The sequence below is a fragment of the Leuciscus leuciscus genome (assembly GCF_965113295.1).
Source record: "Leuciscus leuciscus genome assembly, chromosome: 25".
Classification (NCBI taxonomy): domain Eukaryota; kingdom Metazoa; phylum Chordata; class Actinopteri; order Cypriniformes; family Leuciscidae; genus Leuciscus; species Leuciscus leuciscus.
The window spans coordinates 9,448,183-9,512,228 of NC_138724.1; the positions used below are offsets into that span (position 1 = coordinate 9,448,183).

The 64,046-nt window shown below is 44.8% G+C and overlaps 7 protein-coding genes across 7 annotated transcripts; 6 read left to right on the forward strand and 1 right to left on the reverse strand.

The window, feature by feature from the left end:
* The first annotated feature begins 9,885 nt into the window (after positions 1-9,885).
* Positions 9,886-14,532, forward strand: LOC309491046 (piggyBac transposable element-derived protein 4-like). The gene is made up of 3 exons (XM_082160459.1): positions 9,886-10,097; positions 12,592-12,669; positions 12,872-14,532. The coding sequence occupies exons 1-3, from the start codon at positions 9,934-9,936 to the stop codon at positions 14,445-14,447; spliced, it is 1,818 nt and encodes a 605-aa protein (XP_082016585.1). The 5' UTR covers positions 9,886-9,933; the 3' UTR covers positions 14,448-14,532.
* A 7,410-nt stretch (positions 14,533-21,942) lies between these two features.
* Positions 21,943-24,676, reverse strand: LOC309491080 (uncharacterized protein). Its single transcript, XM_082160513.1, has 2 exons — positions 23,423-24,676; positions 21,943-23,129 (listed from the first exon to the last, which is right to left on the reverse strand). The coding sequence occupies exons 1-2, from the start codon at positions 24,250-24,252 to the stop codon at positions 22,907-22,909; spliced, it is 1,053 nt and encodes a 350-aa protein (XP_082016639.1). The 5' UTR covers positions 24,253-24,676; the 3' UTR covers positions 21,943-22,906.
* Positions 24,677-42,136: 17,460 nt separating this feature from the next.
* LOC309491097 (histone H1-like) lies at positions 42,137-42,876 on the forward strand. Its single transcript, XM_082160539.1, has one exon. It carries the CDS (start codon positions 42,197-42,199, stop codon positions 42,824-42,826), a length of 630 nt encoding a protein of 209 aa, XP_082016665.1. The 5' UTR covers positions 42,137-42,196; the 3' UTR covers positions 42,827-42,876.
* A 624-nt stretch (positions 42,877-43,500) lies between these two features.
* LOC309490847 (histone H2A-like) lies at positions 43,501-43,982 on the forward strand. Its single transcript, XM_082160124.1, has one exon. The coding sequence runs from the start codon at positions 43,550-43,552 to the stop codon at positions 43,934-43,936; it is 387 nt and encodes a 128-aa protein (XP_082016250.1). The 5' UTR covers positions 43,501-43,549; the 3' UTR covers positions 43,937-43,982.
* A 1,755-nt stretch (positions 43,983-45,737) lies between these two features.
* Positions 45,738-46,261, forward strand: LOC309490379 (histone H3.2-like). Its single transcript, XM_082159513.1, has one exon. The coding sequence runs from the start codon at positions 45,803-45,805 to the stop codon at positions 46,211-46,213; it is 411 nt and encodes a 136-aa protein (XP_082015639.1). The 5' UTR covers positions 45,738-45,802; the 3' UTR covers positions 46,214-46,261.
* A 921-nt stretch (positions 46,262-47,182) lies between these two features.
* Positions 47,183-47,641, forward strand: LOC309490737 (histone H4). Its single transcript, XM_082159977.1, has one exon. The coding sequence runs from the start codon at positions 47,199-47,201 to the stop codon at positions 47,508-47,510; it is 312 nt and encodes a 103-aa protein (XP_082016103.1). The 5' UTR covers positions 47,183-47,198; the 3' UTR covers positions 47,511-47,641.
* An 8,219-nt stretch (positions 47,642-55,860) lies between these two features.
* On the forward strand, positions 55,861-58,924 carry LOC309490423 (piggyBac transposable element-derived protein 4-like). The gene is made up of 3 exons (XM_082159582.1): positions 55,861-56,164; positions 56,948-57,025; positions 57,234-58,924. Exons 1-3 carry the CDS (start codon positions 56,001-56,003, stop codon positions 58,807-58,809), a joined length of 1,818 nt encoding a protein of 605 aa, XP_082015708.1. The 5' UTR covers positions 55,861-56,000; the 3' UTR covers positions 58,810-58,924.
* The last annotated feature ends 5,122 nt before the right edge of the window (positions 58,925-64,046 follow it).

Consider the following 64,046-nt stretch of genomic DNA (forward strand, 5'->3'; position numbering starts at 1 on the left):
GCATGTCCAATGTCTTCAGGATTCGAAGAACACCTCTGATTCTATGGGGTTTTAAATATTAAATGTGTGATGGGAGATTTTAGACCTCGTGAGCTATTTTGAGATTCAGAAAGGGAAACCTCTCTATGTATTCTCTCAAGGAGTTTTCTTTAAAAACTGTCGTTGCTTTTGCCAGCATAATCCATTGAACACCTTCCGCCTCATGGGAAGGCAAAGAGGAGAAAATTCCCTGCCAGTTTAAACCTGTTGAAATGCTGTCAGTCACCCAGTCTACAAGAGTGTGAAAAGACAGAAAAGGGGTGGATTTAGAAATATAATTATTAGCCTATATCAGGGCTATTCAATTGGCGGCCCGCCAATCATCTCCTTGCGGCCCGACGGCACCAACCTCCCTCCTCCTCTTTTCCTGGCGATGCGGCAAACTCAGTTTGATACTCGCTCCAATTGACCTGAGAAACGTTTTACGTGCGAATATTTCAGCAGTTATTCTATGTGTCCCGAATTTATGTCGACTGAACCAGCGATACCAATTCGTGAATGAATCATTCTTTTGGTTTTATTCTAAACGCGCTTGCATAACGGTCTAAAATTCGGATTCATTCGGATCGCTCCGTCACTGAATCATCTGAAGCGGTTTCTCGTTCAGTACAGTAACAACAAATAGCGCTGTTTTCAGTTGTTTCACTAGTTGTTTCAACACGGCCCAGCACGGAGTTGCGTTTACTCCCGGTCCCGGACACTATATTAAACAGCGTTGCGACAACCAGTGTAAGCGTTTCAGTTCGACAGAAACCTCTCTGTTACAAACCACAAATCACTCATTGATTTAATTAGTATTAAATCGGATGAAACAGTCTCAACATTCCCAACAAGACTGATGAGGAAAGCAGGAGAAACATTGTGGCATGAACGAAAATTAGAAGACTTTAAATCCCCTAATCACCCTTACAAACATTTACCATGAATGTACTGTAGTAATTTACCATGGGTTGGGCAGAAATGTGCAATATTTATATTGAATACTATGTAGTAATAAATAAATAAATACTGTAATATATATACTATAATATTATATTATATAATAGTAAATATAGTGATTTATATTGCATTAGATTTATTAGGTGGGTAGAGGAATATATAATTAATGTTTGTTATGAAATTATGTCAGTTTCTTTGTAAAGGTGCATATAGTTTTTAACTTGTGTTTAGGCATTTTTTATACAGTGGGAACGAGTAGCCTGTGGTTATCAAGTCTCGCTGTCAGAATATTTTCATTTAAGCATAACTATTATAAATAAAATAATAATTATTTCTCACCAACAGCTATAAGTTTGTATAAATAATTTATTTGTTCCAAGGAAAATAGTTGTACACAGCTGTAAATGATCAAGTTTTTATTTATTATGGTTTTATATATTTGCATACTGTTGGGTATCACATTTCCAAGTAAATACCACACTTTGTTAGGGTTACTTTAACTTATTTATTGAAACTGTTATGTTTCAATAAATAAGCTAAACCCCCAAACCAACCCACCGGCCCACCTCAACTTTTCGATTTGATAATGCGGCCCTCGAATGAAACTAATTGAATAGCCCTGGCCTATATAATTATAGGAAGTCACAATACTCTTAATTCAGTGCATTTTTCAGGATGTTTTTGCAGATTTCATTCAATGTTACAGGGAATGGGTTAATTTCTCAGATAAACAGTAACAGAGTTGCACAAACTGGAAAATTGAGGAAGTACTTCATCCCCTTTTATTAAGATTTAGTAGACCTGATTCAGAAAAAATAGAGAAAAATAAAAGTGATTTAAAAATGTTGATTTTATATATTTAAAAACAATTTATTTTACGTTTATTTCAAAATATGCATACTGTATACACAAATATTCCAGTTTGGATTCAATCAGTTGACCTTACATCTGTTACTTTTTGCAAAATAAAAATAATCGTTTCTGTAAATTTAGATCACAGAAAATTCATTTTTATGAGGTTGATGTCCAAGGGTCTTGTTTAGTTCGTATATCATTGGGTAATGCTTGACATTTAATAAAATGTTGCCAGGAGTTCCGTTGCTGCTTTTAAAATATGGAAAGATGGTGAAACCTTGTGGGGGAAAAACCAAGCCACACCTTTACCAAAATGTGAACGGGAGAGTAAGGATAATGATCCTGAAATGTGTGGGGGAGACCTGTTTTAATGGCAATTAACTGCTTAGGAGCATTATCGCCACATGTACTGAATGACAAATTAGCATGGTTGATGAGTCTGACATTTAACCTGGGATTAATGCTCAAAGTATTCCATCCACACATAATATATTCTAGACCTTAGACCCATGTCATATGAATTTAATTAGTGCTCTGTATAGCTGTATGTCCTGCCTTTTCCTAAAATATCCTCTTTATTAATTCTAAGTGATTAAATAATGTATCATGATATATTTTATATTTGCTATATATAAAAAGCACAACATACACTTTCAAATACATTACACACAATGCATAATCCATTTTCATGTAAACCTATAATATAAGTGCCAGTGTTGATTTCAATCGTGTGCGTCCTAATCTTAATCTAGACAGCAATATGTCTCCCTAGCAATGTATCCTCCAGTCAGTGTAATACTATAACACCATTTCCCTAAAAGGGGCAATGGAGCAGATGCGTCTGTGCTGTCCGCCTTTCTAGCCAATGAAACACCTTCTACCCATATATAGCCAATCAGAGGAAGACAATCCAGTTTTTTGAAATGAACATGAGCTTCAAATAAATATCCAGTGCATAATCAGATCCTCTGTGAGTATAGGCAAGGCAAGGCAAGGCAAGGCAAGTTTATTTATATAGCACATTTCATACACAATGGCAATTCAAAGTGCTTTACATAGAAGAAATTAAAATAATAAAAAGAAACAAGAATAATTAAAACAGTTTAGAAAAATAAAATGAAATACAATACAGTACAGTCGGACGAACAGCGGCACAGTGCTCATTCAGTAAATGCATAGCTAAACAGAAGTGTTTTGAGTCTGGATTTGAATGTGACCACTGTAGGAGCACATCTGATCTCTTCTGGAAGCTGGTTCCAGCTGCGGCTGGCATAATAGCTAAAAGCAGACTCACCATGCTTAGAGTGAACCCTTGGTATTTCTAGCTGATATGATCCTAATGATCTGAGTGATCTGTTGGGTTTATATTCAGTGAGCATATCTGCAATGTATTGAGGTCCTAGGCCATTGAATGACTTATATACCAGTAATAATACTTTGAAATCAATCCTAAATCTAACTGGGAGCCAGTGTAAAGACCTGAGGACTGGTGTGATATGTTCATATTTTCTGGTTCTGCTCAGAATCCTGGCGGCAGCGTTCTGTATGAGCTGCAACTGTCTTATGTTCTTTTTGGGAAGGCCAGTGAGGAGTCCATTACAATAATCCACCCTGCTGGTGATGAAAGCATGCACAAGTTTCTCTAAGTCTTGTCTGGAAACAAAGCATCTAATTCTTGCAATATTTTTCAGATGATAGTATGCTGATTTAGTTATTTCTTTGACATGACTACTGAAACTAAGGTCTGACTCTAGTGTCACACCAAGATTCCTGACTTGATGTTTAGTTGTTTGACCCCTAGAGTGAAGGTATGCGTTCACCTTGAGAACTTCATCTTTGTTTCCAAACGCAATAACTTCAGTTTTGTCTTTGTTTAATTGAAGAAAGTTTTGACACATCCAACTGTTGACCTCATCAATGCATTGGCACAGGGAGTCAATGGGGCTGTAATCGTTAGGCGATAGGGCTAAGTAGAGCTGTGTGTCGTCTGCATAGCTGTGGTAAGCAATTTGGTTGTTTCTCATTATTTGGCTCATTGGGAGCATATACAGGTTGAACAGGAGTGGCGCAAGAATTGAGCCTTGAGGGACTCCGCATGTCATGGATGTCCACTCAGACTTATGGTCTCCTATACTCACATAATAACCTCTCCCATCTAAGTATGACCTGAACCATTTTAGGACTATCCCAGAAAGCCCCACCCAGTTTTCCAGCCTGTCAAGAAGTATGTTATGATCGACAGTGTCAAATGCAGCACTGAGGTCGAGTAGTACCAGCACTGATAATTTGCCTGAATCAGTATTTAAGCGAATATCGTTTATTATCTTTATGAGCGCTGTCTCTGTGCTGTGATGCGGTCGGAAACCAGATTGAAAATTATCAAAGTATCCATTCGAGCTTAAGAATTTGTTCAGCTGATTGAAGACAACTTTTTCAATGATCTTGCCTATGAAAGGAAGATTCGAGATCGGTCTATAGTTGCTTAATATGGTCTTATCCAGATTGTTCTTTTTCAGGAGGGGCTTGACAACTGCAGTTTTCAGGGAGTTTGGAAAACTCCCAGAGAGAAGTGAGGCATTTACCACTTCTAGAAGATCTGCTTCCAAACTGTTTAACACACTTTTGAAAAAAGATGTGGGAAGTGTGTCAAGAGCGTATGTTGATGTTTTAAGGTGCTGTACGGTTTCTACCAAAATTTTGCCATCAATTTTTTTGAAATCAGACAAAGTTACTACTTTTTCAGGTGGTCTGATCTGTCTGACCCCAGCACAACTCAAGGATGTGCTGATCACCTTTCTGATATTATTGATTTTGTCAGAGAAGAAAGAAGCAAACTCACTGCACTTGCTGTTTGAGAGCATTTCACTGGGAATCTGGCTTGGGGGGTTTGTCAGTCTCTCTACAGTAGCAAAAAGAGTGCGTGTGTTGTTTAAATTGCAGTTTATAATATTTGAGAAGAAAGTCTGTCTAGCTTTGCCTAGTTCCATATTGAAAGCATGAAGGCTGTCTTTGTAGATGTTATAATGGACTACAAGTTTTGTCTTCCGCCACATGCGCTCTGCTTTTCTGCATTGTCTTTTCATATTTTGCACTGCTGATGAGTTTCTCCAGGGTGCTTTTTGTCTGCCACTCTTCTTCCTGACTTTCACAGGAGCAATATCATCAATTGCACTTTTAACTTTTGAGTTAAAAGAATCAAGGAGAAAATCAACAGAGTCAGCAGATATGCTTGGTGTTAAGGATATAGCCTTCATAAATAGTACACTAGTGTTCTCATTTAAGCATCTCTTCTTGACAGACTCAGATCTAGCTTCAGTGGCAGGAGAGATCAATATATCAAAGAAAATACAGAAATGATCAGACAGTGCTACATCCTTAATAACAATCGATGAGATGTTTAGACCCTTACTGATAAGTAAATCTAGAGTGTGTCCATGATTGTGTGTGGGGCCATGTACATGCTGAGTCAGATCAAAAGTTTTTAAAACAGTTTTGATTTCTTTTGCCATATTGTTTTCTGCATTATCTATGTGAATGTTCAAATCTCCAGCAATGGCAAAACAGTCAAACTCTGAGGTAATTGTTGATAACAGTTCTGTAAATTCCTCAGCAAAGGCTGGAGAGTATTTTGGAGGCCTGTAAATAATGATGAGTAAAATGCGTGGAGCACCTTTTAATATAATACCCAGATATTCGAAAGACGTGTAGTTCCCAAATGATATTTGCTTACATTGATAGATATCTTTAAAAAGAGCAGCTAGACCCCCACCTCTCTTAACAGCTCTGCAGACACTCATAAAAGTAAAGTTAGGAGGGGATGTTTCATTGAGGATTGTTGCACTGCAGCTGTCTTCTAGCCAGGTTTCATTTAGAAGCATAAAATCCAGGTTGTTTGTGGTTATTAAGTCATTGACTAGAAGTGATTTATTTTTAAGTGAGCGGATGTTTAAAATTGCTAACTTAACAGTCTTACTTTTTTTCCCTACACCAATCTTAGTTAGACGTGCAATAGGCACCAGATTAGTTGAGTTTGCTGTACGGCTATTGAAGGCCTTAGACTTTCTATCTTGTAATAGAACAGCAATAGAGAAAGATACAGGCACACTGGGTTCCCGCTTGTTCTGTAAACATTTGAGAAAGTTACTGTTATCAAAACGGGGACCCGACACACATCACTGAGAGCTGGTATCAGTTGTTTTTGGTTCACCTCGAGCAGATGGAGGAGGGTGTGGGCCCTGGCGTTGTGGCAGAGGCCGAAGAGCTCTCACAGAGGCAGGGGGAGGGCGAGCTGGGCCTGCAGGCTTTGGTGGTAGCGGTGCCCGACGTTTTTTGGTTGATATCTGGGGGCTTGCAGCAAAAGAGTGTGATAGTCTGGTTCCAGCATGCACAAGTTCTTCCATTTTCTGTGAGAAGCACAGGAGTGGAGTTGGTGGCGAGAGGGAGAACGTGTCTGGAGAAAGGGGCTGTTGCTCAGGTGTTATAGGAGGCTGTGATATGCTGTCCTGGCTTCCCTGGCTGTTTTCCAGGAAGTCGTCCTTGGGTGCTGAATCTTGGAGCAGTTCTAATATGTCTGTCTGTGGTGAGCTCTGTGGGCATGGCTCAGCTGAGATTGTGTCCGTGAGCAGAGGTTGTTGTGGCTCAGTGGTGTTATCATTGTCCTTGTGTGATATGTCAACATCATGAAGTGAAGTCCTGTGGTCATTCATACTGTGTCCAGGTGTGTGTGTGTCGTTCAGATTGACACACACTGCAGAAGGATGATTGAGGGAGAAGTAGATGTTGTCCTTTAACACTCTTGAACCAAGTTTGTTTGGGTGATGGCCATCCCGATGAAATAGTTGTCTCTGACTCCAGAAGAGATTGAAGTTGTCAATGAAGTTTACTCCTTTTATATTGCAGGTTTTTTGCAGCCATGTATTAATCCCAAGCAACCGTGAAAACCTGTTTGTTCCTCTTGCTGGGAGTGGTCCACTGATGAATGTCTGAACTTTCAGTTTTTTAAGTGTTTCAAAAAGTTCATTGAAATCCTTCTTAAGGAGTTCTGACTGCTCTTTATGAATGTCATTCTTCCCCACATGAATGATGAGTCGATTTGCAGTCTTATGTTTCATTAGAATGTTCTGAAGTTCCCTGTTTATATCAGAAATTGTTGCTTGTGGAAGGCAGCATGTAGTTGTATCCCTGCTGCTAATGTTTCTGATTATGGAGTCCCCCACTATCAGAGTCCTGTGCTCGGTTCTGCTCTATAGTTCTGCCTCAAAAACTCAACTTGCTAAGATTGAGACAATTCAGAATCAAGCATTAAGGATATGTTGTGGAGCAATAAGATCATCACCAGTGTCATCACTTAATGTTGAGACGGGAGTAATGCCACTAGGAATGAGGAGGATTAAGTTAAGAATGAGATACTGGGCAAACATAAAAGGTCAATCGGAAAATCATCCAGTTAAGAATGTTTTAAGTGACTGTTGGGAATATAACCATAAAAAACGAACAAGTTTTGGGTGGTTTATTAATGAGGAGGCAAGAGAAATGATTAAAGATATGTTAATATTGCCACCTGTGTGGTTCTGCCAGCAATTCCTCCTTGTTTTTTTCCAATGCCTTCTATTGATATCCAGTTACACAAAGACAAACATAATAAGGAAAATATCCTGGATACCGTAATGGTACAAGATTACATAGATCATATATATTATAGTGCCATACAGATATATACTGATGGCTCAAAAGATCCAGATTCTGGTATAACATCTGCAGCAGTATTTATACCTCAATTTAAAGTCAACATTTTGAAAAGAACATCAGATCACATTTCAGTATTTACATCAGAATTAATAGCAATTCACAGTGGGTCGAAGAAGTTCAGCCAATCAGATCAGTTATATGCACAGACTCTCTATCTGCAATTGAAAGTGGTATTTCTACAGCTAGACAGGACTTAATTTATGAAATATTACAAAGTCTTTTTAGAACCAGACAATTGGGAATCATTATTCATTTTCTTTGGATACCAGCTCATATGGGGGTGGCAGGAAATGAAGAGATGGATAGTTTAGCTAAACAGGCCATTCAATTTCAAGAAGTTGATATTAAATTTCCATTGAGTAAGACTGAGATAAAAAGTATAATAGCAAAGGAAGTTAGGAAGAAATGGCAGAAGAACTGGGACAGTGGAAATAAGGGTCAACATTTATACAACATTCAAGGAACAGTTGGTTTAGAAAGAAGAAACATTGGAAATAGGAGGAAGGATGTTATAATTTCAAGAATGCGCATTGGCCATTGTCTAAATCAAAGTATGGTCAGGATTGGGAAACACCAGACTGGGTATTGTGACAAATGTAGTTCGGAAAATATGGAAACAGTAGAACATGTATTATTAAAATGTGAGGCTTATGCAAGAGAAAGATTTAAATTATTTCAAGCATTAAGAGAAATGGAAATGGAAGTTTTTTTTCTATCCAAGCATTATTAGGCAATGGCCTAAAGCAATTTAAAATATATGAAGAAGTATTTAATTTCTTAAAAGACACTCATTTAAGTAACATGATTTAGGTCACTACTACCATAACGTTATCCACACTCCAATCCAGTAGGTGGCGGGAATTAACCATTAAAGTTTGGTTTGCCAACCGCCATTAAACTTAAAAAGAAGAAGAAGAAGAAGAAGATCCGCTTTATTTCTATGTACAGCTTTTTTTCTTTTTTTTTTCTTTTTCTTTTTTGCCATTTTATCAAAAATGGCACAAAAAAAAAAGCTGTACATAGAAATAAAGTACAATTGGAAGTAATGTATGGAAGGGTTGATTGTAAATATATTATTCAGCAAGAACTAATGAAAATATGTCAAACAGAATGGGAAAAGGGAAATAAAGGCAGACATTATTTTCCTATTCAGTCAACAGTGAATCATTCCATAAATACAGGTTTAGGAATGAGGTGTGCATTGAATTATGGGCTGGCAATGGTTGGAAAACATCCAGATGGCAGATGCATATGTGGAGAAGTAGAAACTGTGTGCCATGCTCTAATGGACTGTGTATGTCATCGTACAGAAATAAATCTCATGTAGCCTACTCAGAACTGTCGGAAGCTGGAACTTCAAGTTATTTATTAAAATCATTACTCTGTACTGTTGTAAACTCAGAATCGAAGACCAGGAGACTTTTGGGATCACGTTCAAGAAGTTATTTCTTTATTGAGGACTTCGCGTTGACGTGGCTGCAGTTCTTCAAAAGTCTAACTAAAACATTATACATTGTAGCTATATACATTCCAAGGGGGAGGGATTACATAGAGGCGGGAACTCTGAATAAAGCATGCAAATGAAGTGGGAACACACCCTACTCTGAGAGCACTACCAGTCCCATTGAATCAGCATAACTATTCACATGCTGATTACTGGCCAGGAACTCCAATTCCAAGAGCCATCCCGGAGCCATTAAAAGTCAATCAACCTAACGATTCAACGTCTGGGCTCCGAAAGGTGAGAATCAAGTGATCTGACTCATTTAAAACACAATAGAGAAAACAGGTCTGGCAGGAAAGGAGACTCTTGCTGGAGACTCAATAAATCAGTCTATAAACTTTATCAGTATATACTATTGCAGTGGAAAAACTAAATTAAACATTTAATAAATATGTAATACAACAGTACTATGGGACTATGAGACAACAAAATGTATCAACTTTTGGCACAGGACTGGACTGGACTGTATATAAGGATATAATCTGTTAAATCTATTAATTCTTCAAATGAATTGAGGAGGGCAGCAATACGCCATTGTAGCGTCAAGTCTGCCGCAAATATCAAAAGATTAACATTTCCGAATCAGTGAAATGTGCCCTTAAAGAAGGCGCTCATCAAGACGGCCAACGAAATAGGGAAGAAACACCTAAATTCCAGAAATAAAGAGAGTTATGCCAAATTACAAAGTTGAAGGGGTTTTTCCTGTTCTCGTTTAGCGCCGGTCTGAACACGCCCACCGGCAGAGCGCGTCATTCACATGGTAATGACCTGACTGTGGGAAACGCCCCCGATCAACAGTATAAAGCTTGCGCAAACTTTTGTTTGGCTTTATTGACTTTTTCTTCAAGATGGCACGTCACGCACACGAGGAAGCTCTTCGGATGGTCATAGACACTGAGGAAGAACTGACTTGTTCCTCAGAGTCAGAAGATGATGATGATGATGATGATGAAGACGTTGATGATGAAGGCCTGCATCAGTTTGATCCAGCGCAGGACACATTTTCTGAAGAGTAAGCCGTTTATTCTTATTTTAGTTATTAGAGTCGCATATAGCTGTTTCAAACCAATATGGCCAGACGATATCTACCAGTTTGTGATATGAGTGAAATGTGTTGTCCTGTGGACTTTTAGAACATCTAAATGTAGCCTATATTATATTCTAATGTGGAGAGAGAGAGATTGAGAGCGAGAGAGACATTTAGCAACGGAGCTGTTCTCCAACATCTGCTGAGGTGTAATTGTTTTGAATGTGTATTTATTAATTACAGAATGTATATTTGTATTATTATTAATAATAATAATAATATACATTATGCAGGATTTACGATGCTGATCACCATTAAAACTAGTCAGACGATATCTACCAGTTTCTAATATTCTGAGTGAAATGTGTTACAGTCCTGTGGACTTTTAGAACATCTAAATGTATATTATATTCTAATGTGGAGAGAGAGAGATTGAAAGCGAGAGAGACATTTAGCAACGGAGCTTAACTGTGTTCTCCAACATCTGCTGAGGTGTAAATGTTTTGAATGTGAATAACAGAAGCGTGTCGATGCCCCATCAACAGCCATTTAAAGCGCGCGACCGTATATCCATTAATTATCAATGGACCCTTTTCACAGACTGTGACAGGGCTGGACTGGTAATCTGGCATACCGGGCAAATGCCCGGTGGGCCGACGTGCTTTTTGGGCCGATACATCTCATACTTTTTTTTTCTTTTTTTTTTTCGGCCCATAAAACTCATAGATCGGCGGCCCATTCGTTTTGTTTTGTTTAATTGACGGCGCTGGGTTAATGCCGGTGTAATGCATTGGTCAAAAAAAAAGTAAGCGTTAGTTTTTTTCCCACTGACAGACCGGCCCATGAAACGCGTAGATCAGCGGCCCATTGGTTGTTTTCTTGATTGACACTGGGCTGGCCCAATCACATCTTTAAACACCTCCCCCTTTGGGCTTTGAGTGAGCGTGCAATGTCAGTGTGTATCTGTCAAAACAGTCTGAGACATGGAGAAGAAACGCATGGAATGTGCAGAGAAATAGCGTGAAAAATAGATACAGGCCCTTCAAGCAGACGCTGTAAAATGTGACAAAATATAAGTTTTCTGCAGCAGCAGGACCTTCATCAGCTCCCGTGGCTGATGAGGAGGATAGTGAGGAGGATCAGGAGAGAGATGAGAAAGGGTAGAGTCTGCGGTAAGCAGAACTACGTTCAAAACACTTTGGCTATGAGTGTAGGAACCCATTACCCAGTGACGCATTATTTCCACATCTGCATAGTTGACGATTACAGAAATTTACTAGAAGTTTAAAGAGACGCGTTTTATCCATGTTTTCCGCCAAAATAGAAGCTTGATGCAGTTTCCGTCAAAATAAAAGATCAATCTCTTTCAAGTTTAGAAATTAGTACAAAACTAATTATGAAAGTTTTCTTTATTTTTCAGTGTATTTGTTTTACAATATATGGCTATAAGGCTACTGTCATGAGATTAATATTATAATTATTATTATGTAGTAGTGTAATATAGACAGACACTGTTACTAAAAGAAGTTAGATTTTTTCTTTGTTTAATTTGCACACTGAATATGGGTTGGAGCTTTTAATTTCGAACCCTCAAACTGCACCAGATTGATGAATATAACATTAAAATGCACAAAAGTTTCTTAGGGGGAGCCTGCCCCCAGACCCCCCTAGAAGGACTGAGGTCCACCCACCACAGTTTTACCAAAAATCTTGTGAGAAACACTAGTATTGCTATGCCAATGCAGCTTATAGCTTGTTTTTTGGATGCATCACTGTGCAGTATAGTTCAATTGTATTAATAAATTATTCTGTTAACTCTCACTCATTACATGGCATTAGTGGTTTTAATGAATAGGAGTTGAACAAAAACATATTCAAGGGCGTGCAAAGATGGGTGGTGTTTATGATCATATGTAGTGGGCCAGTCTGGGCCAAAATGCCAGGGCCGATTTTCTGTCCCAGTCCAGCCCTGGACTGTGATGACTAGTTTTAATGGTGATAAGCATCGTGAATCCTGCAGAGTGTTTATTATTATCATTACTATTTAAATGTATGCACATTTATAACTATAGCCTACATGGACATGGTAATATATCACCGTTGCATCAAATTACAAAAAAATAAAATAAAAAATAGGGTGTTTCTAATACTGCGGCTGTGTGAGTGACAGTGAGATAAACATCTTTCTCTCTTCTCGACTGCCGTTATTAAGCTCTCTATATTTCTTTTACTCTTTTTTTGAAAGTTGTGAACACTTTTGTGAAATGTTTATATTGTTATTTGAACAAATTGAAATATATATGTAATATAGTCTCTCATTCACCACATTAGAATTTTACCCAGCTAGGATGATTTTCTCTTCTGAGAAACCCGGAAATGTGAAAAGGGTCTATCACTTATGCATGCACTGGTTTGCCACCTTGGACAACATAAGCTAATTGTTTACTAATATTTGTGCTTGTACCTTTTCTTTTCTTAGGAATGTGGTTCCTTCACGTGAACCTCACACAGGACACAAACATCATTCAGTTTTCAACGCGGTTGAGAATCTTAATGTGTAAGTGCACGTTTACCCCGTCATTTTACAAGTGACATATTATTTCACAGTACATGTAATCAAAATGAATCTAAGCAAAGTATATGTGCATGGATGAATGTGTAAATAGCATTTTAATGAGTGGGCAATATATCAGTATTGGTAATTGATAATGTTGTGATCCTTTTGTCAACATGCTCACTTTTGTTTTCTCCCCCCACAGATGTGAGAATGACAGTGACCAGATTCCTGTTTTAAAGAGAGCCAAGACGCTGTCATGGAGGGAAGAGACTGATGTCGATGTGGCTCCAAAGTCTCTGAGATTCCTGCCAGCTCGGGAACCTGGGCCGCAGTCGAGTCTTGCTGACTCGCATTCTCCTATGAGTCTTTTCAAACTGTTTTTCTCAGAGAGCGCCGTGTCAAATCTGTGCCACAACACAAACGCTCAGGCTGCCAGGGCACTCGCAAAGGGTCGCAAATACAGTTGGACAGATGTCAGTGTTGACGAGCTGTACCGCTACATTGGACTCGTTTTCTACATGGCCTTGGTGAAGATGAGCTCCATCGCTGACTACTGGCGGCAGGACAGTCTCTTCTCTGTGCCCTTTCCCGCCACAGTCATGTCTAGGGACCGATACCGCATCATTTCATGGAATTTGCACATAAGTCACCCAGAGGCAGACAAGGAAAATGACAAAAAGAGGGGAACAGCTGAACATGACCAGCTCTTCAGGGTCAGACCCCTCATGGACACCATCCGTCTTGCGTGCAAAACCTTTTATCATCCCAGAAGAAATTTGGCTGTGAAGGAAAGACTGGTGGCATGCAGAGCAAATGCAGGAATGAGAAGATTCATGAAAGCCGAGCCAGCAAAGCTGGCCTTCAAGTTTTTTTTCCTGGCAGACTCGTCGAATGGATATACTGTGGACCTCTCTGTGTACACGGGCAAGAACATCTTTCCCACAGGCCGTGGGCTTTCTTATGATGCTGTGATGTCTCTTCTGGACAAGAAAGTTTTGGGCTCTGGGTACCATGTGTACATGGACGATTTCTATACAAGTCCAAAGCTCTTAACAGACTTGTTTGCTATGAAGTTTGGTGCTTGTGGGACTTACAGAGACACTAGGAAGGACTTCCCACGGAGCGCATCTAATCCATTGACCAAAAAGTCCAGCAGGGGATCCATCCGGTGGATTCGGGCTGGGCCTCTTGTGTGTGTGAAGTGGATGGACAAAAAAGAGATGTCTGTTTGTTCCACCATCCATGCTGCCTATACTGGAGACCGTGTGAAACGACAAGTGAAAGCACAAGAGACACGGAGGACAAAGTCTTTTCCATGTCCTGCGCCTGTGAGCGCTTACAACCAGCACATGACAAGTGTTGACCCGTCCGACCAGCTGTTGCAGTACTACACTGCACAGCACAACACCATGAAGTGGTACAGAAAAGTCTTTCTACACTTCTTGGACGTTGCTGCCACCAACGCTTTCATATTGCACAAGGAGCTACACGGCCACATGACGCACAAGGCGTTTATGGAAGAGCTTGTTGCAGGGCTCTGTGGTGTGTCTGAGAAAGCAGATCCAGAACAGACCAGTAATGACCATGTGCCGGTTCCAGGAGCTGAGCTGACCTCCGATGTCAGAAATATTGCCACTGTTGGTCGCCGCATATGTGTGCATTGCAAAGCAGTGCGTGGCAAGAAGCAACAAACACCATGGAAATGCCAGGCATGTGACGTTAATTTGTGTCTTCAGTTGAACAGGAACTGTTTCCAGGAATGGCACAACAATGATTGAGTGTGTTCAAACCTGGGTGCACAGCAATGTGCCTTCAATTACACACCCTCTTTTGTTTGAGTAAACTGTACACTATTTTTTGTAAATAAACTACATATAAAAATGTGTGATTGTGAGGAGACTTTTTATTATTTTATTTTATTTTTTATTTTATTTTATTTTTTATATTAATAGATCCTTTAGGAAGGGATCAATATTTCCTCAGGTGCTGAATGCAGTATTTATGACCACTAGCACTGTCTTTCACACTGCTTTTATGAAAACAGAAATTCAAAGTAGCATTATTATTGAAATACAATCTGGGCTGAATGCAGTGTAGTGAGCCATTTTCCTTATGGTGTAAATAGCTGAAATAAGCACAAATGTTAGGGCATGTCCATGTCTTCAGGATTCGAAGAACACCTCTGATTCTATGGGGTTTTAAATATTAAATGTGTGATGGGAGATTTTAGACCTCGTGAACTATTTTGAGATTCAGAAAGGGAAACCTCTCTATGTATTCTCTCAAGGAGTTTTCTTTAAAAACTGTCGTTGCTTTTGCCAGCATAATCCATTGAACACCTTCCGCCTCATGGGAAGGCAAAGAGGAGAAAATTCCCTGCCAGTTTAAACCTGTTGAAATGCTGTCAGTCACCCAGTCTACAAGAGTGTGAAAAGACAGAAAAGGGGTGGATTTAGAAATATAATTATTAGCCTATATAATTATAGGAAGTCACAATACTCTTAATTCAGTGCATTTTTCAGGGTGTTACAGGGAATGGGTTAATTTCTCAGATAAACAGTAACAGAGTTGCACAAACTGGAAAATTGAGGAAGTACTTCATCCCCTTTTAATTAAGATTTCTTAAGTTGAACCACTTTTTTCAGTACTGCACTGATTGGTCTGCTTTGTAACCAGACCTTCCTTTGGATGATCTTAAATGTGGTAGCTTTGCATCCATAAGGAGTTAATTTAATTGAGCCTGATTGCTGAAAGCTTTTAGTAGACCTGATTCAGAAAAAAATAGAGAAAAATGAAAGTGATTTAAAAATGTTGATTTTATATATTTAAAAACAATTTATTTTACGTTTATTTCAAAATATGCATACCGTATACACAAATTTTCCAGTGTTTGGAAAGTGTAAGGAGACCAACTTGACTGCATGATACAGTGGTTCATGGGAGTAGGCGGGGTTAAAGAGCTCTTTTGGCGACTTTGATTGATGGAATTTTCTGTACAACATCTTGGGTACTGTTTTTTTTCACCACTGTAATTCTGCTGTTAAACACAACTATTGTGTTGACATTAAATCTGTGACCGCAGATCGCAACATTGTTTGTATAAAATATAAAAATAGATACAAATTCCAGGACTATACTGTGGATGCTTCTCAATACTCAAATTGATGGTTCCTTGTTTCCTCGCTCTGGTTTATTCAAGATAGTTGGTTAGTAAGACCTTCAAACTGACTGACTTTTTCGCTTCACAAGGTCTGGCTTTTTTTCATTTGTGACTGAGACTTGGCTTAACGTTGGAGACCTCAGCCCTTTTACTGAGCTTGTACAACCGGATTGTACTTTTTTCAGTTCCCCTCACATTACTGGCTGTGGTGGTGGACTTGCATCAGTCTTTAAAAGAAAATTTGATGGCAGGAGTTTGAAGCCTGATGTCTATTTAGCCTGAGAGCTTCTCCATTGCAGATATGCCAGAATTGACTGGTATGGTTGGATTGGCGATGAGAGGTTAAAAATGTAGATGAAATGACCTTTTTTGGTTTGGTCAGTCTTACTTTGTTTAATCAAATATGAGTTTGTTTCACCATCTAGTACTGACAAGTCTGAGATGGTGGGGTGGATTTTTGGGGTCGAATTTGGAAGTGATAACGAGTTCCGAGCATCTAAGAAAACCCAAAAAGGCTAGGATAAACATAGCGTCGAGTGTGCGGGCGGTATTGAGGGGCTGGTAGCCTGTGCGGAGGGCGTGAATACATTTGGTAAGAATGTCTAGCGTCATGGATTGTCTGGCGTCGGAGCGGGTGGGCTGGGATCTTTGAATCCCTTTGATCAGGAGGGAGGTTTGTGAATTGTTTATCTCCGGGGAGGGAGCACCGTACATCAATTTATGGAAAACTGGATGCCGCTCAAGTATGCTCAAAGATGCCTTTGATGGACCCGACTTGAAGGCCCTTAATGCTATTAAGGTAGGAAATAAATGAGGTGATTGAAAGAAGAGAAAAATTGGGGAACGACATGTTATAAGAGACATGGAATGTTTTAAAACATCTCCAAGCAGTCACGTAGGATTGGAGGGTCCTGGGAGAAACTGTTTGGAGGATAGTGTCCTGGAGCTCCGGTGGCCACAGAGACGCGAACCAACGACCTTGAAAAAATCCCCCGAAACCGATTGAGGGGGCGGCGTCTGTGAACAGTTGGATATCGGTTTGGGGACGAAACGAGTTTGGCCGTTCCACTGGTTTAGAAATGTTAACCATAGCCTGAGTTCGTCGCGACATGCTTGAGTTATGGAAATGAGGTCCTCTAGCGAGTGGACGGAGGACGCGAGTGAGATGCGATATGAAGGGGTGGCCCTGCGGAATGATGTGCATTGCTAAGTTTAAATGGCCGAGCAAGGATAGGAGTTCGCGTTTTGAACAATTCGATTTTTTTAGGAGCGTAGATGAGAAGCGAATTATTCGGTCGATTTTCTCTTTGGGCAGGGATGCTTGGAATTAAATCCTAGGAACTCGATGGATGTTGCAGGGCCCATGTTTTTTTCCTGTGCGATGGGCATTCCGAGCTCAGAAAAAAAAGTTTTGGACTGTGAGGATGTACGCGGCTGGGATGGCATTGGGAGGCGGGATTATAAAAAAATCGTCTTGCAGGTGAATGAGGTGGGGAATGGCGTAGTTGTTCGACAAAATCCAGCAAACGGCTTCTGATAGCATGTAGAATATTTTAGGGCTGGTTTTGCATCCGAAAGTTAAACGTACTGCGAAATAATATTTCCCGAGCCAGCGAACTCTGAATAGGTGCCATGAATCTGGATGGATATGCATTACTTTGAAAGCAGATGTAATGTCAGTTTTGGCAAGCCAAGCGCCCCGACCAGTGATTTTGATCATGTCAATTGCTTGATCTATGTCGTGGTATTTAAGCGAAAATTCATCGAGAGGGATCAAGCTGTTTATGCTTGGGAACGGGGAATTGTGCGGGGCTGACAGGTCGATTATTAGGCGTTTTTTACCCGAGAATTTTCTTGAAGCCACTCCAATGGGGCTAATGCAAAACAGATTAAATGGAGGATTGTCAAACGGGCCGATCATGAAGCCTGACTCGACTTCTTTTTTGATCAGATTGTCTACAACTTCAGGTTCTATGAGGGCGGATTGAAGATTATTACATAATGATGTTTTGGGAGAGCGGGCATTCTAGGCCGGATTTAAAGCCGTTTTTTAGGCCTGACAGCAGATAATGAGTAAATTCCGGGTGAGCTGAAATGAATTTTTTTATTCACAGATTTGTACACTGGACATACAATGCGGGCATGAGCGCCGCCACAGAAGCTACAGATGTGCATGAACCGGCAGCGCTCTGTTACATTTACCCGAGTTAAAATGGTTACAGGGCTGTCTGCTTTCATCAAGAGAGGAGTCCTGGTTTGCGCTAGTGGTTGCTGCACGAGGCACGTAGCTGGTGGATTTAGCAGTGCTTGTTCCCGGGTAGGGAAGAGTGGAAGGGTTAACCTGCGGGCACGATGCAGTTGAGGGTGCCACTGACCTGCAGACCGTGCAAGAAATGTTTGCTGAAGGCCTGTTGCTGCGGCGCGATGGCCGAAGTGAGCCGGATCTTGTGCGGGAGGATGACTGTGGTGTCTGAGGAGGCGACTTTTGGGCCCTGCAGGCTTTTCTCTGCCTGTGAGTCGACTTGGGAGTTGGAGTGGACTTTGGAGAGTGATTGGCTGACTGTGATTTGAGTGATTTGCCTGTGCATGCTGTGGACTTGAAGTGACATGGTGAAATCCATATTGCCTTGCAAATTGTTGCCATTCCTTGCTGTTATAAAAGGACCATTGTCACTCAGTCTTTGGTATCCCATGCCGGGCAAAAATGGACTTGACATGAGTAATGACACTGTTGGAGGTTGCACTTGTGAGCAGAGAAATTTCAAATATGTTCCAACTTTCTCCCAAGGCTCCAAGGAGGAGTTTTGCCTGTTTGCTCTGGTACTTGTTACATGTTTCACATTTTCCTATCATGTTTTTAATTTCCTTGTTGATTCCGGGCCAATATATGGCATTCCTGGCTCTCCTTTTACATTTCTCAATGCCAAGGTGTCCCTCATGTAGCCTACAAAGTATCTCTGGCCTCAGGCTGTGTGGAATGACAATTCTACAGTCTCTCAATAACAGTCCATTTGCCACACTTAGCTCTGATCTAATGTGATAATATTTCTGACAGGACCCCTTGGGCCAGCCACTGTAAATGTTTTCCATCACTGTTTGTAGCTCCTTGTCTTTGACTATTTCATCACTAATCTTTTTTTTGCTTTAACGTAAGATACAGGTAGAGACTCAACGATTATGTTGACATAATTCTCAATCTCTTTTTCAGTGGAGCAAGCAGTACTCAACTCTGGCGCTCGTGATAGCGCATCTGCCAGTACTAAGTGCTTGCCTGGTGTGTATACAAGCTCAAAATCATACCTTTGCAGTTTCGTGATGAGCCGCTGAATCCTCGGTGACATCTCATTGAGACTTTTCTTGATGTTTGCTATGAGAGGACGATGATCTGTCTCAACTGTGAATATAGGAAGCCCATATAGCAATGAAAGATATGTAGTCCATAAGCTAGTCCTAGACATTCCTTTTCAATTTGAGAGTATCTTGTTTCAATCTTAGTCATGGACCTAGAAGCGTAAGCAAATGGCTTCCAGCTATCTCCTTCTGCCTGTAACAAGACAGCTCCAAGTCTGTCCTTCGACGCATGTGTTGAAATCTTCAGTCTCTTGTTGGGATCACAATACGCAAGCACGGGTGCATTTGTCAGTGTTATCTTTAGATTATTCCATTCTTGCTCAATTCTTGATGTCCACTTGAACTCTTTGGAGTCATGGAGAAGTTCTCTCAGTGCTGATGTTTTCACTGATAGGTCGGGTATGAACTTTTCAATAAAATGTATCATTCCCATTATTTTGAACACCCCTTTCTTGTCTGTGGGGCCTAAAATGGCTTTTATTTTCCTTTCATCTGGCTCTATCCCTTGAGAAGAAAGCGTTATTTCTTGCACACCGAATTGGCATTTGGAACAGTTTAACTTTAGTCCATTCTCACGCACCATTTGGAGCACTTTTGTCAGTCTTTCATTGGGCTCTAGTAGCGTGGATCCCCAGATCACCACATCATCTACAATAGCAACGAATAAGATACTAGCTATCATCATCCAACTTGATTTGCCAGAAACCCTGTGCAAATCTACCTTTGAGAAGTACCTGGCTCCTGCCATCTCACTTGCGATTTCCTCCCGTTTTGGTATCTGGTAGTGCTCACGTTTTATGTTTTGATTTAAATCTTCTGGATCCATGCTTATTCTCAATTTCTTGCTTGCATTCTTTTTGTCGACGCACACCATTGAGTTTACCCGCTCTGACGGTTAGCATTTTCTAACATTTTCCTTTATGACATAATTTTTTACATTGTTACATGACACCATGCCGACAAAGAAAGTCTGACTTAGGTCAGTATCTTCAACTAGCCTCACTTACTTGGGCTTGTCCTTTGATAAGCACTGATTTGTAAAATTATTTTTTTTCCATTGCATTTCGAACATCTTTTGCCATAGGCAGGGCACTGCCGGGGCTCATGTCTGCTACCACAACGTTTCCAGGAATATGCTGCTGCATCTTCTCTGTTTTTCTTTTGTGGAGTAAATTTGTGGAGTTATTTTTGACTACAGCTACCTTGGCACTGTCATGTACTGCCGTGGTATTCGCTTCATTAAACGGCTTTGCATGCTGTTAGGCTAAATCACTTGCATGACACAGTCTCCCTGCTTCTTCCAGAGTCAGTTTAGCATCTCTTAAAAGCCTCTCCCTTATCCTTTAATCTTGGATTCCATAGACAATTTGATTGCAGATAATAGAATCTTTCAGATCTCCAAAATCACATGACTGCACTTTAAGCTTCAAATCAGTCACAAAGCAATCGAAAGTTTCACCGTGCTGTTGCATCCGTGACGGAACACATACCTTTCATACACAATGCTCTTCTGTGGAGAGCAATATGCACTGAATTTTTCCAGTATGGTGTCGTACTTCTGTTTGTCTTCATTTTCGGTGGCTTGGGGACCCGCTACCGTAAGTAGCAACGCAATCTTTCTGGCGTCAGGTTTATTGTCCAGTCCTATGGCAGCCATATAAAACTCGAACTGTTGCTTAAAAGACCGCTAGTAACTGTCCATGTTACCCACCAGTTTCAGTCCCTCTGATGGCTTCAAAACATCCATTTTACGAGTTAAATTGAAGCTTGACAAAAACGGTTTACTCCTGGTACCATGAGTTAATCGTGTCTTAAAGGGCACCTATTATGATTCTTTTCACAAGATGTAAAATAAGTCTATGATGTCCCCAGAGTATGTATGTGAAGTTTTAGCTCAAAATACCCAACAGATATTTTTTTACAGCATGTTTAATTTGTCATTTTTTGGGGGCTCAGAAAAACGCGCTGTTTTAGTGTGTGCCCTTTAAATGCAAATTAACTGCTGCTGCACGGCCCAGGGGGCGGAGACTCACGAGCTCGCGCTTCAGTCAGGACAAACAGAAACTCTCAGTAGCGTGTTCATTTCGACTCGGAGTCGGACAATAATGCCCACAGAGCCAGAGAATATATACTGTATGAGATAGAACAGGTATAGTGTTGTTTAATTATGGTTATAACTTATTTGTCATCTGCTTTTATCCACTATTAATACAAGCCTGCTGTAGCAAACCCTGTCCGAATGATGACCAAAATATACTGATGAGTTCAGTGAAGTTTATTGTACATCACACAAAAGATGAAGCAACAGTTTTACTCCAGAGAATCACTGTAAGACCTGAATAAACACAGTATATAAGTGCGTATTAAAGTCTTATCCATAAACTCTCTCTCTCTCTCTCTCTCCCTTTCATTATCAACAACATACACAGCGAAGTACACAAAACGTATCGGTTACCTAACGTAACCTCTGTTCTCTCTAGAAGAGGGAACGAGTATTGCGTAAGTAGCTTACGCTGCGGGAAAGTCATCTTTCTCGAGATCTGAAGCCAAAAAATTATCCTTAATTTTTATAATTTTGTCAACGCAGTGCAGCAGCACGCAGACCTAGGGCAGGCTTACTAGCGTGCCCATTGGCTGCCCTGCGGCAACTGCAGCAGCCTAACGCTGAGCCTTAGACGTGACGACCGATACGTTCTCTTACGAGAGGTTCTCTCGTATTGCGTAAGTAGCTTTCGCTGCGGGAACTCCCTTGTCAACGCCGTGCGCGCCCAGCATCCACTAAATGAGTCCCAGGGGAAGTCTGGGGAACACGATGAGTGGGAACCGGGCGGCCAATAGAATGGCTAGCGCAGTACATAAGCACTCACTAGGGCACTCAGAGCGGCACGGCCGGTCTGAGCTGATAAACCCCTGTATAATGCAGCTCAACCAGGAGAGCTAAATCAACCGCAGTAGCCCGCGCACAGACAGTGGGCCGGCCTACGCGTGACTTAGACTGATAAAACTTTCGCCTGCAAGGCAGGAACTTCCAGGTTGTAAAACCTAACAAATGTCGAGGGGGAGGCCCAGCTCGCCGCCGTACAAATGTCATGAATGGAAATTCCGCTGGACCAAGCCCACGAAGAGGCCATGCCTCTGGTGGAGTGAGCCCTGATGCCCAGAGGGCACTGCAGATTTTTAGATGCATAAGCAGCTGCGATAGCGTCCACTATCCATCTGGACAGGCTCTGTTTCGAGGCGGCGAGACCTTTGGTGCGCCCACCAAACGAAACGAAAAGCTGCTCCGAGCGCCTGATAGCGGCGGAGCGTGTGACGTAATTTCTCAGCGCTCTGACCGGGCAGAGGAGATTACCATCGACCTCGCTGCCGGAAGGCGGCAGGGCTGAGAGAGAAATGAACAGTGCTCTGAAGGGAGTGCCCAATATTTTGGGGACGTAACCATGCCTCGGTTTAAGAATGACTTTCGAGTCATTAGGTCTGAACTCGAGGCACACGACGTTAACGGATAACACGTGAAGGTCTCCCACACGTTTGACTGAAGACAGAGCTATCAGAAAAACGGTTTTGAGCGTGAGGTATTTCATATCCACAGTTTCCATGGGTTCAAGGGATGCGCTTTCAGGGCCTCTAGGACCAGCGAAAGATCCCACCTGGGAACCGAGGGGGGTCGCGGGGGGTTCATCCTCCTGGCTCCCCTAAGGAAGCGGGTGACAAACTCGTTCCTTCCTAATGCGCGGCCCAGCGCCGAACCGGCAAAAGCTGAGATGGCCGCAACATAGCCTTTGAGCGTGGAAGGGGACCTTCCCGTGTCCAGCGGCTCTTGAAGGAAAACCAATACCTGCGATACCCCACATGCTTGTGGATCCAGCCCCTTGGCAGTGCACCACTTTTTAAACACAGACCATTTAGACGTGTAGAGCCACCTCGTAGAGGGTAAATGGTAAATGGACTGCATTTATATAGCGCTTTCACAGACCCAATGGCCACCAAAGCGCTTTACAATATTGCCTCACATTCACCCATTCACTCACTCATTCATACACCGACGGCGGTGTCAGCCATGCAAGGCGATCCAGCTCGTCGGGAGCAGCTGGGGTTAGGTGTCTTGCTCAAGGACACCTCGACACTTGGTCAGGTGGAACCGGGGATTGAACCACCAACCTTCCGGTTTGTAGACAATCTACATGAACCACTGAGCCACTGCCGGCTGGGGGCTCTAGACTGGGTGATCGTGTTCACAACCCCTTCTGGCAGGTCAACGGGTATCCGTTGAGTCTCCATGCGTGCAGAGACCAGCGCTCTGGATGGGGATGCCAGATCGAGCCGCGGGCTTGAGAGAGAAGGTCTCTTCTCGCCGGAATCGGCCAGGGGACTGTGTCTGCCAGCTGTATTAGCTCCGGGAACCAAGTCTGGTTCTCCCAGTACGGGGCTATGAGGAGCACCGTGTGGCGCGCTTCCCTTATTCTCCTGATGACTTGTGGCAACAGAGAGACCGGCGGGAAGGCATATAGTGGGCCGCTGGGCCAGGTCTGGGCCAGCGCGTCCCCGTTCTTCGTAAAGAACTTTGGGCAGTGAGCGTTGTCTTTTGACACAAAGAGGTCGACTTTCGCTTTGCCGAAACGGCGCCACAGTGGCTGGACTGTTTGGGGATGCAAGGACCACTCCCCAGGGGGAACATTGTCCCTGGACAGTCTGTCGGGACCCTCGTTCAGGTGCCCAGGCACATGCGCGGCTCTCAGCGAGCGCAGTGAGTGCTGAGCCCACACGAGGAGGCGTTCCGCCAGGGTGCAGAGCATTTTGGATCTGACGCCGCCCTGGCGGTTCACGTAGGCCACTACTGATGTATTGTCCGTGCGGACTAGAACATGGTGACCTTGGAGGACTGGGAGGAAGTGCCTGAGCGCTTTCTTGACCGCGAGCATCTCTAGACAGTTTATGTGAAGGAGATTCTCCTGGTCTGACCAGCGGCCATAGACCGGTCTGCCTTCGAAGAGCGCTCCCCAACCTTGGTTGGAAGCATCTGTCGAGACAAGCGCGAGATCGCTCCCATCGTCACCCCCGTGCGATACCATTCGGCTGCCAACCAGAGCTGTAGGGCTGAAATGCAGCCTTGATTCACCCTGACTCGCGAGCTGCCGGCCGCCCAGGCACGGTGAGGCACGCGCTCTTTCAGCCAGCGTTGAAGCGGGCGCATGCGCAGTAAGCCCAGCTGAAGCACTGCTGCAGATGAGGCCATATGCCCCAGGATTCGCTGGAATGTCCTCAGCGGAGCCTGGCTGCCCACCTGGAAGGATGCGGCGAGATGACGGATGCGGCGCGCGCGCTGCTCCGATAATCTGGCCGTCATAACCACCGAGTCCAGTTCTATCCCAAGAAGGAGATTGACTGGCGGGGCGATAATGAGCTCTAGGTCCAGTAAACCGAGAGACCCAGGTTTTCCAAGTGGCTGAGAAGCGCTGTTCTTTGAGACACAAGCTCTGTCTCTGACTGCGCCAGAATAAGCCAGTCGTCCAGATAGTTCAGTATACGCATTCCCCGTCTTCTGAGGAGAGCGAGAGCCGTGTCCATGCAATTCGTAAATGTGCGGGGTGCCAAAGACAGGCTGAACGGCAGGACTGTGTATTGATATACCCGACCGTCGAAGGCGAATCTCAAGAATGGCCTGTGACGGGGTATTATCTGGATCTGAAAGAACACATCCTTCAGATCGAGTGAGATACGAGATACGCTTATCACTCGAGCGGCGCGTGCCCGCTTTATGAGAGTGCACTCTGAGCGCGTTACCAGGGAAACCGTGTTTGTGTGTAGCAGTGAGCACGAGGGTGTGGGCACAGCCGGACAACCCGAATTTATACTCTTATGAGACTTATCTGGGCCGCCGTAAAAACGCACAGGGGCACACATAAGCTTTCAGTTAGCGCGAGCATATGACAGAGAGGGTCGTGTTTTGTTTCGGCGTTTGTTTGCAGGCGTGCGTGTATTAAAAACAGGCTCGTTTACTGCAGTATTAGTATTTCCAGCCGCCTGAACTTAGAGGTGACTGAGAAATATGTAAGAATTGGAGGTTAATCCGGCCTAGGCGGGACGAAAACACTCTCTCTTCCTCTTTTCGCCGGTGCTCGTGACGTCCGCTCTGATATCCCTTGAGAACGGCGCAGTTGCGCGGCTCGAACAAAGGGAGAGAGAGCGGGAAGATGTCATCATGTGCTGTGACATCGTTTGTTTGCAGGCGTGCGTGTATTAAAAACAGGCTCGTTTACTGCAATATTGATATTTCTAGTCGCTTGAGCTTAGGAGGGGACTGAGAAATGTGTGAGAATGGGGGTGGGTCCGGTCTCGCGGGACTTGACACTCTTTTCTCCTTTCGCCTGTGAGTGACGCGCGCAACCGAGACCACGACCGTAGCTTTCTTATAACGTAAAGGAAGCTAGCCTGTGACCGTCCACTTCTGACATCCCTGTGAGCGGCGCCTGTTTGCGCGGCTCGAACAGAGGGGGAGAGCGCGGGAAGGGGCGAGCGTCATCATGTTTTGCGTCAGCGTTTGTTTGCAGGCGTGCGTGTATAAAAACAGGCTCGTTTGCTGCAGTATATGTATTTCCAGTCGCCTGAGCTTAGGAGGGGACTGAGAAATATGTGAGGAATGGAGGTTAGTCCGTCCTGGGTTGGGCTAAACACTCTTCTCTCCTTTAGCCAGTGACGGGGGGTAGCTTTCTTGTATCGTAAAGGAAGCTATAGCCCGAGACCGTCCGTTTCTGACATTCCTTGTGAGCAGCGCCGTTCGCGCGGCTTGACAGAGGGGAGTACAGCTGTCAATGATAGCAGCGTTGTCTGCTTCATCCCCTGAGGCGACGGCAGTGCGGGCGAAAGCCGGCCGCTGCGCGTCGGGAGGTGGGGGGGAGAAGGAGATAGCGAGGCTCGCGGGAGGGGCTCCGGCGAGCGCTCAGCTACTGTATCCGGCTCCGGAGGGCCTCTGAGCGCGGCGTTTCTTCTTACGCGGCGCGGTGGAGGCAGACGGAGCGAGGCCCAGGCAGAGAGCGCAGATCACATGGCGGTCGCTGTCGCTGAGCGGGGCTCTGCACGAGCCACAGGAGGAGCGAGGTATTTGCAACAACGCCTCGCGCTCTTTTAAGTCAAGTCAAGTCAAGTCAAGTTTATTTGTATAGCACTTTTCACAATACAGATTGTATCAAAGCAGCTTCACAGTATTAAATTAAAATAATACAACAAAGTTTGTTTCAAGAGGAATTTATTGATTGATAAAATTAAATTAAATGTCCCCAAAATATCCCCAACTGAGCAAGCCAAAGGCAACAGTGGCAAGGAACCGAAAAACTCCATTAAGTGACCTAATGGTGTCCTAAAACTCCATCAGGTGACCTAATGGAGAAAAAAAAACCTTGGGAGAACCCAGGCTCAGTCGGGGGCCAGTTCTCCTCTGGCATTTATGAGCTAGAGGCCGGATTGTAGTTTGAACTGTAGGATTATATAATAATAATAATAATAATAATAATACATCACACTTGTATAGCGCTTTTTTGGACACTCAAAGACGCTTCACATGGGGAATAAAACAAACAAAACAAAAAAGGGTTTTAAGGAAAAGCTAGTTTGAACAGGTGGGTTTTGAGTACTGATTTGAAGTTTGGTAGTGAGTCGGAATTTCTAATGGATGTAGGGAGTGAGTTCCAGAGGGTGGGGGCGGCAATAGCGAAGGCTCGGTCCCCCAAGGTCCGGCGGTTAGTGCGGACGATCGGGGTAAGGCGGTTGGTGCCAGCTGAGCGGAGGTGGCGGGTGGGTTGGTGCTGTTCCAGGAGCTCAGTGAGATAGGGCGGGGCCAAGTAATGGAGGGTCTTGTAGGTGAGGAGGAGGAGCTTATATTGAATGCGATAATGAACAGGTAGCCAATGGAGCTGCTGGAGAACAGGGGTGATGTGTTCTCGGTACCGGGTGTGGGTGAGGAGTCGGGCGGCTGAATTCTGGATATATTGCAGTTTTTGAAGTTGATTGGTAGGAAGTCCGTAGAGAAGGCTATTGCAGTAGTCAAGTCTTGAAGTTATAAATGCGTGAATGAGGATTTCAGCTGTTGACAGGGTAAGGGAGGGGCGAAAGCGGGCAATGTTGTGGAGGTGGAAGAAGGATAGTTTAGTGATATGATTGATGTGTGTTCGGTATGAGAGGGTGGAGTCCATTATGATACCAAGGTTTCGGACAGAGAGGGAGGGGGTGACATTATGTCCGTCGATAAGGAGAGAAAAGTTCTGAATAGAAGAGAGGAGAGATTTTGGGCTGGTGATAAGGAGTTCTGTTTTACTGCTGTTGAGTTTAAGAAAGTTATTGTCCATCCAAGTTTTAATGTCGGAAATGCAGTTGGTGATGGTGGAGAGGATTAGCCGGGGTGATGGATTTGGTGGACATGTAGAGTTGGGTATCATCGGCGTAGCAGTGAAAATGGAGTCCATGGTGGCGGATGATCTGACCGAGGGGAAGCATGTAGATGGTGAAGAGGAGGGGGCCGAGCACGGAACCTTGGGGGACACCATGGGTGACAGGGGAGGTGTGGGAGTTGCAGTTGTTAACAGAGACAAAGTGGTGACGGTCAGAGAGGTAGGAGGTGAGCCAGAGAAGTGCTGTGCCAGAGATGCCAATAGATTTAAGACGATGGAGGAGGACAGTATGGTCTATTGTGTCAAATGCAGCGGAGAGGTCGAGGAGAAGGAGGATGGATATGGAACCAGAGTCGGCAGCAATGAGCAGATCATTTGTGACTTTAAGAAGTGCTGTTTCTGTGCTGTGGTGTGGACGGAATCCGGATTGAAATGTTTCGAAGAGTTGAGAGGAGTGGAGATGTTGGTGGAGTTGTGTGATGACGGCGCGTTCCAGAATTTTTGAAAGTAACGGGAGATTGGAGATGGGTCTGAAGTTGTCCAGATTGTCAGGGTTGAGGCCAGGTTTTTTCAGGAGGGGTGTGATGGACGCAAGTTTTAGCGGAGATGGAACAGATCCAGACGTAAGGGAAGTGTTGATGATGATGGTGATGAGAGGGATGAGGATTTGTTGACAGGTTTTGAAGAGGGGAGAAGGGATCGGGTCAAGCTGGCAGTTGGAGAATTTCATGGTTGAGAGGAGTTTGGAGGTGTCAGAGGTAGACAGAGGAGAGAAGGAGGAAAAGCTGTGGTGTGTGAGCGGAGTGAATTGATATTCAGAAGGAGGAGAAGCGGAGGAAGTGGATGCTAGTGAACAGTGTATGGTATGGATTTTAGTATGGTAGGATGACAGGAAGTTATTGCATTTGTCTGTAGTGAAAGTGGAGGTTATTTTGTCCTTGGGTTTGGTCAGTTTTGCAAATGTGGAGAATAGGGTGCGGGAGTTGGAAGAATTTGAGTGGATGAGTTGTGAGTAGAAGTTGGACCGGGCAGTTTTGAGAGCAGAATTGTATGTGGTTATGGCGTGTTTGTAAGCTTGGGCATGGACAGTGAGACCGGATTTTTTATGGATCCTTTCAAGTTGTCTATATGAATGCCTGGCTGAAGAGATGCGACTTTAATCTAGTTTTAAACTGGGAGAGCGAGTCTGAGCAACGAACAGTATCAGGAAGACTATTCCAGAGTTTTGGAGCCAAATGTGAAAATGCTCTCCCTCCTTTGGTGGTTCTGGATATCCTAGGTATGACCAAAAGCCTTGAATTTAGTGATCTTAAAGAGCGCGATGGATTATAGGGCGATAGAAGATCCGTTAAATAGACTGGAGCTAAGCCGTTTAGGGCTTTATAAGTCAGTAGCAATACCTTGAAATTAATACGGAACTTTATAGGTAACCAATGCAGTGATGATAAAATCGGTGTTATATGATCATATTTTCTTGATCTCGTAAGAACTCTAGCGGCGGCATTTTGGACTAACTGTAGCTTGTTTATTGAGGATGCAGGACAACCAGCTAATAAAGCATTACAGTAATCCAGTCTCGAGGTCATGAATGCATGAACTAACTTTTCTGCATCAGAAACTGATAGCATATTACGTGGCTTAGCAATGTTTCTAAGGTGGAAAAAGGCTGTTTTTGTAACATATGAAATATGATTTTCAAAAGACAGGTTGCAATCGAGTATAACACCCAGGTCTTTTACTGTAGAGGATAAAGTAACAGGACATCCTATGATGTTAAAGTTGTATTGTGCGAGGTTTTGTGGGCGGTTTTTTGAACCGATAAGTATTACCTCTGTCTTGTCTGGATTTAATAAAAGAAAATTACGCGTCATCCAATCTTTTATATCTTTAACACACTCTGTCAATTTGGAAAATTTTGCGTTTTCATCCGGCCTTGATGAAATATATATTTGAGTGTCATCAGCATAACAATGGAAACTAATTCCATGTTTCCTTATAATATTTCCAAGTGGCATCATATATATTGAAAATAACAGAGGGCCTAATACAGATCCCTGCGGCACTCCATAGTTTACTGGAGTTATGATCGATTTTTCTCCATTTAAATAGACAAAATGGTAGCGGTCAGATAGGTATGATTTGAACCAGCTTAGTGCTTGTCCTTGAACACCAGTATAATTTTGTAGTCGATCTAAGAGTAATGTATGATCTATAGTTTCGAACGCAGCACTAAGATCAAGTAAAACTAGTATTGAGATACAGCCTTGGTCAGAAGCTAAAAGTAAATCATTTGTGATTTTAACGAGCGCAGTTTCAGTGCTATGATGCGGTCTGAATCCAGACTGAAACTTTTCATAGATATCATTTTGTTGCAAGAAAGAGCCCAGTTTAGCGGACACCACTTTTTCTAATATTTTAGACATAAATGGAAGATTTGAAATGGGTCTATAATTTGCTAGATTATTATGATCTAATTGTGGTTTCTTAATGAGAGGTTTTATAACTGCCAGTTTAAATGTTCTTGGAACATGACCTAAAGATAAAGACGAGTTAATAATATTGAGGAGAGGCTCTTCCACTACAGGTAACACTTCTTTCAGTAGTTTAGTTGGTATAGGATCTAATAAACATGTTGTTGTTTTAGATGAAGTGATAAGTTTATTTAACTCTTTTTGTTCTATAGTTGTAAAGCACTGTAATTGTTCTTGCGGGGTGATAATTGAAGCTGAATTATAAGGCGCGATTGAAGATTGAACGTTTACAATTGTGGTTCTGATGCTTTCTATTTTCTCAGTGAAGAAGTTCATGAAATCATTACTACTGAACTGTAACAGGATATTTTGTTCGGGTGACGTCTGTTTATTTGTTAGTCTAGCCACGGTGTTAAATAAAAACCTTGGATTGTTTTGGTTGTTTTCTATTAGTTTGCGGAGGTGCTCAGCCCTGGCCGCTTTTAGGGCCTTTTTATAACGTGACTTACTGTCTTTCCACGCGATTCTAAAGACCTCTAAATTAGTTTGTTTCCATTTACGCTCTAAAATACGGGTTTCTCTCTTTAAAACATGCGTAGTATTGTTATACCATGGTGCTTTATTTTTCTCTCTGACCTTTTTTAATTTAATAGGTGCAACCACATCCAATGTTCTAGAGAGAATGGTGCTCATAGTGCTAGTTAGTTCTTCTAGTTCATCTGTTTGTTTGGGTTCAGGCGGCAGCTGAGACAGATTAGATAAGCAATTTGAGAAATTATCTATGGTGGATGGGAGGATTGTTCTGCCTGGTTGATAACGCGACGCCGCATGACATATTACAGCAGTACGTAATATGCAAGTTACCATGTAGTGATCAGTGACTTCATCACTTTGTGGAATGATATCTATATCGGTTGGATCGGTTCCATGTGATATAATTAAATCGAGTGTATGATTAAGACAATGTGTTGGTCCGGTGACGTTTTGCTTGACCCCAAATGAATTTAATAAATCTGTAAACGCAGCTCCTAACGCATCATTTGGATTATCTACGTGTATGTTAAAATCTACAACAATTAATGCTTTATCGACATTGACTAATTTCACGTAGAGGGGAGAAGCGGTTTTGTGTGGATAACTCGAAAACCGTGAGGGTCGGAGAAAGTCTTGGTCTAAACCTGACTCGCGTCTTCCGCTGCGGAACCACCCAGGCTTTGTGGTGGCGTGTTGGAGCCGGAGTGAACGAGACCATGGCTGATTGCGACCGATGCTGAGGAACGCACGGAGTAGACGCGGTCGGAGTCAGCGGGTTAGTAACGTTAAACACTGATTTGTGTGCATCGGCGCGTGATGTTTCAAGAGCCAAACAAACACCGGTCTCTCAGCTCGGCCTGTCTCAATAAAAGGTCGTGGATCTGTTTCTCAACAGCTTCCAGCTCAGACTGCAGTGCGTGCAGCTCAAATGTGTCTTAGATGCAGTGTGTCGCGGGGCGAACACACAAACACACACAACGAGAGCAAAAAAGGATATAATCCGCCGGATAGCGGAGCAGGCAGGGAAGGCTGAAGGCGGCGAAGACGGCCGGCCTCCTCAGGCTGATATCCTCGGCGTGCTGATCGCCTGTTTCAACGGCGGCGGCTTCCTCAGAGTCCAGCGATGCGGAGAGCGTCGCTGAAGAGACAGAAATCAGTGAAGCAGCCTCTGAGCCTCGCTTATATACGCTAAGCCACACCCCCTCTTTCGCGGGCTGTGACGCATGAGGCTCGCCAAGCGCGCTCATTGGACGTGACGTCACGTCTAAGGCTCAGCGTTAGGCTGCTGCAGTTGCCGCAGGGCAGCCAATGGGCACGCTAGTAAGCCTGCCCTAGGTCTGTGTGCTGCTGCACTGCTTTGACAAAATTATAAAAATTAAGGATAATTTTTTGGCTTCAGATCTCGAGAAAGATGACTTTCCCGCAGGGTAAGCTACTTACGCAATACGAGAGAACCTCTCGTAAGAGAACACTCGTTACAACTAACAGTAAACAAATATATACACAGTGTATTTTTTATTTCAGTGGGTGCTAAATAAACTGGTAAACCTTATATCCGTAAAATGACTCGATGTGCTGTCATAAAGTGCGCGCTTTCACTTTCACTTCTGCCGTGATCAGTAACGTTAGTCCAGCTGGATCACAAACAGTACAGATCCATCCTCGAGTAACAACGAGAGTAAATGAAGACTGATATGTTCATTCTTACATCCAACAACAGCACACCTCAATCGCTTAGGAGACATTCTTGTTTACAGCTGCTCCAGCTTCGAACAATGGCGGACTCTGTGTCCAGCTCACTCAGGGCGGGTCTAGGCTCAAACAGCAGTGTCAATCAAGGAGTCGTGGGCGGGGCCTGCGCAATTCTACGTCACATTGCGCAGAATCTGAGAACAGCTCATTCTGAGACAGTGCTTATGATTTATTGAGATTGTAAAAAAAACACTGGGTGGATTTTTATCATTCTAGGGTGGTTTTGCTCACACACTGCCAACACACATTTATGTTCGAACACCATGTAAAAGTGAATTTTGCATAATAGGTGCCCTTTAAAAATGGCTGTGTTGATCGAGCATTCATCGAGAGAGTCGCCGCTCGTATTTGCTCTGGAGAGCAGAACAGCGGCGTAGGGGTCAACGTTGCCGTACTTGGGTCCACCAGACCCTCCGGAGGCGTACCCAGTTTGGCGAGTTTCACCACTTGCTCCAGGAGCTGCGCCTGGATGACGGCTGCTTTCAGTGGTACTTCCGCCTGTCAGTTTGATGACCTGGATCACCCTTGCCCTCAACCACCTAATCTGTCATTTATTTTTGTTTTGATGATAAATGGAGCCAGTCTCCAAAAGTAATTAAACTGTCCTGTGATTTTTTTTTTTCTCACACAACACTGTCATGACACGAACTATGTTCTTATACATTAAAGTATGTTGGTTGTCTTTACATTAGAATAATAATGTTTCATATAATCTAGATTTAGACATGGAATAAATAGCATTCAATACAAAATGAATATGTCTCGATTATTGAAATCAAGTTTTTATGTGATAAAAGATTTGCTTTGTTGTGCATTAGAACCACACCAGGCATTTAGTCATATTACAAAATAATTTATTGAGGCCAAACATATAAAATAAGTCATTGAGGCCAAACATATAAAATAACATTAACTGAAAAGCGGGCTTGCCCCCGTTTATAACGTCACTTCACCACGTGACAGCAGCAAGCAGGCTCCTGATTGGTTAAAGCTGCCGTCGGCAAGTCTGGCAGATTGGGTCGATTAGCCAAAATTTTGAATGTTTACAACTCTCATGCCCCTCCCCACTACCAGCGAGCACCCTCCCATCGAGGTCGTGCTCGTCAGTGCGTCACTGTGCGTGTGTACCTGATTTTCTGTGAACGCGTCCGTCTCTTCAGCATCTATCAACACCATGGACTCGGAGGTAGGCTGCCCTGGCTGATCTATCCATAGATAGCAATAACCGAGGAATTGGAAGCTTGTTAGTAGATTTTTTCTCCGCCATCACGCTTGCAATCTCCAGGCGAATTTCAGGCGTGGTGTGTGCATGTGATATTAACGTGCGCGAGTGAGGGGGGATCTGTGGCGTGTGCACGACCTGTGATTGACAGTCAGATCTCACACCCCCCTGCGCTGATTGGACCTGATGAAGCGGGAGCGGTGGATTTTTGCAAAACAAATAACACGCTCCAGGTGGAGTTAGAAGCTCGGGTTTTTTTCTAAAACCACCTTATTTATGTTGTTCTGTCGGATTATAGTGTCAATTTCACTGAATATGATCAAAAAAATGTTGCCGACGGCAGCTTTAACCCTGCGCGAACAGACGCCAAAGATCTGATTTTTCAACTCGGGCGTCAGACGCGAATTCGCTTCAAATGCGTGACTGCACAAAAAACACCAAATAAAATCACTTGCACGTATCGCGGCAGACGCTCAATTCACCTCTTTCGCACGAATGAGGCGAAATCGCATCCACCGCGCCAGGCTAAACGCATCTATCGCGCCGCAGGACCTCCAGACGCGCGTCTACGCATCTTTACATTGACTTAACATGGAAATCACTCGCTCAATTCACGTTCGGTGTGAACGCAGCATAACAGCGCAGCGCTTCTGTGTTGTACGTCAGCACGTAGGCTCAGTATTGGCCGACGCTGGTCATTTCACGAGTTCACACTTACATACAATTAGAGGGAGTAAAGTTTAATGCGTAATTGGCGTGCTGTCCGGGGGGAGGGCTCCGAGCTCGGAGTTCGGCCCGACCCCAGAGTACTCTCCCCATATGTAAGTGGTTAGGACTAGAAGTGTGGAGAAGGGGTGGTGAGACTGCTGAATATATATACACCACTTATCGTTGATTGCTGAGTGCTCTCCACTCGTGTTAATTATCTGAACGTGCTCCTCCTGAACTTTGTTAATAAAGTGTGTGACACATATATAAAATATATATATATATATTTTTCTCTCTCTCTCTTTCCTTTCTTTCTCCTCATCATACAATGCATGAAATATATAGAAGGTTCTATTTTTTAATTAAGCTCTTGTTCATTTTAACACAGAAGGGTTGTCCGGGTATTGTTCTACTTACTTAAAGGGACACTTCACCTCTGGAAAGATGAATGTGTATTTAAAATAGGTAATTTATGTAGAAGAAATGTGAAATTATTTTTGAATTTGGAGCTTTCTAGACTGAGAAAAGCCAGAAAATGTATTTTTGGCTTATGTGGATGAAAGACAACAACTCCCAGAATGCACTTGCTTCGCTGCCCTAGGAGGCCACGCCTATCGGTAAGAGAGCGCAGATGAAAACAACAAGGCTAGGCTACCAGTGAGTCTCCGTGACGAGTTTGCCAGGGATTTCGAGATCGCACAAAATGTCCGGGATTCGGCTTTTGCGTTCTACAGCCGCCATTCATTATTTTTACAGTGGCGAGCAGGACGAGGCTGAGGGGCGCGGGAGAACGGCGCGAGGCCGGTGGCGTGATTACTGAGACGCACCAGTCTCGTAGGCTATCTCTCACGGAGGAGCGGGAATTTTCTTAGCAATGTTAAAACGCACATCAACCGATCACTTGTTTAGCGTTCATGTAAACACTACATCCAGATTCACCAATCGGAGTTGAATTCAGCTAGATTGAAACAAAAGGTGTGCATGTAAAAAATGAATGGCGACTGCAGAAAGCAAAAGCCGAATCCCGGACATTTTGGACGATCTCGACGGCCGGACATGTCCGGGAAAAAGAGGATGGTAACCACTACTACTCAGCTTTCTCCTAATACTCAGCTTTCTCCTACTACTCAGCTTTCTCCACAGAACAAGAGCCTGTTAGCTTAGCTTCCAAAGAAAGACGGCTGACATTCTGTGAGTGAGATCCCACCCTCTATGGGTGGGTTGAAAACATGTGGGACAGCCCCTCCTACTGTCTGTAGTCTTTAGCCTCTGGCCAAAAAATCCTCCTATGACCTAAAATGACGATTTTTGCGTCATCTGAGGATTTTTTCCAGACAAAAAATACATAAATCTCTCATCTCAGGGGGATATGAGGGTGGAAAGCACGGTAATTTGAAAATACTACAGGTTTTCTACTAATACAAAGCTTAATGCTAAATCCTGAAGTATCCCTTTAAGTAAGCCAGGGTATGGTAGTTGTTCGAGTTATTTCTAATCCTGTCTTTTTCTTTAGTTTCTCTTAATAGTAGGGGCATCCGCGATATAAATAAAAGAAAGGCTGCATTTTTATTTTTGAAAGATAAAAGGGCTGATTTTTATTTATTACAAGAAACACATAGTTTAAAGGCTGATTACAATTTTTGGAAGAGTCAGTGGGGTCAGGACATTTGGTTGAGTCATGGTACAAATATATCAGCAGGGGTCGCTATTCTCAGAGGGAATTTCAGGGGCAAATTTGAAGGTGGCTGATTAGAGGACTCTGAAATGCAATATATTATTGCCAATATTTATGGTACTAATTGCAAATCTACAAATCTGATTTTACTTCATGAATTAGAAAAACGAATTGCAGACCTATCAACTAAATACATGAATGCTAAATGTATTTTTGGGGGGTGCTTGTTGATATCTGGCGGAAAATGAACCCCCAAAAACGTAATCGGTTACTAACGTAACCTCGGTTCTCTCTAGAAGAGGGAACGAGTATTGCGTAAGTTAGCTTACGCTACGGGTAAAGTCATCTTTTCTCGAGATATGAAGCCAAAAAAAGTATCCTTAATTTTTATTCATTGTCAACGCAGTGCAGCAGCTAGCAGACCTAGAGCAGGCTATCTAGCGCGCTCATTGGCTGCTCCGCGGCAACTGCAGCAGCCTACCAGTGAGCCTGGCGTGACGTCACGCCCAATGAGGGCGCACGCGCCCTCACGCGTCACAACCCGCCAGAATGGGAGTGGCTTAGCGTATAAAAGGAAGGCTCGGAGGCTGATACCCTGGTTTTCGTCGACTGAAGCGAAATGAGCTCGTGGCGCGAGCACGGCAGGTTACGCAATACTCGTTCCCTCTTCTAGAGAGAACCGAGGTTACGTTAGTAACCGATTACGTTCTCTTATGAGAGGTTCTCTCGTATTGCGTAAGTTAGCTTACGCTACGGGAACCCCTTGTCAACGCCGTGCGCGCCCAGCATCCACTACATGAGTCCCAGGGGAAACCCGGGGAACACTGATAAGTGGGAAACAGGTGGCCGACAGAGTGGGCCAGCACATGTTCATAAGCACACATTAGGGGGTGTAGAGCGGCTCGGCCGGTCTATACTGACATAACCCTTTCTAGTGCAGCTCAACCAGGAGAGCTAAATCGAGTAAGTAGCCCGCGCACAAAAGTGTGGGCAGGGCATACACACGACTTAGACTGATAGAAGTTTAGCCTGCAGGGCGGGGACTTCCAGGTTATAAAACCTAACAAATGTAGAGGGGGAGGCCCAGCCTGCCGCTGTACAAATGTCATGAATGGAAATCCCGCTGGACTAAGCCCGCGATGAGGCGTTATCCACGCATGCAGAGACCAGCGCTCTGGATGGGGATGCCAGATCGAACCGCGGGCTTGAGAGAGAAGGTCTCTCCTCACTGGGATCGGCCATGGGGCTGAGTCTGCCAGCCGCATTAATTCCGGGAACCATGTCTGGTTCTCCCAGTGCGGGGCTATAAGGAGCACTGAGTGGCGCGTTTCTCTGATCCTCCCGATCACCTGGGGTAACAGCGAGATCGGGGGAAAAGCGTACAGCGGGAGGCTGGGCCAGGCTCTGGCCAGCGCATCCTCGCTCTTCGAGAAGAATATCGGGCAGTGGGCGTTGTCGTCTGACGCAAAGAGGTCGACTTTCGCTCTGCCGAATAGAAACAGGCGCCATAGAAGCTGGACTGTCTGGTGGTGCAGAGACCATTCCCCGGGGGGAACGTTGTCTCTGGACAGTCTGTCTGGGCCGACGTTCAGGTGACCGGGCACATGCGCGGCTCTCAGCGAGCGCAGTGAGCCCTGAGCCCAAACGAGGAGGCGTTCCGCCAGTGCGCAGAGGATTTTGGATCTGATCCCGCCTTGACGGTTCACGTAGGACACCACTGACATGTTGTCTGTGCGAACTAGTACATGGTGTCCTCGCAGGTATGGGAGAAAATGTTTCAGTGCATTCTCGACCGCTAGCATCTCCAGACAGTTTATGTGAAGGCATTTCTCCCGGTCTGACCAGAGGCCATAGACTGGTCTGCCCTCGAGAAGCGCCCCCCAACCTAGGTTGGAGGCGTCTGTCGAGATCGTTTTCCGGTGCGAGATAACTCCCATTGTAACTCCCCGTTGGTACCATTCGGCCGCCAGCCAGGGCTGCAGGGCTGAGACGCAGCCCTGATTCACACTGACTCGCGAGCTGCCGGCAATCCACGCTCTGCGGGGCGCTCTCGCTCTCAGCCAGCGCTGAAGCGGGCGCATGCGCAGTAGGCCCAGCTGAAGTACAGCTGCAGCTGAAGCCATGTGGCCCAACATCCTCTGAAATGCTTTCAGGGGGAAACACCTGCCTTTCTGAAAAGACGCGGCGAGATGTCGAATACGGCGCACGCGCTGTGTCAACAGTCTGGCCGTCATAGCCACCGAGTCCAGCTCTACTCCCAAAAAAGAGATTGACTGACTGGGTATTAATGAGCTCTTGGTCCAGTTGACCGAGAGACCCAAGCTTTTCAGATGGCTGAGTAGCGCTAGTCTGTGGGATATGAGTTCTTCCTCTGACTGCGCTAGAATCAACCAGTCGTCCAAATAGTTCAGATTTCGCATGCCCTGTGTTCTCAGGGGAGCGAGAGCCGAGTCCATGCACTTCGTGAACGTACGGGGTGCTAAAGACAGGCCGAACGGTAGGACGGTGTATTGATATACCTGACCGTCGAAGGCGAATCTCAAGAATGGCCTGTGACGGGGTATAATCTGAATCTGAAAGTATGCGTCTTTCAGATCGAGAGAAATAAACCAGTCCCTCAGGCGGATTTGCGCGAGGATTTGTCTGGATGTGAGCATTTTGAACGGCCGTCTCATGAGAGCTTTGTTCAAATATCTCAGATCTAATATGGGTCTGAGAGCTCCGTCCTTCTTGGGAACGAGGAAATAGCGGCTGTAAAAGCCCGTCTCGGTCAGAGAAGGATGCACTCGTTCTATCGCCCCCTTGCACAATAGTTTCACAATTTCTGTATGAAGCAGATGGGCTGCTTCTGTATTCACTCTCGTCTCGGCCCGTGCTCGAAAGCGCGGGGGACGGCGAGCGAACTGCAGCGAATAGCCCCGTTTCACAATGTTCAGCACCCATTCTGACACGCCCGGGATAGCTTCCCACGCTTCCGCATGCATAGCTAGGGGTCGAATGGCCTCTGGGTCCCGGCCGCTGCACTGCGCGGGATAGGGGACTCGTAACAGAGGAATTTGCGCGGTGCGCGCGCTGTCGATGCTGGGGAACGGGAGCTCGCTGATAGCGATAACTGACTGGACAGCACTCAATGACTCGGTCACTTGGGACGGAGAACGTTTTGCAGTGAGAAACCCGTGACGCGAGAGCGGCGTGGGTGTTAATGTGTTTATCAGTAAGTGTGAGCGCTCGTGGGCGGGCACAGGGCTTACATTCATAACATGGCCAGTGTTGGGGAGCTTTATGTGATCTAACCCCCGGGGCAGCTGTGTGACAGAGCGGGCAGTGGGTAGGTGTGAGCACTGACTCGTGGGCACAATTCCTACGCTTATCACTCGAGCGGCGCGTGCCCGCTTTGTGAGAGTGAGCTCTGTGAGAGACACAGGGGAGATCGTGCTTGTGTGTAGGGGTGAGCACTGGGCTGTGGGCACATTTCCTACACTCAAAACACCGTCGGCGTGAGCCGAATAACCAGAATGAATACTCTTTTTCAGATTTCTCTGGGTCGCTGTGCGAACGGCGTTTGTGTGCAGGCGAGCGAGTTGTGTAACTGACTCATTGGCTGCAAAATACACATCTGCAGTCGCCTTTTTAGGTGACTGACAGCGCGAAATGCTTTAAAGGCTCAAATGTTTAGACTCTCATAATTACTCGAGCACCATCATGTGAGCGGGAGGGTGCGAGGGGCGGGTTCACTTTCTGCATGTGAGAAGCTGGCCGCGAGCTCGGAGCAGCGAACAGCATAAAACACTTTCTTTTACTTTTTTTTTCCGCCAGAGCCAGAATCGAACACGGGTCTCTGGTGTGAAAGCCTAAGATTCTGCCACTGAGCCACAGGGGGAGAATACATAGGCTATCGGTTCGCGCGACCATATGATAGAGCGTCGTCATGTTTCGTGTCGGCGTTAGCTTGCAGGCGTGCGTGTATTGTAACGTTTACTGCTCGTTTACTGCAATATTAATATTTCCAGCCGCCTGAACTCAGAGGGGACTGAGAAATGTGTAAGAATTGGAGATTGGCCCGGCCTCAGCGGGGCTACAAACACTCTCTCTTCCTTTCGCCGGTGAGTGAGGCACGCGGGGTGCTGAACATTGCTCGTGACCGTCCGCTCTGACATCCCTTGAGAACGGTGCAGTTTGCGCGGCACAAGCAAATGGAGAGAACGTGGGAAGCGGGGCGAGTAGCCAGAGAGCGTCATCATGTTTTGCAGGCGTGCGTGTATTATAACAGGCTCGTTTACTGCAGTATTGATATTTCCAGTAGCCTGAACTTAGGAGGGGATTGAAAAATATGTGTGAAATGGATGTGAAACACTCTTTTCTCCTTTCGCCGGGAGACGGGCGCGGGGGGCGGGGTAGCTTTCTTATAGCGTAAAGAAATACTAGCCCCGTGACCGTACACTTCTGCAATCCCTTGTGAGCGGCGCAGTTTGCGCGACTCGAACAGAGGGAGAGAGCGAGCCCCATAATCGTCCGCATCTCTGACATCCCTTGTGAACGGCGCAGTTGCGCGGCTCGAACAGAGGGAGAGAGAGAGCGGGGAGTGGTGCGAGGCATTTGAAAAAACGCCTCGTAGGAAATTTCTCTTTTAGAAGCGAGAGTATGTGTCGCAGCGGCGAACACACACAGCAGTAAAAGGATATGACGCCGGATAGCGTAGCAGGCACGGATGGCTGAAGGCGGCGAAGAATCATCTGGCTTCCTCAGGCGCTGTCCTCTGCTTGCTCTGTCGCTTGCTTCGACGGTGGCGGCTTCTCTCAGAGATCCAGCGATGCAGAGAGCTTCGCTGAAGAGACGAAAATCGGGGTATCAGCCTCCGAGCCTTCCTTTTATACGCTAAGCCACTCCCATTCTGGCGGGCTGTGACGCCACATCACGCCAGGCTCACTGGTAGGCTGCTGCAGTTGCCGCGGAGCAGCCAATGAGCGCGCTAGATAGCCTGCTCTAGGTCTGCTAGCTGCTGCACTACGTTGACAATGAATAAAAATTAAGGATAATTTTTGGGCTTCATATCTCGAGAAAAGATGACTTTACCCGTAGCGTAAGCTAACTTACGCAATACGAGAGAACCTCTCGTAAGAGAACTCACGTATACATGGCAAAATAGTGAATTGTCTTTGATATTAACCATAAATCTATCCGAGATTGCAGAGGAGTTGACACCCTTAATAGACAGCTTTTACGGACCATAAATCTATTCACATTTTTATCACCACTAATGACAATAGAAAGAACATGAGCAGAAATGGATACTGGATTTTAAACAATTCTTTATTATTAAATGATGAATTTAAGTGTGAAGTCTTAAAAATAATTGAAAAATACTATAAACAGGGTGTACCGGTAATTACTAACCAAAATGGGCTGCAGTGGGATTTTATGAAATAGCCTATAAAGTGAGGAGTTTAGCCATTAAAATGAGTAAAACGATTGCCAAAAGTAAACGGGTCAAAATGCAAACCATCATCCAAGAGTTTGGTGCCCTGAGTGATAAAACAGATTTAACAGAGGAATAACAGTTCAGAATCTCATAAAATGACAAGAGGATTTAAATACACATTATGAGGACACATGATGTGTTTAATAAGTTAAAACATTAACACTTGTGTGATCAGGCGTATATATTTATTATTGTGATTAATGTTATTATTATTATTATTATTATATGGACAGATCATCTGGCCAGACATGAGAGTCACAGAGAGACTCGGAGTCTCCGGATGTTCGTGTGCTTCAAGCTGCCCAAAACAACATCTGTATGAAAGCCTCCTGACGTCCCTCACTGATGCTGATTTCATTAAAGTCTCATCAGACTGTTTGCTGAACATAAAGAAGACGCGTTCAGGCTTTTATCAACGTTTCCACTTAAACTATTTATCAAATGTACACGCTGCTTTTCCCCGCGCCTGATGCTCGCCTTGGATTTGATCTGATGAAGGCAAAATAAACATTTCCTCTTCGCGTATATTAGTCTCAAATGAAAGCTCAGAACCTCTGCTTGGTGTTCACTTTGTTTTGACTGTGCTAAACTATTTTACCGTTCCAGTTTTGCCTCAAATGTAAGAGAAGAAAACACACGCATGAGGGGTTCGTGGACGCGCATAGACGCCGAGCGGGCAGGTTGAGTCTATAAGGTTCTCATGTGTTATTTAAGAGTGCAGCGTCGCGCGAGCGCCAGTCATTGCAGAAACGAGAGACAGTATTTGAAAGACTGCAGACCCAATCAGAGAGATGGCAGAAACCGCACCCGCACCCGCTGTTGCCACCCCGGCCAAAGCGCCCAAGAAGAAGTCCGCTGCGAAAGCCAAGAAAGCAGGACCAGGCGTCGGCGAGCTCATCGTCAAAGCTGTGTCCGCATCCAAGGAGAGAAGCGGCGTGTCTCTCGCCGCGCTCAAGAAAGCGCTCGCTGCCGGTGGCTACGATGTGGAGAAGAACAACTCTCGCGTCAAGATCGCCATCAAGAGCCTGGTGACCAAAGGCGCCTTGGTGCAGGTCAAAGGGACCGGCGCCTCGGGCTCATTCAAGCTCAACAAGCAGCAAGCCGAGACCAAGAAGAAAGCGGCTACTAAAGCGAAGAAGCCCGCGGTCAAGAAACCCGCTGCTGCCAAGAAGCCCAAGAGCGCTGCGGCAAAGAAGCCAGCCGCCAAGAAATCGCCAAAGAAACCCGCCGCTAAGAAGTCGCCCAAGAAGGCCAAGAAACCCGCCGCAACAGCCGCTAAGAAGGCGGCGAAGAGCCCCAAAAAGGTACAGAAACCAGCAGCCGCTAAGAAAGCAGCAAAGAGTCCCAAAAAGGCAAAGACTGCTAAGGTGGCAAAACCTAAAGCCACCAAGCCTAAAAAGGCAGCGCCCAAAAAGAAGTAAAGTTCACTCTTTGTTCCTCAACGGCTCTTTTAAGAGCCACCCACTTACTCTGAATTAGAGCAAAACTTATTTATATTAAAGATTTCTGTTCATTTTAATATAAATGTGAAATGAATGTTCAATAGAGATGTGATTTTTAACCTCTTGGACTCATTCATTCTAAACAGACAATTCAAAACACCCAGATAAAAAAAACATAAGAAATGTATTGTAAATAGCCACAAAAAAAACAAGAGGGTTCAGAAATGGCATGTTATACAACAAGGTACAGACAGAATATACACACAACACTATGCTGAGGAATTGTAAGAATACAATACAAACAACCACACATCCAACAATATGGACAGTGATAAAACAATACTGCAATAGGAACATAGTACTGTACAGTATCTGATGGTCAGTGTGCACAGAATATACGTGTGTCTGTGTGAAAGGTGCAGCGCTTTTGGTAGGAACAGTGTACAATATCCGTTTTGTACTTATTTAAATTTCATATAACTCTTCTGTCTTATTAGTCACACACTCACAAATACTTGCGCAAACTGCACGATAAAACCCGCTAGAAGGGGAAGAGAAGTTCAGTGATTGGTTTAAATATTTACAGACTCTAAACCAATCAGCGACTGGCACTCTCGTTTAAAGCCAGTGTGTGGAGGCATACGGATTTTATTCTGTTACTTATTTTTGTCTGTGAAGGTTGTTTTAAGTGTTTTAAAAACAATGAGTGGAAGAGGCAAAACCGGTGGTAAAGCCAGAGCGAAGGCTAAGACTCGCTCCTCTAGGGCGGGACTACAGTTCCCCGTCGGCCGTGTTCACAGGCTTCTTCGCAAAGGAAACTACGGCGAGCGTGTCGGTGCCGGAGCTCCTGTTTATCTGGCGGCGGTACTCGAGTATCTCACCGCTGAGATTCTGGAGCTGGCTGGAAACGCCGCTCGGGACAACAAAAAGACCCGCATCATCCCCCGCCACCTGCAGCTGGCAGTGCGCAACGACGAGGAGCTCAACAAACTTTTGGGCCGAGTGACCATCGCTCAGGGCGGCGTGCTGCCCAACATCCAGGCCGTGTTGTTGCCCAAGAAGACCGAGAAACCCTCCAAATCTAAATAAACGACTCGTGTCTGTTACATTAAGACCAAAAGGCTCTTTTAAGGGCCACCTATTTTATCTGATAGAGAGTTTTTTCTTTTTAATATTTATAAACGACATGAAGGCGTTTGGTTGAGGGAGAAAATGACCCATCAAACCAGAGTAAAATTTAATGATTGCTCTAAATCATTGATGATTACAGTCGTAGGTGTGCGTGTTTGTTGTAAGCACATGATGATCCCCTAATGTGTGTTTGTCACCCAACCCATCTCCCTTAATATTAAAATATAGTTGGTCTACCTGGGACTTGCGGTTCAATATCTGCATGCTTCCGCTAGCTAAAGTTATGTGAAAACAACATCAGCTATGCGGACGACACTACATAACTTTGTCACCCGGAGACTACAGGCCAATACAAGAACTGGCTAGGTGCATTGAACAAATTAGTTATTGGATGTGCCTTAAATTAAATGAGGAAAAAAACTGAGGTGGTTGTTTTTGGAGCAAAAGACGAAGACTTAAAAGCCAGCACTCATCTCCAAACAACAACGATGCTAAAAACAACTGACAAAGCCAGAAATCTTGGTGTAATTATGGACCCAGACCTGAATTTCAACAATCACGTTAAGGCTGTAACAAAGTCTGTTTACTACCACCATAAAAATATATCAAGGGTTAAAAGACAATGTGCCAACAGGATTTGGAAAAACTTGTCCATGCCTTTATTTCCAGTAGACTTGACTAATGTAACAGTGTCTTTACAGGCCTCCCGAAAAAAATCTATCAGACAGTTGCAGCTGATTCAAAATGCTGCTGCTCGGGTCCTCACGGGGACCAGGAGGATGGATCACATCACTCCGGTTTTGAGGTCTTTACACTGTGCCACAAATAATTGATTTTAAAGTACTTCTACTGGTTTACAAATCACTAAACAGCTTAGGACCTAGATACATTTCAGATCTGCTTGTAAGCTATGAACCACCCAGACCTCTCAGATCATCTGGGATAGGTCTACTTGCTGTCCCCAGAATCAGAACTAAAAAGGGGGAAGCAGCATTCAGTTTTTATGCTCCACATATCTGGAACAAACTGTAAGTCCGCAACAACTATATTCTTTTAAATCAAGGCTGAAGACCTATTTTTTAAATGTTGCTTATTCTTAATTCATTCACTGTATTGCACTGTTACTTTTATTCCTGTTTTTAATCTGTTTTTAAACGTTGTTCTTATTTTTTAAACTGCATTCTAATGTTGTTGTGTTTTTTTTGTGTGTTTTTTTGTAAAGCACCTTGAATTGCACTTCTGCTGAAATGTGCTATATAAATAAAATGGCCTTGCCTTGCAGTGTATATGCTCTGATAATGAATTGAATATTTTAATAAATTATTCAAAATAAAAAGCAACATAGCCTACATATCGGCTTCACTAAAAGAAATTGGTAAATATTATTCTGGTTCTTTGATCCCCTATTTTACGGGACGGATGGAAACCCTAGTGTGTCTCGCTGCAGTGCTTTTATACAGACTGTAATGTGATCTTCTAATCCGAGATCTGCACAATCACTGGGAACTAAGGCGAGTATTTCAGAACAATTGAATACAACATTGTGAGTATAAATACCAGGTTGGTGTTACATATACACTGTTTGATGTATATGTAGTATTCAACAGAACAAAGCTGCTCGAGCGGGAAACCTTCCACTTGTTTGAAAAATAGGAAACGCGCAGTCATTGGCTGGCACTCATCCGCAGACGTCACGTATTAGCCAATCACAAGGTCTGCATCCTCGCGACATTGGCGGTACAATGCTTTAAAAGCGGGTGTATAACATATAGCAGAATTTCCTTCCAGCGCAAGCAAGACTCTAGAGAGAGAAAGACCGCAGCAATGGCAAGAACCAAGCAGACCGCTCGTAAATCCACCGGTGGTAAAGCCCCGAGGAAGCAGCTCGCTACTAAAGCCGCCCGTAAGAGCGCTCCGGCCACCGGCGGTGTCAAGAAGCCTCATCGCTACCGGCCCGGGACCGTGGCTCTGCGGGAGATCCGCCGCTATCAGAAGTCCACCGAGCTGCTGATCCGCAAACTGCCCTTCCAGCGGCTGGTGAGAGAAATCGCTCAGGACTTCAAGACGGACCTGCGCTTCCAGAGCTCCGCTGTCATGGCTCTGCAGGAGTCCAGCGAGGCTTATTTGGTCGGTCTGTTCGAGGACACCAATCTGTGCGCCATCCACGCCAAGAGGGTCACCATCATGCCCAAAGATATTCAGCTGGCCCGCCGCATCCGCGGAGAGCGCGCTTAAACCCGCGTCTGCGTCAACCCGCAACGGCTCTTTTAAGAGCCACCAAAACTGCACTGAACGAGATCATTTCCAGTTTAACTCAATACGAGTAGAAAGTTGCGTTCACGCATTACATTAATACTCTCTGGGTCACCGTAACCCTATCCTATCAGAATTAAATATAATCCTAACCCTAATTATAAAATACTGAGACATAAAGAAATGTGAATGATTATGTAATAAAAGCGGTTATGTATTTTAATGTTTGTATAGGCCTAGCTCTATATTCTTTACTTGAATGCTGTGACGTCAGTTGTACAGGGTGTGAATCACACAATGGCGACAAAACACCAATTATTGAAATTAACAAAACTATCATGCGCAATTGATTGACATGTGAACTAGAAATCTGTCTTCTTATTTACAGGTAAAGCTTCGTTTCATCTTCAAACAGGTTTCCCAAACTAGACTACAGTGGTGTTTTTTTGTTTGTTTTTTTACTCTTTTCTTCCAGCTAACTTACTCCCTAATAGTGGCATGGTCTATTTTGCAACTTTTAGCGGAAGTTCAATGACAACTTTAGAGATTACTCTTATACAGGTGCAAGTTCAGCTAAAGGTAGACATACAGTATAATCAATGAGGCCTGAAATCATTTTTATTCTGCAAATATATCCGAATTGTCTAATACAAAATGTACTATACTGTACTTCTAGATTAGCACATTTCATTACCATTCAGTATCTCTGTATGATGATATTATAACATTCTCTTCATCAAATGAAATACATTTTATAAAACATGAAAGAAGTCGGACAGGCCTCGTTAGATTATGGTTTGGGTTGAACCACATTGTTTTGTGCTGGAACTATATTGAGGGGAGGGGCGTTTTGCGCCTTGTGACGCGGTGTTGGTTTCTATCAGGTCTTGTAAGTAACCATAAAAGGCCTCCTTGCAACGCTGAACGTACATTTGTTTTCATTTATTGATAAGTGTACATGTGAAATATGTCTGGAAGAGGCAAAGGCGGTAAAGGACTCGGGAAAGGAGGCGCTAAGCGTCACCGTAAAGTTTTGCGTGATAACATCCAGGGAATCACCAAACCCGCCATTCGTCGTCTGGCTCGCCGCGGCGGCGTCAAGCGCATCTCCGGTCTGATCTACGAGGAGACCCGCGGAGTGTTGAAGGTGTTTCTGGAGAACGTGATCCGCGATGCCGTCACTTACACCGAGCACGCCAAAAGAAAGACCGTCACCGCCATGGATGTTGTGTACGCGCTGAAGAGACAGGGACGCACCCTGTACGGCTTCGGTGGATAAACGCCTGAAACTAGGAGAAACTACTCAAACCCAACGGCTCTTTTAAGAGCCACACACATGTTGAAAAGGAGTATGTTTTAAGTTGTTTATTCTGTCAACTACTAATTAGTAACCACTTTCAAGCAGAACTTGTATGGAGATTTGATTTTAGTAATTACGGAGCTTGTGTTTCCAGACTATTGCTCATGTTTAGTTCTCTACAATATAGAATTTAGAGTTTCTCAGAACCTGAACCTGTTATTGTAGCACACGTTTAGTGATTGTCAAAAACAACTGAATTCATGGCGCAATTTTCCATTGCAATAAAAGCGACTCTTTTGAACTTAGCTAAAATATAATACTTAAATGTCACTCAATATCATCTAAATCGGATTGTACTTTGCTTTTTGGTGACTGTGAAACATTAAACGTAATCGGTTACTAACGTAACGATCTCTCTAGAAGAGGGAACGAGTATTGCGTAAGATAGCTTACGCTACGGGAAAGTAATCTTTTCTCGAGATCTGAAGCCTAAAAATTATCCTTAATTTTTATAATTTTGTCAACGCAGTGCAGCAATTTTTATAATTTTGTCAACGCAGTGCAAGCAATGGGCAAGCTTACTAGCGTGCCCATTGGCTGCCCTGCGGCAACTGCAGCAGCCTATCGCTGAGTCTTAGATGTGACGTCACGTCCAATGAGCGCGCTTGGCGCGCCTCATGCCTCACAGCCCTCGAAAGAGGGGGTGTGGCTTAGCGTATACAAGCGAGGCTCAGAGGCTGCTTCACTGGTTTCTGTCGCTGAAGCGAATGAGCTCGTGGCGCGAGCACGGCGGGTTACGCAATACTCGTTCCCCCTTCTAGAGAGAACCGAGGTTACGTTCTCTTACGAGAGGTTCTCTCGTATTGCGTAAGTTACGCTACGGGAACTCCCTTGTCAACGCCGTGCGCGCCCAGCATCCACTAAATGAGTCCCAGGGGAAGTCCGGGGAACACGATGAGTGGGAACCGGGCGGCCAATAGAATGGCTAGTGCAGTACATAAGCACACACTAGGGCGCTCAGAGCGTCACGGCTGGTCTGAGCTGATCTCCTCAACCAGGAGAGCTAAATCAACCGCAGTAGCCCGCACACAGACAGTGGGCCGGCCTACGCGTAACTTAGACTGATAAAACTTTCGCCTGCAAGGCAGGAACTTCCAGGTTGTAAAACCTAAATAATGTCGAGGGGGAGGCCCAGCCCGCCGCCGTACAAATGTCATGAATGGAAATTCCGCTGGACCAAGCCCACGAAGAGGCCATGCCTCTGGTGGAGTGAGCCCTGATGCCCAGAGGGCACTGCAGGTTTTTAGACGCATAAGTAGCTGCGATAGCGTCCACTATCCATCTGGACAGGCTGTGTTTCGAGGCGGCAAGACCTTGGTGCGCCCACCAAACGAAACGAAAAGCTGCTCCGAGCGCCTGATAGCGGCGGAGCGTGTGACGTAATTTCTCAGCACTCTGACCGGGCAGAGGAGATTATCATCGACCTCGCTGCCGGAAGGCGGCAGGGCTGAGAGAGAAATGACCTGTGCTCTGAAGGGAGTGCCCAATATTTTGAGGACGTAACCATGTCTCGGTTTAAGAATGACTTTCGAGCCATTAGGTCCGAACTCGAGGCACACGGTGTTAACGGATAACGCGTGAAGGTCTCCCACACGTTTGACTGAAGACAGAGCTATCAGAAAAACGGTTTTGAGCGTGAGGTATTTCATATCCACAGTTTCTATGGGTTCAAAGGGATGCGCTTTCAGGGCCTCTAGGACCAGCGAAAGATCCCACATAGGAACCGAGGGGGGTCGCGGGGGTTCATCCTCCTGGCTCCCCTAAGGAAGCGGGTGACGAACTCGTTCCTTCCTAATGCGCGGCCCAGCGCCGAACCGGCAAAAGCTGAGATGGCTGCAACATAGACTTTGAGTGTGGAAGGGGACCTGCCCGTGTCCAGCAGCTCTTGAAGGAAAACCAATACCTGCGATACCCCACATGCTTGTGGATCCAGCCCCTTGGCAGTGCACCACTTTTAAACACAGACCATTTAGATGTGTAGAGCCGCCTCGTAGAGGGGGCTCTAGACTGGGTGATCGTGTTCACAACCCCTTCTGGCAGGTCAACGGGTATCCGTTGAGTCTCCATGCATGCAGAGACCAGCGCTCTGGATGGGGATGCCAGATCGAGCCGTGGGCTTGAGAGAGAAGGTCTCTTCTCGCCTGAATCGGCCAGGGGACTGTGTCTGCCAGCTGTATTAGCTCCGGGAACCAAGTCTGGTTCTCCCAGTACGGGGCTATGAGGAGCACCGTGTGGCGCGCTTCCCTGGTTCTCCTGATGACTTGTGGCAACAGAGAGACCGGCGGGAAGGCATATAGTGGGCCGCTGGGCCAGGTCTGGGCCAGCGCGTCCTCGTTCTTCGAAAAGAACTTTGGGCAGTGAGCGTTGTCTTTTGACGCAAAGAGGTCGACTTTCGCTTTGCCAAAACGGCGCCACAGTGACTGGACTGTTCGGGGATGCAAGGACCACTCCCCAGGGGGAACATTGTCCCTGGACAGTCTGTCGGGACCCTCGTTCAGGTGCCCAGGCACATGCGCGGCTCTCAGCGAGCGCAGTGAGTGCTGAGCCCACACGAGGAGGCGTTCCGCCAGGGTGCAGAGCATTTTGGATCTGACGCCGCCCTGGCGGTTCACGTAGGCCACTACTGATGTATTGTCCGTGCTGACTAGAACATGGTGACCTTGGAGGACTGGGAGGAAATGCCTGAGCGCTTTCTCGACCGCGAGCATCTCTAGACAGTTTATGTGAAGGAGATTCTCCTGGTCTGACCAGCGGCCATAGACCGGTCTGCCTTCGAAGAGCGCTCCCCAACCTTGGTTGGAAGCGTCTGTCGAGACAACCTTCCGGTGCGAGATCGCTCCCATCGTCACTCCCATTCGGCTGCCAGCCAGGGCTGTAGGGCTGAAATGCAGCCTTGATTCACCCTGACTCGCGAGTCGCCGGCCGCCCAGGCTCGGTGAGGCACGCGCGCTTTCAGCCAGCGTTGAAGCGGGCACATGCGCAGTAAGCCCAGCTGAAGCACTGCTGCAGCTGAGGCCATATGCCCCAGGATTCGCTGGAATGTTCTCAGCGGAGCCTGGCTGCCCACCTGGAAGGATGCGGCGAGATGACGGATGCGGCGCGCGCGCTGCTCCGATAATCTGGCCGTCATAGCCACCGAGTCCAGTTCTATCCCAAGAAGGAGATTGACTGGCGGGGCGATAATGAGCTCTTGGTCCAGTTAACCGAGAGACCCAGGTTTTCCAAGTGGCTGAGAAGCACTGTTCTGTGAGACACAAGCTCTGTCTCTGACTGCGCCAGAATAAGCCAGTCGTCCAGATAGTTCAGTATACGCATTCCCCGTCTTCTGAGGGGAGCGAGAGCCGTGTCCATGCACTTCGTAAATGTACGGGGTGCCAAAGACAGGCCGAACGGCAGGACTGTGTATTGATATACCCGACCGTCGAAGGCGAATCTCAAGAATGGCCTGTGACGGGGTGTTATCTGGATCTGAAAGTATGCGTCCTTCAGATCGAGAGAGATAAACCAGTCTCCTGGGCGAATTTGCGCGAGGATTTGTCTGGTTGTGATCATTTTGAACGGCCGTCTCATGAGGCTTTGTTCAAATGTCTCAGATCTAAAATAGGTCTTAGCGCTCTGTCCTTCTTGGGTACGAGGAAGCAACGGCTGTAAAAGCCCGACTCGCTCAGAGAAGGATGGACCTGTTCTATAGCCCCTTTGTGCAGCAGCTTTGCTATTTTCTGCATTCTGAATTCACTCTTGTCTCCGTCCGTGCTAAAAAGCGCGGGGGACGGCGAGCGAATTGAAGCGAATAGCCGTGTTCTATAGTGTTCAGCACCCATTCTGACATGCCCTGGATAGCTTCCCATGCTTCCGCACGCATAGCTAGGGGTCGAATGGTCTCTGGGTTCAGATCGCCGCACTGCGCGAGATGGGGAACCTGTATCAGAGAAGATGGGGCGGCGCGCGCGCCGCCGGTGCTTGAACATGGGGGCTGGTAGACAGTAGTGACTGGCTGTACAGCGTATGACGGCTCGATCTTTATGGATGGGGCACATTTCGCTGTTAAAAACCTGTGTCGCGAGAGCGGCATGAGGGGTATCGTGTTTGTTAGTAAGTGCGCGAACTCGTGAGCGGGCGCAGGGCTTACATTTGTCACACGGCCAGTGTTTTTTAGAGGGTCTGCAACCCGGGGTAACTGTGTGGCAGAGCGGGCAGTGGGTAGGTGTGGGCACAGAGTCGTGGACACATTCTCTACGCTTATCACTCGAGCTGCGCGTGCCCGCTTTATGAGAGTGCACTCTGAGCGCGTTACCAGGGGAACGTGTTTGTGTGTAGCAGTGAGCACGAGGGTGTGGGCACATTTTCTACACTTATGACACCTTCGGCGTGAGCCGGACAACCCGAATTTATATTCTTTATGAGATTTATCTGGGCCGCCTTAAAAACGGCGTTTGTGTGCAGGCGAGCGAGTTGTGTTACTGGCTCGTTGGCTGCGATGTAAGCTGCTGCAGTAGCCTCTTGTAAGGGGACTGACAGAGCTGGGCGCTTTGATGGCTCATAAATACTCAAGCACCATCCTTGTGAGCGGGAGTGTGCGAGATGCGGGTTCGCTTTCTGTATGTAAAAAAGCTGGCCGCGAGCTCGGAGAAGCAAACAGGAAAAAAATTTCTCTGCCGCCAGGACCGGATTCAAACTCAGGTCTCTGGCGCGAAAGCCTAATGTTCTGCCACTGAGCCACAGGGGAACACATAAGCTTTCAGTTAGCGCGAGCATATGACAGAGCGTCGCTCGTGACGTACGCTCTGATATCCCTTGAGAACGGCGCAGTTGCGCGGCTCGAACAAAGGGAGAGAGAGCAGGAAGATGTCATCATGTGCTGTGACATCGTTTGTTTGTTTGCAGGCATGCGTGTATTAAAAACAGGCTCGTTTACTGCAATATTGATATTTCTAGTCGCCTGAGCTTAGGAGGGGACTGAGAAATGTGTAAGAAATGGAGGTGAGTGACGCGCACGACCGAGATGCGGGGCAGCTTTCTTATAACGTAAAGGAAGCTAGCCCGTGACCGTCCACTTCTGACATCCCTTGTGAGCGGCGCCTGTTTGCGTGGCTCGAACAGAGAGGGAGAGCGCGGGAAGGAGCGAGCGTCATTATGTTTTGCGTCAGCGTTTGTTTGCAGGCGTGCGTGTATAAAAAACAGGCTCGTTTACTGCAATATATGTATTTCCAGTCACCTGAGCTTAGGAGGGGACTGAGAAATCTGTGAGAATGGAGGTTAGTCCGACCTGGGTGGGGCTAAACACTCTTCTCTCCTTTCGCCAGTGACGGGGGGGGGGGGGGGGGGGGGGGGGTAGCTTTCTTGTAACGTAAAGGAAGCTATAGCCCGAGACCGTCCATTTCTGACATCCCTTGTGAGCGGCGCCGTTTGCGCGGCTTGACAGAGGGGGGTAAGCAGCTGTCTATGATAGCAGCGTTGTCTGCTTTATCCCCTGAGGCGACGGCAGTGCGGGCGAAAGCCGGCCGCTGCGCGTCGGGAGGTGGGGGGGGAGAAGGAGATAGCGAGGCTCGCGGGAGGGGCTCCGGTGAGCGCTCAGCTACTGCATCCGGGTCCGGAGGCAGGAGGAGGGTCCAACAAGGCGAGTCGAGCCCGCAGGGTCGACATCGGCATCTCCTCGGAGAGTTCGCAGCCGCCCGAAGTAAGGGCGAGGGCTGCGTGGTCGAGGCCCAGGCAGAGAGCGCAGATAACATGGCGGTCGCTGTCGCTGAGCGGGGCTCTGCACGAGCCACAGGGGGAGCGAGGCATTTGAAACAACGCCTCGCGCTCTTTTAGATGCAGTGTGTCGCGGGGCAAACACACAAACACACACAACACAGAGCAAAGAAGGATATAATCCGCCGGATAGCGGAGCAGGCAGGGAAGGCTGAAGGCGGCGAAGACGGCCGGCTTCCTCAGGCTGATATCCTCGGCGTGCTTGTTTCAACGGCGGCGGCTTCCTCAGAGTCCAGCGATGCGGAGAGCGTCGCTGAAGAGACAGAAATCAGTGAAGCAGCCTCTGAGCCTCGCTTGTATACGCTAAGCCACACCCCCTCTTTCGCGGGCTGTGACGCATGAGGCGCGCCAAGCGCGCTCATTGGACGTGACGTCAGGTCTAAGGCTCAGCGATAGGCTGCTGCAGTTGCCGCAGGGCAGCCAATGGGCACGCTAGTAAGCCTGCCCTAGGTCTGCGTGCTGCTGCACTGCGTTGACAAAATTATAAAAATGAAGGATAATTTTTTGGCTTCAGATCTCGAGAAAAGATGACTTTCCCGTAGCGTAAGCTAACTTACGCAATACGAGAGAACCTCTCGTAAGAGAACCACATTTGCTGTATCAAACTGATGTGTCAGAGGTGTATATATGTAACAGTTTTGTTATAAAGTGTTTCATTTTCTCCTCATCATGCAAGCACGTACATGTTATCACTTCGAGAAAACAGATGCAAAGAAAAAAAAAATCGAAGTATTTACAGATGACTGTACTATATGCCGAATAATGCTGTATGAGTCATTTGTGTTAAATTATGGTCTGAAAATCTAACCAAGCCACACCTTTACCAAAATGTGAAGAGAGAGTAGCGTAAGGATAATGATCCTGAAACTTGTGAGGGAGTTCTGCTTCTTCTTCACGTTTTAATGGCAATTAACGCCTTAGGAGTATTATCACCATAGGTACTGAATGACAAATTAACATGGTTGATGAGTCTGAAATTTATCCTGGGATTAATGCTCAAAGTATTCCATCCACACATAATATATTCTAGACCTTAGACCCATGTAATATGAATTTAGTTAGTGCTCTGTATAGCTGTATGTCCTGCCTTTTCCTAAAATATCCTCTTTCTTAATTATAAGTGATTAAATAATGTATCACAATATATATTATATTTACTACATATAAAAAGCACATGACAAACACTTTCAAATACATTACACACAATGCATAATCCATTTTCATGTAAACCTATAATATAAGTGCCAGTGTTGATTTCAATCGTGTGCTTTCTAATCTTAATCTAGACAGCAATACATATTTTCTATTTTCTCCCTAGCAGTATCCTCCAGTCAGTGTAATACTATAACACCATTTCCCTGTGTCACTGTGTTTCTACTGTCCCATCTAGTTTGCCACTTATGCATGACCTTTTTCTTTAAAATCTGTTTTGCCTCTTTTTTTCCCATAGGTACTTTTTTGTTAGTTTATCAGCAACTTCATTACCAGATACCCCAACATGTGCTGGTACCTAACAAAAATACACCACTATTCCAGCCTCTTTCAATCTGTGTAATAATAAATATACTTCCATTAATAAATCTGCTTTGTCTAATTTTGCATGTATTATACTAATTAAAGCTGAAGAAGAATCTGAGTCTATAAGGGGCAATGGAGTCTGTGCTGCCTGTCTTTTCTAGCCAATGAAACACCTTCAACCCATATATAGCCAATCAGAGGAAGACAATCCAGCCATTTGAAATTACCATGAGTGTCAAATAAATATCCAGTGCCGAATCAGATCCTCTGTGAATTCAGGGGAGTGAAGAGGCTGATGAAATGGCAACAACAACAAAAAAGCTGTACATAGAAATGAAGTAGAATTTGAAGTAATGTATGGAAGGTTGATTGTAAATATATTATTCAGCAAGAACTAATGAAATTCTGGCAAACAGAATGGGAAAAGGGAAATAAAGGCAGACATTATTTTTCTATTCGGTCAACAGTGAATCATTCCATAAATATAGGTTTAGGTATGAGGTGTGCATTGAATTATGGGCTGGCAATGGTTGGAAAACATCCAGATGGCAGATGCATATGTGGAGAAGGAGAAACTGTGTGCCATGCTCTAATGGACTGTGTATGTCATCGTACAGAAATAAATCTCATGTACTCAGAACTGTTGTTTAGTTATTTATTAAAATCATTACTCTGTACTAAGAACTATGAGACAACAAGATTTGTCATCAACTTTTTACACTGGACTGGACTATATATAAGGATATAATCTGTTAAATCTATTAATTCTTCAAATGAACTGAGGAGGGCAGCAATACGCCATTGTAGCGTCTAGTCTGCCGCAAATATCAAAAAGAAGAAGATCCACTGTGAGTTGAAGATTAACATTCCCGAAACAGTGAAATCTGTCCTCAAAGAATGCGCTCACCAAGACGGCCGACGAAAGAGGGAAGAAACATCTAAAATCCAGAAATAAAGAGAGTTTTGCCAAATTACAAAGTTGAAGGGGGTTTTCCTGTTCCCGTTTAGCGCCGGTCTGGCCACGCCCACCGACATAGCGCGTCATTCACATGGTAATGACGTGACTGTGGGAAACGCCCCCGATCAACAGGATAAAACTGGCGCCAAACTTTTGTTTGGTTTTATTGACTTTTCCTTAAGATGGCACGTCACGCACACGAGGAAGCTCTTCGGATGATCATAGACAGTGAGGAAGAATTGACTTGTTCCTCAGAGTCAGAAGATGATGATGATGATGATGATGAAGACGTTGATGATGAAGGCCTGCATCAGTTTGATCCAGCGCAGGACACATTTTCTGAAGAGTAAGCCGTTTATTCTTATTTTAGTTATTAGAGTCGCATATAGCTGTTTCAGACCAATATGGCCTGACGATATCTACCAGTTTGTGATATGAGTGAAATGTGTTGTCCTGTGGACTTTTAGAACATCTAAATGTCTTCCAAAACAAGCATATACCTGTTATATTCTAATGTGGAGAGAGATTAAGAGCGAGAGAGAGATTTAGCAACGGAGCTTAACTGTGTTCTCCAACATCTGCTGAGTTGTAAATGTTTTGAATGTGAATAACAGAAGCGTGTCGATGCCCCATCAACCGCCATAAAGCGCACGACCGTATATCCATTAATTATCAATAGACCCTTTTCACAGACTGTGATGACTAGTTTTAATGGTGATAAGCATCGTGAATCCTGCAGAGTGTTTATTATTATTATTATTATTATTATCATCATTACTATTTAAACGTATGCACATTTATAACTACACATGGTAATATATCACCGTTGCATCAAATTACAAAAAATTAGGGTGTTTCTAATACTGCGGCTGTGTGAGTGACAGTGAGATACATATTTCTCTCTTCTTGACTGCCGTTATTAAGCTCTCTATATTTCCTTGACTCTTTTGAAAGTTGTGAAAACACTATTGTGAAGTTTTTCTATTTGAGCAAATTAACTAGGATGATTTTCTCTTCTGAGAAACCCGGAAATGTGAAAAGGGTCTATCACTTATGCATGCACTGGTTTGCCACCTTGGACAACATAAGCTAATTGTTTACTAATATTTGTGCTTGTACCTTTTCTTAGGAATGTGGTTCCTTCAGGTGAACCTCACACAGGACACAATCATCGTTCAGTTTTCAACGCGGTTGAGAATCTTAATGTGTAAGTGCACGTTTACCCCGTCATTTTACAAGTGACAATGACATATTATTTCACAGTGCATGTAATCAAAATTAATCTAAGCCAAGTATATGTGCATGGATGAATGTGTAAATAGCTTTTTAATGAGTGGCCAATATATCAGTATTAGTAACTGAAAATGTTGTGATCCTTTTGTCAACATGCTCACTTTTGTTTTCTCCCCCCACAGATGTGAGAATGACAGTGACCAGATTCCTGTTTTAAAGAGAGCCAAGACGCTGTCATGGAGGGAAGAGACTGATGTCGATGTGGCTCCAAAGTCTCTGAGATTCCTGCCAGCTCGGGAACCTGGGCCGCAGTCGAGTCTTGCTGACTCGCACTCTCCTATGAGTCTTTTCAAACTGTTTTTCTCAGAGAGCGCTGTGTCAAATCTGTGCCACAACACAAACGCTCAGGCTGCCAGGGCACTCGCAAAGGGTCGCAAATACAGTTGGACAGATGTCAGTGTTGACGAGCTGTACCGCTACATTGGACTCGTTTTCTACATGGCCTCGGTGAAGATGAGCTCCATCGCTGACTACTGGCGGCAGGACAGTCTCTTCTCTGTGCCCTTTCCCGCCACAGTCATGTCTAGGGACCGATACCGCACCATTTCATGGAATTTGCACATAAGTCACCCAGAGGCAGACAAGGAAAATGACAAAAAGAGGGGAACCGCTGAACATGACCAGCTCTTCAGGGTCAGACCCCTCATGGACACCATCCGTCTTGCGTGCAAAACCTTTTATCATCCCAGAAGAAATTTGGCTGTGAAGGAAAGACTGGTGGCATGCAGAGCAAATGCAGGAATGAGAAGATTCATGAAAGCCGAGCCAGCAAAGCTGGGCTTCAAGTTTTTTGTCCTGGCGGACTCATCGAATGGATATACTGTGGACCTCTTTGTGTACACTGGCAAGAATATCTTTCCCACAGGCCGTGGGCTTTCTTATGATGCTGTGATGTCTCTTTTGGACAAGACAGTTTTGGGCTCTGGGTACCATGTGTACATGGATGATTTCTATACAAGTCCAAAGCTCTTAACAGACTTGTTTGCTATGAAGTTTGGTGCTTGTGGGACTTACAGAGACACTAGGAAGGACTTCCCACGGAGTGCATCTAATCCATTGACCAAAAAGTCCAGCAGGGGATCCATCCGGTGGATTCGGGATGGGCCTCTTGTGTGTGTGAAGTGGATGGACAAAAAAGAGGTGTCTGTTTGTTCCACCATCCATGCTGCCTATACAGGAGACCGTGTGCAACGACAAGTGAAAGCACAAGAGACACGGAAGACAAAGTCTCTTCCATGTCCTGCGCCTGTGAGTGCTTACAACCAGCACATGACAAGTGTTGACCCGTCCGACCAGCTGTTGCAGTACTACACTGCACAGCACAACACCATGAAGTGGTACAGAAAAGTCTTTCTACACTTCTTGGACGTTGCTGCCACCAACGCTTTCATATTGCACAAGGAGCTACACGGCAACATGACGCACAAGGCGTTTATGGAAGAGCTTGTTGCAGGGCTCTGTGGTGTGTCTGAGAAAGCAGATCCAGAACAGACCAGTAATGACCATGTGCCGGTTCCAGGAGCTGAGCTGACCTCCAATGTCAGAAGAATTGCCTCTGTTGGTCGCCGCATATGTGTGCATTGCAAAGCAGTGCGTGGCAAGAAGCAACAAACACCATGGAAATGCCAGGCATGTGATGTTCATTTGTGTCTTCAGTTGAACAGGAACTGTTTCCAGGAATGGCACAACGATGAGTGAGTGTTCAAACCTGGGTGCACAACAATGTGCCTTCAATTACACGCCCTCTATTTTATTTTAATTTGAGGAAACCGTACACTATTTTTGTAAATAAACTATGAATGAAAATAAAAAATGTGTGGAGAATTATTTATTCATTTTTATTACTAGACCCATTAGGGAAGGGATCAGTATTTGACCACTGGCACTCTTTCACACTGCTTTTATGAAACAAGAAAATCAAAGCAGCATTATTATTGTAATACAATCTGGGCTGAATACTACTGAAGCTTGTTCCTGCCACAGACTTAAAAAAATAAACAAGGTAATTGCGACTTTTTCTCACAGTTCTGACTTTTCTCAGAATTGCGAGAGAAAAAAGTCAGAATTGTATGGAAGCCCATTCCCGCCACATGTCGAAATTTTGGCATACCAAGCCAAAATTATGACATGCTGCTCATTGATCTGACACAACCCGATAAAGAATGAATTGTAAACGCATTAAGGAGTAGCGCATTTTAAATGTGGTTTGAGCTACTAATGATGTAATTCTTGCCTTATTCGCTTAACGCCATGGAATAGCTCTGAGCAAACACACTCTTGAAAGGATTTTAAGCAAGAACAAGCTTTGGTGCTCAATGGATGTGGCTGCTGTCATTGAGCATATTCTGTGTTCTTAAGGAAATATGATCCCCAGAACACCGCCACCCTCAGAATGTGTAGAAATGCATGATTTAGTTAAAGAACTAATTTTTCTAGCCCTCTACGCTTTCCTTTTTCATTTTTGAAATCATAAAGTAATGCCACGTCCACTATGCTCTGTCGGTACATACAGTTACCTGAGGGTGGCGCTGTTCTGGGGATCATATTTCCATAACACATCTCAATATAGTAATGCAACATTTCGTTTGAGAATGAATTGTCTTGTCCTCTACATGCTTGGTTTTTATCATATTTGTGATTATTGTATTATGATTTTTGTTTACAGTGCAAAACTATTTTTCAAAACTTTTTCCCTTGATACATTTAATAAAGTGACAGCACTAAACATTCTGCTGTAAAGGGATTTACAGTCAAAGACCCAGAACCAGATATGATGAATGAAGACATGGAGTCAGAATTATAATACATTGAAGAAAAGTTTTTCTGAAGATAGTTTGCAGTTTCATCAGCAGAAGTCAGCTTCAAGACTCTCAAGGAGTTTGTAGGCCGGCCCGTTTACAGTTACAAAGATCACAGCAATTATACCCTTCACCAATTAAGGTCTAAGCTACATCCTTGCTTCAGGTTGAATTATTCTCATTAACTAAGAAATAGATCAACATAGTAATAAAGTTCCACACATATACAGATAGACTGAAGCATATCTCCATCAATTAGGCAGCTGACACTCGGACCCTGAAGTTAGGCATGTCGTGACCTTCCAGGTCGCAGATTTGCGTTGCTGGGCGCCAACATGTCCTGAACAACAACTCGGTCAACCTCCAATAATGCCAGTTGTTCCTTAACCTTTAACCAAAAAGATTAACACACACTGACACACAGCTTTTTCAAGGTTGGAAATGACCAGGCTCTAACTATAAACAGGAGAGTCCTCTCAAAACATCAAGATAATACGTTCTTTCTCTCAAGGAAAGCTACACTTTAGTCTAACTGGAAAGTAAGGCTTAACTGAAAAATGGTCTCTTAAAGGGATGGTTCAGAGTAAAATCAACCTAGGGTCCTTTGCACCATGACCTCGAGCCAAACACCCCTGTTATTTTACAGATTTTTCCTAAATTATTATGATCGAATACCTTTAATAAAGTGATAGTACTAAAAGTTCTGCAGAGAAACACTGTTATTTTACAGGTCGTTACATAAAAAACCTTCAATAAAGTGTTAATGCATGCTCAAGATTGTAAATTAAAAGTTTTTATTTTTTCTACATTTTCAGATGTATCATGGCAATGTGAACACACAAGGTAAAACCCCAATTTCTTTTACCCAGAAAAATGCCAATTAGTACACCAACATAAAACCAACCAAATCATATTTGTATTAATTGAAGCGGTTTACACTGTTTTTCTATCCCAAGTGGGTGAAATGTCTTACAAATGTAACTTGATGAGATCATTATATTATAGGATAAAAATTCTGTCATCATTAACTCACCCTCAAGTCTTTTCAACCTGTTTAAGTGTCTTTCTTCTGTGGAACATAAAAGAAGATATTTTGAGAGATGTCTTACAACCTGTGTCCAATGTTGTACAACCTGGTCCAATGTTGTTTGGTTACCAACATTCTTCAAAATATTTTGTGTTTTACAGAAGTTATACAAGTTTGAAAAGTCATGAGGTGGAGTCTGCATGCTTTACCTGTGTTTGTATTTCCTCAAACAGAAGGAACAGTATAATGATACAGTATTAATGTAAATGACAGTATTAATGTTTGTATGACATAAATACTCACTTTCTCTGAAGATCATGCGGCAGAAGATTTTCAATCCCAAAACTTCTGGATTACAAGGAGGGAAACACATACACACACACACACACACACACACACACACACACACACACACACACACACACACACACACACACACACACACACACACAAATGAATATTAATGCGTTTCATGAAACAATATTAATTGTCAACTTACTAACAGAGACATGGGGGCTTGCAAAAATTTACTCACCAGCTTTATACAAAAACTTCACAGTAGATCCAAATTCATAGTTCCCATGGTGTGGGGTTACAAATTTAAGAATCTGTTTAAGATCTGTTGATCCTGCATCCTTACATAACATCACATGAAAAACTAAGGTGAAATACACTGTATTGGGCATTCAAGGTATACGTGAAGGCATCAATTTACTGATTAGATTCAATATAGTTTCCAGTGAAGGGGTTTTGTCAGCCTTTGATCTTCCTACTGAGAGTCAAACTATGTGTGAATGTTTACATATAGTTCTTGTGGCCATGTGATGTTTATACAATTGGGGGGTAGCATTATCTTCACAGTCGGGGGTAACTGCCTGTAATGTCTTTAGATTATTTGATTATCTGTAAGGCTGTGTGTAAGGTCAACACTTTTAAGGACTGTCAGCACCTTTACGGACTGCACCTACCAACAGCTCGTGTTCTCAATAAAGAATCCTGCTGAAGAAACAACCAAGTCTTCTGGTCTCCGCTTCTGCGTTTCCTACAATGGTTATTTTTACTATTTTATTTACTATTTAGAAGCAAAAGGTTGCCTTATGTCTACCTTTACGAAAAAGAAGTATAGCAAGTTCATTTTATATTTAAGTATTTTTTAAGTATACTTTATGTAGTAAGTACACTAATATCAATGTGTACTTGTAGTAAACTTGTAAGTGTACTATTTCAATACTGCTAGGGACTAAATTGGCCCACTTTTAGAATATAAAAGTATACGTTTAAGTGTACTATAAGTGTAACAGTAGTAAACTTTAAGTACACACTGTAAAAAAAATCCCGTTGTTTTTACGGAAAAAAACGTACTCGTTACCTAACGTAACCTCTGTTCTCTCTAGAGAGGGAACGAGTATTGCGTAAGTTTAGCTTACGCTACGGGTAAAGTCATCTTTTCTCGAGATATGAAGCAAAAAAATGATCCTTAATTTTTATATCTTGTCAACGCAGTGCGGCAGCAAGCAGACCTAGAGCAGGCAATCTAGCGTGCTCATAGGCTGCTCTGCGGCAACTGCAGCAGCCTATCACTGAGCCCTTGGCGTGACGTCACGCCCAATGAGCGCGAGCAGCGCGCCTACGCGTCACGGCCCGAGGCGGGGCGTGGCAGAGGGTATAAATATGGGCTGAGAGGCTGCTTTCACTGGTTTTTGTCGCAGAAGCGAGTGAGCTCGTGGCGCGAGCACGGCGGGTTACGCAATACTCGTTCCCTCTCTAGAGAGAACAGAGGTTACGTTAGGTAACCGAGTACGTTCTCTTACGAGAGGTTCTCTCGTATTGCGTAAGTTTAGCTTACGCTACGGGAACTCCCTTGTCAACGCCGTGCGCGCCCGGCATCCACTGAATGAGTCCCAGGGAAGCCCGGGGAACACGAGAGTGTGAGCCAGGCGGCCAATGATATGGCTAGCGCAAGTACATAAGCACATAGTAGGGGGAACAGAACGGCGCGGCCGGTCTGACTAACCAACCCTTATATTGTACAGCTCAACCAGGAGGGCTAAATCAAACAGCAGTAGCCCGCGCACAGAAGTGGGCCGGCCTACGCGAGATTTAGACTGATAAAAGTTTAGCCTGCAGGGCGGGAACTTCTAGATTGTAAAATCTAACAAATGTAGACGGGGAGGCCCAGCCCGCCGCCGTACAAATGTCATGAATAGAAATTCCGCTAGTCCAAGCCCATGACGAGGCCATGCCTCTAGTAGAGTGGGCTCTGATGCCCAAAGGGCATTGCAGGTCTTTAGACGCATAAGCAGCTGCAATAGCGTCCACTATCCATCTGGACAGAGTGTGTTTCGAGGCGGCGAGACCCTTGGTGCGCCCACCAAACGAAACGAAAAGCTGCTCCGAGCGCCTCATGGCGGCGGAGCGCGTAATGTAATTTCTCAGCGCTTTGACAGGGCAAAGGAGATTACTGTCAACTTCGCTGCCGGTAGCCGGCAAAGCTGAGAGAGAAATGACCTGTGCTCTGAAGGGTGTGCCCAACACTTTGGGGACATAACCGTGTCTCGGTTTGAGAATGACTTAAGAGTCATTAGGTCCGAACTCGAGACATGCCGCGTTAACTGATAACGCATGCAGGTCACCCACACGTTTGACTGAAGACAGGGCTATCAGAAAAACGGTTTTGAGCATGAGGTATTTCATATCCACAGTTTCCATGGGTTCAAAGGGATGCGCTTTCATGGCCTCTAAGACCAGGGAAAGATCCCAAATAGGAACAGAGGGGGGTCGCGGGGGGTTCATCCTCCTAGCTCCTCTAAGGAAGCGGATAATGAACTCATTCCTCCCTAATGCGCGGCCCAGCGCCGAGTCGGAAAAAGCTGATATGGCCGCAACATATACTTTGAGCGTGGAGGGGGACCTGCCCATGTCCAACAGCTCTTGGAGGAAACAAAGCACACGCGACACCTCACATGTTTGTGGATCCAGCCCTTGGGTGGTGCACCATTTATTAAACACAGACCATTTAGATGTGTAGAGCCGTCTCGTAGAGGGAGCTCTAGACTGTGTGATCGTGTTCACAACCCCTATTGGCAAGTCAACGGGTATCCGTTGACTAT

What these genes read in the sequence shown, in the direction of transcription:
- LOC309491046 (XM_082160459.1), top strand. Translation starts at nt 9,934, where the DNA reads ATGGCACGTCACGCACACGAGGAAGCTCTTCGGATGGTCATAGACACT. An exon ending in CAGGACACATTTTCTGAAGA is followed by an intron (nt 10,098 to 12,591) that starts GTAAGCCGTTTA and finishes TTCTTTTCTTAG; the next exon opens with GAATGTGGTTCCTTCACGTG. An exon ending in GCGGTTGAGAATCTTAATGT is followed by an intron (nt 12,670 to 12,871) that starts GTAAGTGCACGT and finishes CTCCCCCCACAG; the next exon opens with ATGTGAGAATGACAGTGACC.
- LOC309491080 (XM_082160513.1), bottom strand. Translation starts at nt 24,252, where the DNA reads ATGGTATCGCACGGGGGTGACGATGGGAGCGATCTCGCGCTTGTCTCG. An exon ending in CCGTTGACCTGCCAGAAGGG is followed by an intron (nt 23,130 to 23,422) that starts GTTGTGAACACG and finishes ATATAAATGCAG; the next exon opens with TCCATTTACCATTTACCCTC.
- LOC309491097 (XM_082160539.1), top strand. Translation starts at nt 42,197, where the DNA reads ATGGCAGAAACCGCACCCGCACCCGCTGTTGCCACCCCGGCCAAAGCG.
- LOC309490847 (XM_082160124.1), top strand. Translation starts at nt 43,550, where the DNA reads ATGAGTGGAAGAGGCAAAACCGGTGGTAAAGCCAGAGCGAAGGCTAAG.
- LOC309490379 (XM_082159513.1), top strand. Translation starts at nt 45,803, where the DNA reads ATGGCAAGAACCAAGCAGACCGCTCGTAAATCCACCGGTGGTAAAGCC.
- LOC309490737 (XM_082159977.1), top strand. Translation starts at nt 47,199, where the DNA reads ATGTCTGGAAGAGGCAAAGGCGGTAAAGGACTCGGGAAAGGAGGCGCT.
- LOC309490423 (XM_082159582.1), top strand. Translation starts at nt 56,001, where the DNA reads ATGGCACGTCACGCACACGAGGAAGCTCTTCGGATGATCATAGACAGT. An exon ending in CAGGACACATTTTCTGAAGA is followed by an intron (nt 56,165 to 56,947) that starts GTAAGCCGTTTA and finishes ACCTTTTCTTAG; the next exon opens with GAATGTGGTTCCTTCAGGTG. An exon ending in GCGGTTGAGAATCTTAATGT is followed by an intron (nt 57,026 to 57,233) that starts GTAAGTGCACGT and finishes CTCCCCCCACAG; the next exon opens with ATGTGAGAATGACAGTGACC.